Consider the following 56,223-nt stretch of genomic DNA (forward strand, 5'->3'; position numbering starts at 1 on the left):
TCAGCCTTGATTTAGCCACCCTTTTAAAGACCCTAATGAATAATTCAGTGTTATCTTTCAGGATGACGTTGGGTTATTAGGAGGGTTTTCTCTCTCTTCCCACCCCCCAACCTTTACATTCATGAAGGGGCTCAAAGGAAGTCGTGTCAGGAAAACACACAAGGAGAGGGCTGCTCCTCACCCCCCCCCCCCCCCCCCGGCTGTCAGTTTGATAAATATAATGTGTCACCAATTAAAAACTCATTGCCATTCCCTGCTGCAGCCAGGGTCTCGTTAACGTCCTCCTAGTGGGGAGGCTCCCATGATCGGCTGCTATCATTGTTGATAACAGAGGACCTGTGTCTTTCCCATCCTGGGCTATTTCAGCACGGCACATTGGCATGTAAATAAGTTATTCACCCGGCATCACTTTTTGATAGAAAAATGACCATGGAAGTCTTTGATTTCAGGTTCGCCCTTGTCACGAGCACACAATGAAATCAAGTTTCATTTTTGTGCGTGAGGTTTGCTTTTTTTTTTTTTTTTTAATGTTTTCCCCTCCCGAGCCTACTTTTTCAGCATTTGTCTGGAAACAGTCGCGTTGCAATAACTTCATGCAGCCACAATTCATCCTGGTAGGCATTCCGATTTGGATACAATAACTTCTTGTCCCTCCACACCCCAAACCACTCCACCATGAACCCAAACCATCACTTCTTTTTTTTGTTAAAAAAAAATCTTAATCAAACCTTGCTTCTGGAATTCTTTCCTCTCCCCACACGCCCTAACAACTTGGGGGAAGGGGTACAGGGATGGCAATGGTTGACCCTACAATTCTTTTTCATCCTAAACTTGACCTGCTCAGTCCAGGGTTCAGCTCGGGTGCAAAGCCCAGCATGAGGGACAAAAGTCAGAGAGGGGCAAACGGTTCCGATGAGCAGCTGCTGAATGGAACCGTGGCGTTGAGGTTAACTCCCTGTTTCTTTTCAAATGTAATGTCTCTAGTTGACCTTGTTTAATTTTAGCTTGGTACTGGGAAGGTGATAAGACACACACACACACACACACACACACACACACACTACTACTCTTTCCCCCCTCATACCTTTTAACTCTGAATTGCTGGACTCTCCTTCCCCAGCAATGATTTCCATCTGTCTCATGGAAACTGATCCAACGCCTTCTGAAATCAATAGGAGGCTCTCAATTGACTTACAAAGGACACTCAATCAGGCCTTGAATTCCCACAAGTCCTTCTGGGGCCTGACAATACAGGAGACTTGATTCTAACTCCAGTTGCACATTGGTGGCTAAATTGGTGGAAGTGAGGAAAATAATAGGAGGCCCTTTGCTAGCTTTAGGAAACCCAGGAGCAGCAGAATAGACATGAGTCTTGTAAAGCTTTATCACGTCCCCAAGTCCCAGAGCCTCAGGAACAGCTAAACAGGCAGGATAAATACATGGTATTGCATTCTCCCCAGGGAAGTTACTGGGCTGGCGGCGATGGATGTCTACATGGAGACAGAACATGTTGCCTGTGTCTTTGTGGCTTGTCTGGTCCTCCTCGTTACCTTGAGAATGGGAAATGAGCCTGCCATTACCTTTAATCATGCTGCTTGACCTGTACGAATCATAGCGCGCCTATAAGCTATGCCCATTCCACTTGAGATATTCAGAGAGCCTCAGGCCACAGTGGACCACTATGGGTCTCCTGCAGAGCACGGGCTTTAGAACCTTCCCCAAATAATTCCTAGAGCAGAGCTGTTCGAGAAAGACTCCATCTTAATTTAAAAATGGTCAGAATTGGAGAATCCATCATAACCCTCAGTAAAATTGTTCCAATGGTTAATTACTCCCAGTTAAAGCTGTATCTTATTTTCAGTCTGAATGTGTCCAGCTTCAGTTTCCACTCATAGGATTGTGCTGTAGCCCTGTTATTAAATATTTGTTCCCCATACAGGTACTTAGGGTCTGTCTATACTGCCACCCTAGTTCGAACTAGGGTGGCAATGTAGACATACCCTTACAGACTGAAAATCACCCTTAACCTTGTCTTTGTTAAACTAAATAGATTGTGGGCAGGGGCGGCCTGTGGATGTAGGAAACTTCAGCAGTTGCCTAGGGCGTTGCATTTAACGCGGCGCCCAATGATGACATCACGCCATTGAGGGCTATGGAGGTGGGAGTGCCGATCGCGCATTCCTCCTAGGGCACCAGTTGCTGGCAGCTCTCCTTGAGCCGCTCCTGATTGTGGGCCTTAAGTCTGTCACGGTAGGGCAGGTTTTCTAATTCTCTAATTATTCTTGTAGCTCTTCTCTGAACCCTTTATCCTTTTTGAACTGGGGATACTAGGGCCTGGACACACACTAATGCCAAATAGAAAGGTAAAAACTTGAACTCCTATTCAACAGCCCCCTTTCTTGCAGCCCAGGATTGCATGAGCTCTTTTGAGCCACAGCATCATATTGGGAGCTCACGTTTAGCTGATTATCCATCATGATCCCCAAAACATTTTTGCCGCCACTGTTTCCCAGGGGAGGGTCGCCCATGCTGTAAGTGTGGCCTGCAGGCTTTGTCCCCAGATGCACACATTTACATTTTGCCATAGCAGACCTCATATTGTTTGCTTGCACCCAGTTTAAAAAGCAATGCAGATCACTCTGAACCAGTGACCTGTCCTCTTCATTATTTAGCATTCCCACAATTCTTGTGTCATCAGCAAACTACAGGGGATAATTTTATGTTTCCTTCCAGGTCATTGAACCAAATCCCTCACTGGAAACAGACCCTCTCAATTTACAGTTACATTTTGAGACCCATCAGTTAGTCAGTTTTTAATCCATTGAATGTGTTCCATGTTCACTTTATATTGTTCACAATTTTTAATCAAAATGTTGGGGGGTGGGTACCAAGCCAAATGCCTTACAGAAGTGTAAATCTGGTATGCCAAGACTGTTATCTTCAGCCAAACTAATAATTTCATAAAAAGACAAGTTCGTTTGAAATAATTTATTTCCCAAAACCCCATGTTGATTTACATTAATTACATTACCCTCCCTTAGGTTTTTATTAAGCAAGTCCTGTATCAGCTGCTCCTCGATTTGATGTTCCCAGTGCTCTAAGACTTATTGAAAATCAACAGTAATGGTCCAGAGAGCTTCTCAGCCAGCTTTTTAAAACTCTTGGATGTGAGTTAACGGGACCTTCTGATTTTAAAATGTTTCACCTTAGTAGCTTGGGCTATGCTTCACATTTCTCCATCCTCTGGGGAGCAATTTTCTAGATTATGCTCCTTGCCCTGTGTAGAGATATTTGTCAAGATATCACTTTGGGGTATTTTATTATCCTGAATTGTGGAAAATGTTCACAAAATAGGAGGCCGGGTTGCAAAGGTCACCAGTTTGCCACATTTTTTGCAAACATCAAGGTAAAGTTTGCTCAGGAGAATGTACATCTTATAACTGGAAAGAGGCCATGTTTGTAGGGATGTGAATGGTTAACTGGTTAACCAGTATCGCCTTACCGGGTGATGCTTACCAGTTATGGTTAACAATGGCAGGCCAAGCCTGGTGTGCCAGGGACAGGGGTGATCCAGCCCAGCCAGAGCAGTATTCAGTGGTGGCAAGGGCACACTCCAGCCCACCTGCCCCCAATCAAGCAATTAACCGGTTACACACAATGTTTAACTGGTTGACTGATTAAACGGGATTTTACATCCCTACATGTTTCCAGTGAACACAGGGCCAGTTCATAACTGATGGTAGCAGAGGTCTCACTTGTGATGGCCTAGTGGAATGAAAGGAGATGGTGTCCTGTAATATACTGGGACAATCCCTTCAAATTCCTAAATGCTCCTGGGAGAAGTTTTCCATCAAATCTCTTTTCTGCTGGAAAACTGGGTTTTTGACAAAACAAGAATTTTCACAGACAGTATCTGGCTTTCTTTGAACACGTTTTGGGGGGAGGGGTTTAATCAAAAATGAATTTTTCTTTCATGTTTCAAGATTGTCACAAAATCAGATTTTTTGGGACCAGCTATTTAGAATAACCCCAGGTGAAGTGAGTCCTTGAAGACTCCATCCCAAAATCTCATCCTCAATCTCACACTCAGGGCATAAGAAAGTGGGCTGTGCTGAGTGGATGAACGTACTGTGCAGATGTAATTCCAACAGCTGGAATCAAACCTGGGACCTCCGGAGCTTGGTGCATGAGCCTCCACTGCACGAGATAAAAGCCAGCTCTCTCTTAGCTAAGGCTGAAGTACAGGTAGGGGCGGCCCGTGACTATAGGCCGACTCGGCCATTGCCTAGGGCGCAGCCTTCAACAGCGCCTGATGAGGACGTCACGGGGCACCCGATGACGACATCACCCATTGACGGCAGTGCAGGTGGGGGTGCTGATCACATGTTCCGCCCAGGACGCCAGCTGCCGCAGCCCACCTCAGACCACTTCTGAGTACAGGCGTATTATTCTCTCTGTAAGTGGTCTCAGTGCCACTACAGGGGACGCTGCCCCCCACCCAGCAAGTGCATGGGTTATACAGATGTTATCAATAAAGCTCATATTTGATGTACTTGAGCCTCAAGTTTCATCGCTCCGCCGTAGTGAGACCTCAGAAGTTGGGATGTAGCATGTCCACTCAAAGAGCAACATGCTGAAGCACGGATGCTTTTTCCTGCAGCAGAGCAATTCTAGAAGCCATTGTTTCAGCAAGCAGGGCTGGGAGTTTTAATGAAGACGATTCTGCACAGTGTTTGAAATGGAAATGCGTGCAGATTTGGTATAGGCTCCCAGCAACATTCTGAAAAGCCTTTCTTATTAGTGCAATTTAATACAGAGAAAAGAAACTCGCTACTCCCCTGCACTGCTAGCTCTCCTGGGCTTAAGCCTGGGATCCTTCTGGTAACTTTCCCTTCTGGCTGCCAAGCCTTGCCTTCCAGGTGGAATTGTTCCTGGAAGCCGGGAACACAAAAGATTTTGCCATCAAGACCTTGGAAGAAAGATCTTTGTGGGAGTCAGGTTATTGTGATGTGCAAGGAGCAGGGAACACGGACCCTCTAAATGTGTGGCTGTCTACAGACCGCAAGTCTCACTAGGAATAGGAGCAATATCCCAGCATGCCTGTGCTCCAGAGGGGAAAACCTTCTGCCAGTGGTGAATCTGAGCAGTTGGGGGTGGGTGCCTCAAAAGGGTGGGAGAAATGTGAGCTACGGAAGGACAGAGTAACACAGGGGTATAGCATCAGGGTGGCACTAACCTCCTGTCCCTGTCCCCCACTTTGTCATGCAGGGACCACTGGCCAATGTATCTACTGTCCGTGTGCAAGAGGGGGAAGGATGTGGAGTGTAGTCATACCGGGCGTGGTTCTCCTTGCCTATACCCTATGGTAATACCATTGACTTCAGTGGAGTACAGTGTAAATGAAATGTGGATCAAGCCCAGTTTTTTGAAGGCAAGGGAGGTGGGGCCAGGGCAGCTGTTGCCAATGCATGTGGGAAGGCTGGAATAATCTTCCTATGTTCCTGTAGCTCCATTCCACCCAAACTGGTCTTATAGTGCGTTACACCCAAAAATCACTTCACCTGCCATGAAAATGCAGCCACTCCTGGGCTACGTCTAGACTGGCATGATTTTCCGGAAATGCTTTTAACGGAAAACTTTTCCGTTAAAAGCATTTGCGGAAAAGAGCATCTAGATTGGCACGGACGCTTTTCCGCAAAGCACTTTTTGCGGAAAAGCGTCTGTGCCAATCTCGACGCGCTTTTCCGCAAAAAAGCCTTGATCGCCATTTTCGTGATCAGGTCTTTTTTGCGCAAAACAAATCTGAGCTGTCTACACTGGACCTTTTGTGCAAAAGCTTTGCGCAAAAGGACTTTTGCCCGAACGGGAGCAGCATAGTATTTCCGCAAGAAGCACTGATTTCAGACAGTAGGAAGTCAGTGTTCTTGCGGAAATTCAAGCGGCCAGTGTAGACAGCTGGCAAGTTTTTCCGCAAAAGCAGGTGCTTTTGCGGAAAAACTTGCCAGTCTAGACACAGCCCTGGAGAGGAACGCAGCAGCTGTGTAACAGCACAAAACAACCGAGTAGAATGCTGACACTATGGAGACCTTTGGCTGATCCATTTAAATGTGACCAGGACTCTGGGGCTAACACTTGGCCATGACAAACCATGGAAATGTATAGTTAAGGTGGGTGGGAAAACCATTACAAAAACCAGTCTGTGTTCATGTCCCAAAATCACTTTCTAAACACTAAACATACTAGCTACTTCTGTAGTGTTTGTTTGCTTAGATGTTATACTCAGGCCAGAAAACTCACATCAGACCCATCTCCAGTTTAATATCTAAGGGTATGTCTACTCTACCCTCCTAGTTCGAACTAGGAGGGTAATGTGGGCATACCGCACTTGCAAATGAAGCCCGGGATTTGAATTTCCCTGGCTTCATTTGCATAAGCGGGGAGCCGCCATTTTTAAAACCCCGCTGGTTCGAATCCCGTGCAGCGCGGCTACACGGGGCACGAACTAGGTAGTTCGAACTAGGCTTCCTAGTTCGAACTACCGTTACTCCTCGTGAAATGAGGAGTAACGGTAGTTCGAACTAGGAAGCCTAGTTCGAACTACCTAGTTCGTGCCCCGTGTAGCCGCGCTGCACGGGATTCGAACCAGCGGGGTTTTAAAAATGGCGGCTCCCCACTTATGCAAATGAAGCCCGGGAAATTCAAATCCCGGGCTTCATTTGCAAGTGCGGTATGCCTACATTACCCCGCTAGTTCGAACTAGCGGGGTAGTGTAGACATACCCTAAAGGTGCTAGGTGCATATGCTATTTAGGCTCTTTTGAAAATCCCACTTAACTTCATCATTAGGGGTACGTCTAAACTACATGGCTCCATCGACGGAGCCATGTAGATTTGTTTGTTCGGCAAAGGGAAATGAAGCTGCAATTTAAATAATCGCGGCTTCATTTAAATTTAAATAGATGCCATGCTGAGCCGACAAACAGCTGATCAGCTGTTTGTTGGCTCAGTGCGCTAGTCTGGACGCTCCCCTGCCGACATGAAAGCCCTTTATCGACCTCCCCGGTAAACCTCATCCTACGAGGCATAACGGGGAGGTCGATAAAGGGCTTTCAGGTTGGCGTGGGAGCGTCCAGACTAGTGCACTGAGCCGACAAACAGCTGATCAGCTGTTTGTCGGCTCAGTGCAGCAGCCATTTAAATTTAAATGAAGCCGCAATTATTTAAATTGCAGCTTCAATTCCCTTTGCCGATCAGCCTAATCTACATGGCTCCATTGATGGAGCCAGGTAGTTTAGACACACCCTAGGTGCCCACACATAATTGAAAATCTGGCCCTAAGTGACAGACACTGAAGTTTCATTGAAAGCCAATGGGATTTAAAACACTTTTGAAATTTTTACCCTACAAATCCAGCCAAAGTTTCTTTTGTAAAATAAAAACACTTTGGGGTTTCAGGAGGAGAGAAAAAATTCAACAGAAATTGATTCTATTTTATTCTCTTCCTTTTATACAGATCTCTCTCTCTCTCTCCCCTCAGTATCTGAGAGCAGAAATCTACAGTCAAGCTCACAGTTCTGGGCTAATTATTAAAACTGTCATCTGAGAGCTCCTTAGCCATAGCAGAGGCAAATACATGGGTGGAGACAGAGCAATTGCTGAAGTGGCTAGGAAGGACTGGTCTTTTCAATCTCTAACTCCTGCAAAGAACACAGTGTTTAAACAAATCCCTTCCCCATCAGCGCTAGTTGACCTCCTGGCAGGGGGAAGAAAACAAAACCCATATCGTTCAGAAAAATACGGCAGCATATCTGTTATAAAACAAAATACAAGCCACATGGAATCAATAAACTCTTTGAGGCTTGTCTCCTTGCAAATAAGAAGGCCTTGACTGCTGACAAGCTCCCCCTGGAACCAGTGAGGTGACTTTTGCCTTCCTCCCTTCTGATATTATTTACCTCACACTTAGTTTGAAGTCCCCAATGCGAGGCTGAAACCCTGGGTCCCCCTCCCCCCAGTTATTCTTTAACTTTCTAAGGCAATTGCCCTCTCTATTTACCCGACTGCAGAGCCAAAGAACAGGGCTAACACAGGCTGTTTATCTGCTGTCAGTCTATAAAGCAGCATCCCTCACCCCAGAGGTCACTGGAGAGATGAAGGCCTTAACCTAAGGGCTAGGATCCCACTCTGCCCTCCTTAGAGGTGCATCGGGCCGTCAGTAACAGGGCCACGGGTTTATTCAGCTGAGATCTCCAGATCTCAAAAGATAATCTGGGAATAATTGGGACTTAAGGAACTTGTGGGAATCTGATTTTTTCACAGCCTTGCCATTCACGAAACAGATGGACATCTTATTTCCCTCTAATTTGATGGGCTTTCTTGACAAAATGGCAGAGGTTGCACTTTGCTACAATAATAACCTGCCACTCAGACTTTATACAGGGTTTGTGTAGATTTCTTCTTAATTAGACCCCATCTCACTCTGAACTGTGTGTGTGTAGCTGGGATATTTTGAACAGCTTCTCTGCATGACAGAATCTGGGGAAAATGGGGGGGAGGGGAGAGAGGGAATACTAGGAGCTTTCATGTTTAAGTCACTTTAAAAAAAAATCTTGAGGAAAAAATAAAGCTTGGGATGCGAGCACGCTGTTTAGATAATATATTCATGGGTTTTCTCCAGTCTCCTCCCCCTGCAACTAAACAACATTACAAGGCAGTTTGCTGCTAACTCCAGAGAGAGGTTAATGGCTTTGCCAGCTTCTCAGACTACTAGGGCTTGCAAACCTCTTTGCATTTACAAAACTTGCCACCACCTCCTCCCCCCACCATTCCTGGTCATCAGAACCCAGATCCTCTTCCTCCCCCTACTTCTCCAGAAAAACAGACCCAATTTAAAGAAAGACAGGGACTGACTTTCCCTTCAGCCGTACTGAGGTAAAACTGGATTGAGTGGTGTGAATACAGTTGGACTTATGATGTTCTAACTACAATATCAGAAATCCCAAGTATTCCAAGCTCATGAGCTAGGCTTGAAATAATCATGAGATTGGTTAAATATATCTGCTGGGCTTTTCAAATTTGCCTTCTCGCTTTTGAGCCAGGAGGGGTAAAGTTTTCAAGTTCTCTAAAACCATGAAGGCTAGTGTAACACCAGCAGACCCTGGTCATCTGAGGGTGGAATCAAACATGGGACCTCTGGAACTTAGTCCATGAACCTCTACTGCATAAACTAAAATACAGCTGGCTCGCCGCTAAAGCTACAGAGCAGACCCATTATTTCCTCTGTAAGTAGTTTCAGTGATACTGGATGGGCTGGTGCACCACACCCAGCAGGAGTGTGGGTTGCACTAGCAACTTGCTTTTGGTTTTAAAAGGAAAGCTGAGAGTCTCAAAAAAAAAAAAATTCACATCACTCCCAGGTGCTGGTGGTTTGAGAAAAATGCCAAATATTATGAGTTGGCATCACTGAATTATTAGCCCCTGCTACATATAAGGCAGGTATGGGCAAATTCCAGCCCGTGGGCCACATCTGGTCCACAGGGTTAGTCCCTGGAAGGCCCCCACCTCTATATTTACCTGCGCCTCTGCAGGTATCAGATGGTGGCAGCTCTCATAAGCCATAGATCACCATTTGTGGCCAATGGGAGCAGCAGGAAGTGGTGTCGCAGTCCCTGCCACTTCCCACGGCTCCCATTGGCTGGGAACTGCGATCCGTAGCCAATGAGAGCTGCAATCACCCAATACCTGAGGCGCTGCAGATAAATATAGCAGCGGCAGCCCACCATGGACTAACCCTGCAGGACATCAGTTTTTTATTGTCCACTGCTGATATAAGGGATTGAAGCAACTCCTCGGGTTGCCAGATGGTTTCAACAAAAATACCGGACACACCTGACATGACATCATAATCTCCATTACATCTTATTTAGAAAATACCAGACATTTATATTTTCTCCATTTGTTTCCCGAACAGAAAGCTCAAATACTGGACTGTCTGGTTTAAAACCGGACACCTGGCAACTCTAGCCGTGCCAGATGCTAGGGGCAAGTGGGGATCCCAGAGAGTATGACATTGGCTTCATTTTTTTCATTACGGTCCCTCGCTCACTCTTTCCTCCATTTGGAAATAGACCATGATATTTCATCATCCATGCATCCAGAGAACAAAACGACAGTATCAGGTGACTTATCCAACCAACCGCGCACACACTGACTTTTCACTCTGCTTGTGCTTGGCTCAGGTTTCACATTATTCACCTTATTTTTTTCTATTGGATTTTGCTTTCTGCTCCTTTTATTTTTATAGATTCTCTTCTAGACTCCATGGACTCAACATTTCTCCCCCTAGCTCCAGCCTACATGGACCATGGCAGCCAATATTGATCTATTTGCACATTTGTCTCAGAGCTAAGTGGTCTCTGGTGCTGCTTCCTACTATTTGGGATGCAGAAAAGTGCTTCTGTTTTAGACAGGCCATTTTATCTTCTGACAAACCCCCAAACACACCGTTCTCGGAATGGTTAGTGCATTTAGTTGGGGGGCTGGGGTTGTTTTTCATTTTACATGAACCCTGTGATTTTGCTTTTATCTAGTGGATGAAGGGCAGAGCTTGGAAGGGTGTCTCTGGCTCACACAGAAGGTTGGAAACATAAGAAGCTTATCTTTGGACCCAGGCATATTAACGGGGCCCAAACACTTGGAAGTTAAACGCTGGACACGAAGAAGCCTCAAAACTTCCAGTAAGGAAAGATCCCTGCCGATGTAATTAGTCTGCAATAACTACACTGCCTCCAACAGCAGCTTCAGATTCCAGCCGTGTTGATGCAATCCTTCCTCTAACACAGTAGATAAACTGATCTGCTGCTAGGCTGTGGCACTCCCAGCTTAGTGTGCACATAAAAGCTCCCAGCGAACTTTCCACGTGAGTCGGAGTTTGCCCAACATTGTTGATCAACACTTCCCGTTTGCTGTGCTGTGCAGCAGGGGACTGTTTCATAGAATCATAGGGTTGGAAGAGACCTCAGGAGGTCATCTAATCCAACCCACTGCTCCAAGCAGGACCAACCCCAACAAAATCATCCCAGCCAGGGCTTTGTCAAGCCTCAACTTAGAAATCACCAGTGGTGGAGATTCCACCACCTCTCTCCACCAGCGGTGGCAGTGTCCAGGTGGTATCGTAAGTCTTTATCTACTGAAGGTCTTTACTTGCGAGGTGTCACAAAATGTTAAATATTTCAAGTATCATCATTCGTTTTCATCCAAGCCTTGCTCTAGGAGCTGTGGATTCCTTGCATTCTTTTTTCATTGTCACCACCAGTGGAGAAGTGGGATAAATAGATGTTGAGTAACATTTTTCCAGCCTGACATCTTTTCTTGCTCATCTGAAAGACATTTAAACTGGGAAAGGGTTGCTCCAGAGGGATCTACTGGCTGGGGGAGCGCTTTGGCCATTCGACAGTAGGCCCCCACCAGTGCCCCGTCTTGTCAGTTAAAACAATGATCCCTAAACAATCAAGACCAAGGTGGATGTTTTTGTAAGTTTCCCCAGCTCCTGCTGGGAGCCTGGTTTTATAGAAATAAGCAGCACTGAGCCATGTGTTCCTTCTCCCCTTTCTCCATCTGTGTGGCTGCTAGCATATGGATTTGAAATGTCGGCCAGCTTTTCTGGTCTTACCTCCTTGCCTAGCTGGTCAATGTGTTATTCCTCAGAGGAGTAAATTTTCCAAGGGGGAATGTGATGGAGCCACTCTGCTTACTACAAGCTCAGCCACTCTGTCCCATGAATGACTTGTCTGTCAGGCCTGTAAGACATCTCTGGTGTTGTGATTCTACAGACTGAGTATCCCCTTGAGATCGCCCTGGGCTTTGAGAATTTCTCCATCTCTGCGATCTCACTACTTTTATCCACTGGGATTCAGGGGTTCAAAGGGCCGGAATGACTATTGTGAGGTCTGAGGTTTGTTGTGTTTTTGGTCTTGCTTGTGGTCAGGGTGTGTGTAGGTTAAAACACTGGTTTGAATTTGCAGACATTTCTCCCCTGTAATTTAGACCCATGTTTCAGTCTTGCTGGGATCGTACCTTCAGTTTCCCTGTGTCAAGATCATTCAAATCTGAGGCTTACACATCTCAATCATCCCTCTCCAGGGTCTCCCCCCAGCCCACCTACAATCTTCTGTCCAGTCCTTCCATTGAAGTAACGCTGACCATCAGCTACAAACTGGGCGCTCTGACACGGAGTCATGAAACAATTCCATGGTTGCTTTCCTTTTTAGTTAAATCTGTGGCATATTTATCAGAACAAAACCACCACCTGAAATTCTCGTCTGCATTGCAATGATCAGCCCAAACATCTGTCCTTAAAACCCATGCACATTATCACGTGGTAGCTGACTGGCTTCTTATCAGAAATAAGGTGAGTCACAGGCTGGGACAGGCACCCGTGTCCCGAAATCCACCCTGGCCAGCAAGAATCATTGTGGCAATCTCAGGGCAGGATTCAATGGACTATGAAGACTAAATTTCTCTTTTGTCCCATGTAACAGGGTGCAGGCCAACTGGAGCAGTGTGCCCACTCACTCACACTGTTTCCATGGCTCTTGTTAGCCTACTAATTTAGGGTGCAACTATTGTCCTGCTAATCTCACTTAAAAACCAATTTAGAGGGGAAAAAAATAAACCAACCCATAATGGTCTATGATTAAATCTCTCCTTTCACCTTTGGTTCCCTTTCACCTTTGATCAATATCCCAGTTTTTAAAGTTCAAACTCTGTTTCTCTCTGCCTTTTGCATGCCTCCAGGGCAACTGTTTTAAACCCAGCTGCAAATCCCCCCCGCCCCCCCCAAACCCTCAACCCTCAGTGCAGAGCAAAAGTTTAAAGTAAGGTCAGACCCACTTCAGGCACCATTTGCAAATGCAGACCTGACACGACAAAATGCAGAAGTGCTGTAGAAATCCCTGCCAAGAGGCGCTTCCAAGCAAGCCTTTCCATCAGCGAGTACCAATGCAAATAATACCTGCTTGATTTATTCCTTCCTCGCTATAAGGTGGCATTAAGGATTTAAAGAAGCCTATCTAATAGAGTGCTGGAAATTATAAATCAGTGGGGCTTTGTAAAGGTTATTACTTTAAACAAAAGGGCAACAGAATGGAACCAATTAAATGGCACCTGAATTGATAAACAAACTGGTTATTGTAGGGAGCTATTCTCCACATTTTTGTGCGACACCCTTCCCCCCTTCTTCCTCCCACCCCCTTCCTCCTGAGAGAGTCAGTAATAATAAGGAGCAAGGCCTGTGGAGAAATTTACATGTGATTGGAGTTTAATGGGCCGCAACAGGCCTACCATCTGATCGCCATGGAAACCAATCCTTTCTCAAGATTTTAAACAGTCTGAAATGTCCTTTTATTGTCTGCTTAAAATGTGTCATGTGAGCCCAACGGGGTGGGCGCTTGTATGTATCAATTTGTTTCTGTCTCAAGGCATGCCATTGCCAGGCTATGAATATATGTGTGGGGGGGAATAGCCCTGCCAGGAGACAATAGGCACAGCTGATTTGGAATCCATGGAGACCCTGCTATACTATGCTCTGGAATGGTGACATATGGTCTCAACCCGACCCAGGCGATAGAGTTACAATAGGCAGCCACGTTGCTCCACACAAGAGCTAGGGGGTTGTTCCTTTTTGTTGCTGGCTATTCATCCCCTAGCCAAGTAAACTTTTTCCATGCCTCTCTTTCTCTCTCTCTTTTTTTTTTAAACTCTGACCGTTGATCACTAGAGCTCTGCAAAAGAAAGAAAAGACTCTCCATGTCTGAGAGATGTTTGCTTTCCACTTGATTTGAAACTGGATGAAGGTAAATATCGGCGTGGGGGTGAAAACAGGGGGAGAAATGTCCTCCAATAGTTGAACCTAGGAGTTGCCAGACAGCGCCAGACCATTGGTGCACTAGTCCAGAATTGCTAGTCCCAAAAGTTCAAAAATCATGACTCAGGATCACCCAAAATCATGAGATTATGTACAAAATAGATGTGGTGTTCTTTTCATTTGCCTTCTGCTTTTTGAGCCTTTAGGGTGCATTGGGGTCACATTTTGAAGCTCTCTCCACAGCGAGGAGGGTTAAAAACGTACCATAAATGAAGGCCGACATCATCACATATCCACTTGATTCCAGGAGCTGGAGATTCAAGAGGAACAATAATTATCATGAGGTTCATGAGAGTCGGCAATACTAGACAGTATTGTATCATGTCTCTTGCAGTGGCCAGTAGCAGCTGCTTCAGAGAATAATGCAAGAAATCCAAGAGTGGACAAGCATGGAATAATCAACCCATACAGGAAGTTTCTTCCCAACGCTGGCAATTGGCCCATGTGCATTAAACCATGGGAATACCTTTGCAAGGTGTGTGAGTAGTTCCCTCCCACTCTAATGTAACTCTTGTCACTCCTTCATATACAGTGCCCCATTCTTTTTTGAAACCTGCTCAGCTGTTTGTTTCAGTGGCACCTTGTGGAAATGAGTTCTGCAGGTTCACTGTGCTTTCCTGTTTAAAGACATTTGCTCCAGCTGTGCTTATGTCCCCCTTTTTGTGTTCACTTCCCCAGGAATGTTCTACTGGGTGAGTTTCACTAGCATTCTTTAGGGAGAGCACATTTCAGGATCAAACATACAAGGATGAGCAGAGATATACCTTTACATTTGCATTACACATGTTCCCTGTCAGAGACTAGGAACAATGCCTGCTAACCTATGGTCAAACCAATCTCAACCAACCAAGTGGACTGAATATCAAATATATTTGGAGAACAGGTCATGATCAAACCGAAGAATGAAAAGCAATTAAGAAAAAACAATCAATTGCTTTCAAATAACTGAGAGGAATTAAAGTTCTCCCACAAGCAGGAAAACCCTGATTCCACTGCTCTTTGCTAGTTCTTTGCCAAGCTCTGCTTAAATAGACACAACCAGTGTTCACTGATTTTGTTGAGGGGGAGGGAAATTTGTATGAGACAGGATAGCAAATGTGATATTAATAAGTCAGTTTTTCGTTACTTTCCTCCCTGGATCCCTTTTCTGCTTTTGAACCTACACCAGTTGCTTATTAAGAAAATGGGAGCCTGTATTAAGGGGATTGGGTAGCTCCCAGGAATGGAGATCAGCTTCTCCTCTGAGCTTCCAGTTTGGCACTAAATCTTCCATTACTTTGACACCTGTGTTCTCAGAAAAGTTAAAGGGTTGAGAGACTAAATAATGCAGAGGGGACCCTTCCAGGTGAGGGGCAAGGCAGTGTGGAATGGCTGCACAAGCTGGCACTGTTCTGTGGCTCAGCTGCACTACAAATTCAATTGGGTGAGCTGCTTTGGCTCAGCTGGAGCTCAAGGCTTTGGTGAAGACTAGGTGAGGGAGCAGCCTCCTAGTCATGGTCCCAGAAGGCCAGCTAGAGAGCCTTGCTGACTACTTTCCCACCACATTGCAAAGCTTATTGCTTTCAGTTGGCTGTTCAGTTTTGGGTCACCTGCACCCCTCATTGCTTTTCATGATTTATTTGCACAAATGGGGAATTGATCTACTGCTCCTAGCAGCTTACAACAAAAGTTGGAGCATCAGCACAAACCATCAATTTTGTTAGGTGGTGTCTATTCTAGGCAGCCTTTAGGCAGGCTGCACTAGAAGTACCAACAAGTGCCCCAGTCTCAATGCCTGTGCAGAACCCCATTTTCTCTCAACAGGGCCAGCTCCCATACAGCTCCTTGTAGGAGTGAGGTTATTCTAGTTTCCCCACCCAACATAGCAAGGCTGTTGATTCACATCCACGCTAAAGCTCACACTAAACTCCTGTTTGCACTCAGGAGCTAGCAGAAGAAATCCCAAAGCACTAAAGTCCCTTCTCAAAGCCCAGAAAGGATTCTACCATTTTAGCAAACTCACTTATACATTTGCCACCTTTCCCCCATAACCCACTCTCAGTCTCTTCTATGCTAGCCTTGGCTTATATGAAAAGAAAAAGCCAACAGCTTGGTGCAGGACTTTTATAGCTAATCTCCAGTAGTAGGCGTGTGCTGGGTGGAGCCAAGTCTCTGACTCCGCCTCAAAACATTTGCTTATAAAAAGGGAACTGCCTAGCCCTACCTGACCTTAATTGTTAAAAATCACTCTGGTCTCTGTCTCACATCACTTCTCTGTGAAAGGCTGTTCTTATTTTCTACAAACTTTATTGAAGCCATAGGAATCTGCGGGTGCTGGCAATGAACAGGGTTGCTTTGTTATTATTTGTATTGCAGCAGTGCCTAGATTGAGACCCTATCACACTAGGTGCTGTACACAGAACAAAATGACAATGCCTGCTCCAAAGAGCCTGTATTCTCCAAAGGGGTGTTTTGTTTAGTCAAAATCTTTTTGGAAATAACAGACTCTAACCCACTCCTCACCCAAAACCAACCAACACATGCTCTTTGATGGGGGGTATTAAAATTGCCACACTTTTCTAGTGGGAGTATTTATAAATAACTCTGAAAGGCATAAGAAATAATGCATAGTTGGTATAGCATCTGGCTACTCTAGTATTCTTAGATTGTTATAGAATTCAAGAGACTGCTTAACCATCTCTAATATCTTCTGATTGTGCTTTTAAGCATGGAACACACACTACACATATCTGGCATATGCTCGTAAAACCTGTTAATGCTTGATAAAGTTGAGGTATGTACCCTCAACATAAAATGTTATGAGGAACATTATATAACCATTGTTTAAATATCTATTTGCTACTGGATTTCAGCGAAATTTGAGACACTAGTTAACTCCCTATGGTTGTGAGGAATGGCATCAGACTGCCTGCTTTCTCTCCCGATGTGAGCTGACATCACAGCTACTATAAATTTAACTCCCAGCGTCTGACTTCTTTCCCCTTCTCGCCTTTCTGTGCAACACACTCTCAACTGTGTGGCCTGAAGCATGAAATTCAACACAGGAGAAATACAAGAGATGTGAATGAGGGAGAGGCAAAACCCAGTGGTGTTATAGGTTTTCTGTTTAGCATCTACTCCAGGTAGCTTGTGGCAAGGAGTTCCACAGACTAACTGTGATGTCAAGAGCTTAGCAGGATTCAAAGAAGATAAGACATTTATTTGGCTAACAAGAATATCCATAGTAATGAGAGAACAAGGATTAAGTCAACAGTTTTGGAAGGGATGAGCACATTCAGGTGGAAGGCATGCACCACCTTCTTGTAAATAGAGGTCAGAAAGGAATGTATTCCATTGCTACCTACGGCTTTCTCTGAACTAGCTGGTTCCAGGAACCATGGGAGGCCGGAGACCAGAGTAGGGCTCGTACCTACTGCTCTCTCCACCTACCCCCAGAACTCTGATAAGTTGCCAGGGCTGATTCTCTTCTGCCCGACACCTTGTACTGTCATGTGCACCTGTGCATTGTGAGTGTAGAATGGTATCATTCCCAGTAGAGTAGCATTTTATACCCAAGGAGTTGCACTAGTGCAAAGTACTTACCAAAGGACTGAGCCAGATACCAAGTAACAGAGAACGAGACCTCTGGGGCAGGAGATCCGCCATGCAAGAAGCCAGCTGATAGGCCCCTGGCAACCCAGAGTCTTCTGGAAAGGTTGCGTTCCCCCTTAGTTACCCAGCAGCCACAGCTGGGCAGGAGGGGAAACATGAAATAGCCCATCCTACATGGTCTCAAATCTGTGTCCGAAGAAGGAGAGGGGTAAAAGCATCAGCTAGTACGCTCCTCTCCTCCCCCCGCTTCTAGGTTTCCTGCCCCTTCCAGTTGATTAAAAGGCTTTTGAACAATATAACTCTTGTGACTTCATTCCTCTTGCCTCCTGTGCGCTCACCTATTCATCGTCCTCAAGTGGCTGTGCAACGTGGGGGCGGGGAAGAGGGAACATTACATGACAGTGGAACCGTGATAACAGGGCCTCAGCAAAAGTGCTGACGGTGCCCTCGCGTGCCGGATGGCAGGCTGTTGCCAGCCGTGCTTTCGTTTAATCTGATTAGCCTGAAGTGGCCCCTGTGAAGAGAGCTCAAAGAATTGGCACTATAAAACGTAGGGGAAGAGGAAGGAAGAAACGACTCCTGTCATTCAAAGGAAGTGCTTTGCGTGACAGCAGTTCAAATTCCAAATAAAGATTCTCTCCCGAGGGGGCAGATAATAAACATTATTTAACGGAACACTTGAAAGGCAGATTAACTGCAGGTCCATATGGCCTGTTATAATAAACATCTTTTTATGTTGTGGTTGAGGGTGAAACAGGGAGAGGGAGCAAAAGCAGCAGATTAGGCCCCTGAAAAGCCCAAATTAAACCTGAAGAGGGCTGTAGAAAGGAAGCTGAAACAGCATGAGGTAAATAGAGGGGCTAGAGAAATGGAATGGCAGATTTTTTAGTAGATATCCTGGAATAAGACGGCTGTCACCATAGCTTTCTCTTTGGGCTCCATTCTGAGGCTACATCTAGACTACAAGCCTCTTTCGAAAGAGAGTGTCTAAACTACAAGCAGATTTTTCGAAAAAGCGAGCCGCTTTTCCGAAAGAGAGTGTAGCCGCTCTCTTTTGAAAAAGCCCTGTTTGCATTAAAGAATGCCTTTTTTCGAAAGATCACTTTAGAAAAAAGGCGTTCTTCCTCATAAAATGAGGTTTACCACGGTCGAAAAAACTGCTGCGTTCTTTCAATTTAATTTTGAAAGAACGCTGCGGCAGTCTAGACGTAGGGGAAGTTTTTTCGAAAAAAAACCCTGTAGTCTAGACACACCCTCCGTTACACTCATCTACACACACAATTGCAAAGGCTTAAAGGCATGATTTTTAAATTAGGTTGGTTAAACGGAGTCAAAAAGCTGCATGGATGCTCTTATTTCAGTTTAAACCCAGCTTATTTCTGTTACTGAAGTCAGATGGGAGCAGGTTTCAGCTAAACGGCCATAAACTGCTCTCAAACTGAAATCCACATCTAGCACCAGCTTGAAAAATGTAAAGCCAATGAAGGTGGAACAGAAGCAACTGGCATGTCCAGACAAGGCTTTGGGCCTTTTCTCAGCACTCTGCCAGTGAAAAGAGGCTGTAATGTACATGTTAGAGCAAGGGAAAAGGAGAGAAGTCAGGCCTGTTCATTTAACCAGGATTCCAATTTTTAAAGATAGAATCCTAGCACTGAGAAATAGAAAAAGGCCCATTAAATCCATTAGCCCATTCTTCTAAGATCTAGATCACTATGGGATATCTCCCAGTGCTGTTTCCTGCTTAGTCTGAAATGCCTCAGGTTACAGGGCTATCAGCATCTCCCATGGGAGACTAATCAGATCCCATAGTGAAGATATTTCCTCCTGAAGTTTTTCACCCCTTCTTAATTTGATCCTCCTTTTTAATTTGCATATGAGGATAGACATGTAGCCACAGGGCTGTCTGTGACCATAAAGCACCATCAATTTTGTAGGTAAAGGGTGTAACCATTTGCTTGAGTGATTTTCCTGCCAATTTTCCTGCAGCAGTTTCTCTGGGAAAAAAATTGGCATTATTTAGGTGGTGATCTGTAGGATGTATGTGTGTGAGAGAGAATAATCTATAGCAAAAGGAATGTTACAAGTATCTGGAGACAGTCACTCGTAGCATGCAACAATTGGAAAACCTACCTATGTGTACATTGTGGACCATGTGTCCGATGCATTTTGTTTTTAAACAGGATTTGTGTAATGTACAGTGTCACGGAGCCCTCTGCAGAATGATTTAAGGGTAGGTTAAAGAGAAAAGGAAGGCTGCGAAGTGAGACTGAAAGAGGGGAAGTGACGGCAATACGACGTCACATCCTGACCATTATCTGCTGCTTCAAAGTTGGGGAATGAAGACTTGTGTCTTGCTCGCTAATTACTCAGCTATTTCCAGCAGCTTGGCTTGGCAATCAAGAGTAGTGCATGCTATAAACATCGAGGGGGAAATGGCTAGCGTGCAGGGTTTGGGAATAGCATAGTCTGGCTTTCCCAGCCTTGGGAGTTGCTGTCCAAAGCTGGAGTGAAGGCAGCGCCTGTAATGACCAATACTCCAAGGGTTGGACCTAGACAAGTTAGGGTGAACTTCTCCCCAGGAGGAAGAGGCTCCTCAGAACAAACCATGCTTCAAAGAGTCGCCTACAAGCCTAGGTAGAGGCCCAGGCCCTGGTGTTTCTCTTTGGGCATTTGGTGAATGCTGACCAGGGTGTGAGGTTATAAAAAGGGGAGGAAGAAGAAACCACGATTTCCATCTTATCTTCTTTTGACCCAAGTGGATTTGTTTTCTGATCATGTCTCTCTGGCTCTCACATTTGTGCCTGTCATAAACTGCACTTCTCATTCATTTGGTTTTTTCTTTCCTTCCAAGCTCCTGCACGCGCTGTCCCACGCCAGCTTGCTGCCCCTCTGCAAAGCTATTTAACAACGCTGCTGCCCTGTCAGCTCTGCGCCCTGACAATGTCAGTACAGTTCAAATGGGGTGGACAGGCTGGTATTGCGTAGGACAGGAGGACATGTTCACCCGGAGCTGGACAGACAGAGGTTGACAACAGTGCTGCTGAGGGTCATAGCCGAGATATCAGGGCATATTTATTTTAAAGTCTCTGCAGATCACAATACTCCTGGCAAGCTCCGGGCAGTTCTGGTTGCACTGACTTCATCTCCCCTTCCAGTGAAGAAAGTTGCTTGGTAAAGAGTTGACAGTTCAGTCACACAGGGGTTTATTCCCTCGGTGACCTCCACGTCCGCTCGGCTCAGCTCAGCACTGATCATGTGTCTGGGGCATCCATGTCGTTAACAGCATTTTGCTACTTTTGGCTCATGAAGAACAGACTCCGTTTGATTCCTTATCTGGTGTCAGAAGGAGGCTGAAATCAGTGGCGTGCTCCTTGCAATCAGTTATAGTATGATTGATTCGCCTTTCTTTGTAGCATCCGGTACCCAGAGACAGGGGGCTGGGACAATTTTTATAGTGGGAGCACTGAGAGCTGTAGAACCAAAGTGTAAACCTTGTACACAATGGGAACCACTTTAAGCCAGGGGGTTCTGCAGCACCCCTAGTTCTAGCACCCTTGCAAAAAGGCCCCAATCACGCTCAGGGCTTCTGACGCTGCCTTTGTCCTGTTATACTGTCAGCTGTTTAAGGCAGGTTCTCTCACTGTGAGGCTTATACAGTGCACCGTCTTAGGCTCTATGAAGTCTCAGTGGGGTCACCATTTGAGTCTGTAACTTTTAAAACAAGTAGTCCGGTGGCACCGTCGAGGACGAGTGGGAAACCTTTTTTGGGCCAGGGGCCACTGACCCACAGAAAAATCAGTTGGGGGCTGCAAACAAGTGAGAAACAAAAAACCCCACCCCTCACCAGTGTGGGCTCCCAATGCTGGGGGGGAACCCTGAGCTTCAGAGGCCAGATCCAGGCAAGGTGGGGGTTGCATCTGGCCCTTGGGCCTTAGATGCCTCACCCCTGCCTGAGGGCACGTCTACACTAGCCCCTTAGTTCGAACTAGGGAGGCTAATGTAGGCATTCGAAGTTGCAAATCAAGCCCGGGATTTAAATATCCCGCGCTTGATTTGCATCTTCCCGGCTGGTCGCCATTTTTGAAATTTACAAGTCCTGACTAACTGCCCACGTCTACACCCGGCAGGGACCCAGTAGTTGGAAATAAAGCCCTAAATCGAACTACCTATTATTCCTCCTGGAAAGAGGTTTAACAGGTAGTTCAAACTAGGGCTTTATTTCGAACTACTGGGTCCCTGCCATGTGTAGACGCGGGCAGTTAGTCCGGACTTGTAAATTTAAAAAATGGTGACCGGCTGGGAAGATGCAAATCAAGTGCGGGATATTTAAATCCCAGGCTTGATTTGCAACTTCGAATGCCTACATTAGCGTCCCTAGTTCGAACTAGGGGGCTAGTGTAGACGTACCCTTAGAGACTAACAAAAATCTATAGAATCATGAGCTTTCATGGGCAAAACCACTTCTTCAGATGAGCTGGAGGATGGACTGGAAGTCATAGAAACCCAAAATTTATAACAGAAAAGGAAGGGAAGAAAAAAAATTACTGCTATACGCATGCATAGCGAGAGACGGTCCCTGCCCCCAAATAGTTTAAAATCAAAATAGAAAAGACAAGGAGCATTATCTGAATCTCTGTGATCAGTTAGGTAAGAGAAGCACAGAGATTTATTTGCCCAGGGTTATGCAAATAGACAAGTTGCAGAGCTGGGACGTGAATCTTTATTTGTTATAGCTCAGTCTAATTCCTTAATGGGCCTGCCCTTAGGACTGGGGTAGAGGTGCAAGTGTGTGTGATCCTGCAAACATATATACATGTGTTTTCTCATGACACAATCTATGCCAGGAAGTGGTCACCCCAGGCTATCCCATCTCTTTGTGCCATGCAACATATCATAATGTAACTGTACTGTATATTCATGTGTAACCCATGCTCCATGGTTGCTCTCAGCTGGTATTGGCAGCATTTAAATCCTAAGGATGCTGCAAAACCTGATAAAATAGAAGTGACAAAATCTGAAGGAGCAGGAGCAGCTGTGGGGTTAAGGTACTAGAGTGAAAATCTGGTGAAATTCTGTCTCAGTTCTCGCCTCTGCCACATGCTGCTTGTGTGACCTTGAGCAAGTTATGTAATCTGCCCGGGCCTCAGTTTCCCCCCTGTAAAATGCAATTCATAACGCTGCCTTTGGTTATACTGTCAGCTCTTTAAAGCAGGAACATTCTCTCACTGTGCGGCCATACAGGGCACTGTGCAATGGGCCATTGCTAACACAGTGTCAACAAGGATAACTGGCAATATCTTCTAACCAGCCAGCCCGGAGAAATAAAAAGGAAATTCATTTCTTAATCCCATTTTAAAAATCTCAGCGTCTCGGTGGTGGCAAGTTAACCCAAGTGGGGAGGTCTGACGGGAGCTCTGAAAGCTCCTTTCTTCCTGAAGTGCCTCGGAGGGTTTTTGAATGTCCGACCGGCCCTTGTCAGCAGCACTTCCCCTCAGGCGGAGCCAGAAGCTTTGTTTCAAGTGACTTAGCCGAGCTGTTAAAGTCTAACAGCACAAGATTGCTCCGAACAACAAATAATAATGTCAGTTACCCACCAGGGAGAATGATCTTCTGTTGATGCTTTTGCCCTGGGATTTGTGGAGCCTGGCTGGAGGGGGCTTTAGGGAGGGGAGAATGTCTGGCTTGCCCTCCTCTGTTGCTAAACTATTTCCGTCTGGGGGGTGTCTCTCTTGTGGTGCGTGCTACAAGAGCTGCCTGTTTTCTCCCTCTTTGCCATCACTTGCCACTAATATCCACCTGCCTCTTGTCCCCTGTGTTACCAAAAGCAAGGCTTGGATCCTCTTTAGGGCCCTGCTTAAAACACTGCTCAGTCCCTTCTACACGATAACCTGGAACTGTGTCCAGCCTGGGCGCTGCAAGGCAGAAGCTTTCTGTAGTATAGACGGGGGCCTGAGCCCAAACGGTGAGCCATGGCATGAGAGTCAGAATATGTAACTCTCCGTATGGCGATAGTACCTCGAGGTCCTACTTGGGGATCAGGGCCCCATCATGCAAAGCTCTGCACTTTCATATCAAAAGACAGTCCCTGCCCCCAAAGAACTAACAGTCTGAGCATTAATTGTCACCAAGTTGGTTCCACATATTGTCTGTGTCTGTGTTCAATATGGCTCACGTATGCTTCCTTATCATGTGTATGGGCAGGGCTGAAGGGATCGTCCAAGGATTTAGAATGATTTGGAGCTATCACTAAGACATGGCTTGGTCCATCTACTCTGCAAACCAAGATCAAGTTTTTTAACAGTATTGGGGGACAACTGGGTTGCGGCGAGGTAACCCTGATATGAATGAGTCTCTGGATCAGCTTCCCATGTTTGGATAACCAGGGTAGCCAGTCTTCCTGCCATCTGTGCAGCTGTAGCATGAGAAACCTCTTTAGGACACGAGCAGTGGAGGCACTAAGGCAGTGATGGGCAACCTAGGCTAGTGAGTGGGCTGCATGAGTGGCCTCCTCCATCTCGGTGGGCTGCAAGATTGTTGGAACCAAGATGGTCTCCCAGGACAGGGCAGTTTGGCTCACTGCACTTGTGTGCCTAGAATATGTGGCGTGTGCTGATGGACCCGTAGCTGCATTTTGATTGGATGCAGAGTGCACGGCTCTCACAGTCAACGCTGTGTGCAATCAGCACCCACTTCCCTTCACGTGCCCTGGCTTTACGTGTGTGTCACTTTAGTAATACCGGTAGGAAAAAAACCATGTGGGCAGAAACCAGCAGAATCTGGCACCCCTGCATGTGGGCAACGGTAAACAAAATGTGTTCTGCGTCGCACCGAGAACTCCAATGGGCCCTCGGGCCACAGGCTGCCCACCACTGCACTAAGGGATAGCTGCCTAGATCTTCACTCACACAAACATAGCACTGCACTGGGGTCTGCATGGTGTGCCCATGCCAGCGTGGCATGGCTGATGCATGGCTGTGTTGTGAGCATGCACCGTGACCACACTGTGCTCGCTGTATTGCATGTTAGAGGAACACATTGGACCCTTGGCTTCTGAATACGAGTGTAGCTTGGTTTGTAACCCGGGGGAAACTAGGGCTCCAAAGAGCTAGCCCAGAAGAACTGATACAGCCCTTAACAACTGGGCTGTAACTAGGCTCGAAAAGGGTTTAAAACACATCACAAGGGAGACTGTAGGCCTGGAGGAGAGACATACCCTAGAGAACAGAAGAGAGGCACATTCAAAGTGCTGTAGGAAGCTTTTCTCCTAAAACAAGCCATGCCACACGGCCTCCATTTTGCAGGTCTGCATTTCTGATGGAAAGGGTTAGAAGTGGGGAAAAAAGCCAGGCAATCGAAATGTAGATTTTGGTGAGATGGAAGTGACCTGTGAAAGTTTGACTGTCATTGGGAGTTACTGGCATCAAGGTCCCAAGTTTACCAACTGTTGTCCTGCTCCTAGAAATCAGAAAGACAGGAGCAGGGCAATATGTATCCCAAAGCTAAATTGCCAACGGGGATGGACAAACTGGAAATTAACTTAGCTCCGGACCCACATCTGGGTCTGAAATGAACCATGCGGCCCCTCCAGAAATGCTGGGCAAACGTTATTGCTGTAACTCTTTTCCTGGGACCCTAAACAGGATCTCAGTTAGGGCCACACAGAGAACCACACTGCTTGATCAGCAGGCCTGTTCTCATTCCACCGGACCACACCTGGCATACCAGCCTGGGTGATTTTCTCTGCATTCCAGGAGCCACTTCCCTCCAGGCTGCATTCTGAGTTTGCGACTGTCTCACTAGGATGCTTAAAACCTACTGAATTCAATGGGAAAAGTTTCAGTCTTTCTTAGATTGTGAACTCTTTGGAGTGGAGATTGTCTTTTTTACTGTGTCTGTACAGCACCTAGCACCGTGGGGTTCTGGTCCAGCCTGGTGCTCCTGGATAATACTGCAATGCAAATAATAAATAATTTCAAAGGGCTTTGGATCAGGCCCTAAATCAGTGCTAAGTGATTTATTTGCAACAGCATTCCCACTGTTCACTTTAAGCCTGGCATGTTTGCTTTTCCTTCCTAAGTCACAAACATGATCCTAATTCAGGGAATATTTGTAATATTTCAGTTTTTTCCTCTTGAAAGCTCCCTGTATTTCCACCTAGCAATGCTCCTGCTTTGGAGTGTTGGACATGGTCAACAGATTGCATTTCCACATTTCATCTGGACAGATATTACTTTACAGACGGGAACGTGTCCAAAGTCAAACGGTTATGCATTGCTTTGCAGAACTTGCATCCAGCAAAGCATTTATTTTTGCAGCAAAGCAATATTCCAGAGTGTGAAATTATCATTAATTATTTCTATCAATAGAGCAACATCCAGACGCTATGGGCCTCTTGTGCTTGGGGTACACATACACATATTAAGAGCCAATGTGAATTAAATATGGTGGACAAAGAAAATGTTAGTATCCATTTTTTGTGTGTGAAACTAAGGCCATAGTCACAGAGGGAATCAGTGTCAGAGGCAAGAAATGAATGCAGATCTCCAGCATCCCAAACTGGGGCCTGCTCTGTACAACCACCCTTCCTCTCAGCAGCTCAGAACAAAACTTTGATTATGTTTAGCAAAATATTTGGCAACTATTATTGTCATTTTTGCATGCTATTAATTTGAATGTACTCGCTAGCTGTTCAATGGGGAACTGCAATTGTTTAAAAAAATACAATACTCATAACACAAGAACTAGGGGGTCATCAAATGAAATTAACAGGCAGCAAACAAACAAACAAAAGGAAGTATTTCTTTATGCAGTGCACAGTCAACTTCTGGAACTCCCTGCAAGAGGATATTGTGAAGGCCAAGACTATAACAAGGTTAAAAAAGAGCTAGATAAATTCATGGACGAGAGGTCCATCAACAACTATTAGGCAGGATGGGCAGGGATGGTGTCTCTAACCTGATTTTGCCAAAAGTTGGGAATGGGTGACGGGATAGATCACTTGATAATCTGCTCTACTCTGTGCTGATTTGGCCTCAATTGGAATATTGTATCCATTTCTGGGCACCACATTTCAAGAAAAATGTGGAGAAGCTAGAAAGGGTCCAGAGAAGAGCAACAAAAATGATTAAAGGTCTAGAGAACATGACCTAGGAAGAAAGACTGAAATAATTGGGTTTGTTTAGTTTGAAAAAGAGAAGACTGAGAGGGGACATGATAAGTTTTCAAGTACCTAAAAGAGTGTTACAAGGTGGAGGGAGAAAAAATTGTTTTCCTTAACCTCTCATGATAGGACAAGAAGCAATGGGCTTAAATTGCAGAAAGGGAGGTTTAGGTTGGACATTAGGAAAAACTTCCAAACTGTCAGGGTGAATTGCTTTGGGAGGTTGTGGAATCTCCATCATTAGAGATATTTAAGAGCAGGTTAGACAAATGCCTGTCAGGGATGATCTAGATCAGGGGTGGGGAACTTTTTTGGGGGTTGAGAGTACTGACTCACAGAACAAAAGAGTCAGGGGCTGCACACAAGTGAGAAGAAAAAAAACCCCAACCAAACAAAAAACTCCCCAAAACCAAACCAAACTAAACCAAAACAAAAAACTCCTCACAGAGGGCCCCTGACTGAGAAGCAGAGAGACTCTCCCCCACATTCCCTTTCCGCACCAAAGGCTCCGGGGGCCCAGCATAGTAGATTTGGTGTGCTCCAGCCCTGATCTAGACAGTGCTTGGTCCTGCCGTGAGGGCAGGGGACTGGACTTGATGGCCTCTTGAGGTCCCTTCCAGTTCTAGTATTCTGTGATTCTATGATCCCCTTTTCTGATCATTCCCGTTGGGGCACCTGGCGTTGGCCTCTAGTGGAAGACAGGATACTGGACACAATGAAACTTTGGTATAACCTAGTGTGGCCATTCTTATGTTTATATTCCTATGTTCAGTAAGGAACCCTTAGATTTAACACAGCCAGAAGAATACGAACGTTCTTTTGTTATAATGAAATAAGAAATAGCGGAGGGATTGGGTTGTTTGGTGTTTTCTGTGCTCTGGGAAAAGACCCTGCCCACCAGCCTCTGGAAGTCATATCTCTTCTTGTTTGTCACTGATTGAATGAGCACTGGAAATGAAGCAGGAAATGTTGAAGAAATACTTGCCATGTTTGTGTGTTTTCTTGAGGAAGAGCTGAGCTGCACTGCACTGGGAATCAAAAGCTAAGCAAAAAGTCTGGGTATTTCTATCCCATGGCTGCTAATTCCAGTCCCAGAAGAATCTCTTTAAAGCATGAGTTTCATGTGTGTCTAATGTAATCTCCAAGGTGAGCAGAGGAAATTGGAGATGAAGCAAAGCAAACTGTTGTCTGTAGGATTCATTTGCAGCCCTGCATAAGGTCTGTGCAGGCACACGCACGTGTGCACACATACACAGTGTTGGGTTGTAAATGAAATATGTATATACACATACACCTTAAAAGACACCTTTTCAATTCTAAACTCAATATGGTAAAAAAACAACCTTACTATGATCTCAGTTAACTGAAATTGAAGAGCAATAGAGGCACTGCAGGGATTCTCAGAGGTGTTTTTTTTGAGAAGGGGTAGTATTTAGAAACGTCCACTTTGCAAACACTTGTCTTATGTATGTACAGACACACATACACACTGTATAAAGGCTGTCTTCCAGGTCCTTCCTATTCAACATAATGGAACAACTCATAGTACATGTTGAAACTCACTAGTCCGGCATTCTCTGGCACAGCAACATCCATGGTCCGGCATGATTTTAGTTAGCCGGTGACCACTTGTCATGGGGGTGACCAAATTTCCCATGATCCCATAAAGTTTGTTTACAGCCACCAGTCCTGGCACCCAGTGTTCTGTGCTATTATTTAGCTCTAAGTTACCGTTCAAGAGCCCACTAAGCAGTGAAAGTGTTGGTAATGCTGCTCGACAATACTGACCTCCCATAGTCTCTGGTTTGGCACCGGTTGGGTCCTGAGGATGCTGAACTAGAGAGGTTCAACCTGTAGTAAGTATTTGCCCAGTAAGATGTGATTGTAGAATTAGAGTGAGACAACACAAACACACAAATATGTGTGTGTGTGTGTTTATCTGCTACTAGGTGGAATTCCCACCCGGCTCCAAACACCATGCATTGGCTTTGATTCATACTCCCCACCTCAGATTATTTTGCCATGCTTGTTAACATTGTTAATAATAACATCAAAACATAAAAATCTCTGCTGGTTTTCTTCTGAGCTTGGATCAGCCTGGATTTTTGCCCAGCAGGACTCCTCTCTGTTCCGTCCTAACTTTGTTTTCGTTCCCTCTGCCTCAGAGAAAAATCAAACCTTTTCATACCCCCAAGTTGGAACTAATAGGATCCACTTGGTTTCACTTCACGGTAAGATAGCTGCATTTCTGTGCACGTTCCTAGATTCGCGATGGGCAGCCTAAGCTAGTGAGTGGGCCTCGTCAGTGTCCCGCCTTCCTCTCAGTGGGCCGCAAGACTGTTGTAACCAAGGGTATGTCTACACTACCCCGTTAGTTCGAACTAGCGGGGGTAATGTAGTCATCCGCAATTGCAAATGAAGCCCGGGATTTGAATTTCCCAGGCTTCATTTGCATGAAGCCGGCCGGCGCCATTTTTAAATGCTGGCTAGTTCGAACCCCGTGCCGCGCGGCTACACGCGGCATGAAGTAGCTAGTTCGGATTAGGCTTCCACGAGGAGTACAGCTAGTTCGGATTAGAAGCCTAATCCGAACTAGCTACTCCGTGCCGCGTGTAGCCGCGTGGCACGGGGTTCGAACTAGCCGGCATTTAAAAATGGCGCCGGCCGGCTTCATGCAAATGAAACCCGAGAAATTCAAATCCCGGGCTTCATTTGCAATTGCGGATGACTACATTACCCCCGCTAGTTCGAACTAGCGAGGTAGTGTAGACATACCCCAAGAGAGTCTCCTGGGTAGGGTAGTTTGCTCACTGCGCTTGCGTCCCTAGAATTTGCGGGGTTGTGCCAACAGAACCGTAGCAGCGCTTTGATTGGCTGCAGAGGGAGTGCATGGCTCTCACAATACTGTGTGCAATCAGCACACACCTCAGTTTGTGTCCTTGCTTTACGTGCGTGTCACTTTAGTAACACCGGTAGGAAAAAACCTACATGGACAGAAACCAGCGGAATCTGGCAACCCTGCTCCTGAGTAAGAGTAAACAAAGTATCTCGCGGGTCACACGGAGAACCCCATGCTGCCTGTGGGAGGCAGAGTGCCCATCACTGTCCTAGACTGTGATACAGCGTTACAATATCATACGTGAATGAGCAGAAGTGCAAATTAATTGCTGCTTAGAAACTGTGAAACACGCTTTTTAAAAGTCAGCAGCAAATCATGCTGTCCATAAAATCATGCACGTTCATCCCTGCAGCCTCCGCGACCTGCGTAGCTCTGGTATCTGTCTGAAAAACAATAAAAGCTACATCAAAGGCAGAGGGCAGGGCTGCGTCTCTTTCCGCCATATGTTCTTCCGTGTCTGGCTGCTGCTGCGGTGCCTGGCAGCATATGAACAATATTATAAGCCCTGTCACTCCCACAGCTCTGGTCTCATGTGCGTCACATACACACACACACTTCCCAGCCAGACAGGCACTGGCTCCGTCTGCCACATTCCTTCTATCCCCAACCCCCTGCTCATGTCAGGGTACATGAGCCATTAGCCATTCATTTCTGGGGGTCTGAGGTTTGCATCTCAGTGGCTATTACCAGGCAGGAGTGGGGGGTGGAACAACTGCAGATTAGGTGGGTGAGTTGGGGAGTATGAAAAAATCGAGCACAGATAAGTATGACATGCCTCAGAGCGATAACTGGAAGGACCATTCAAGGCCATTTTGTAGCCCAGAATTTTGGCTCTCCGTTTCTTCACAGAATTAGAATCATAGACTTATAGAACACTAGAACTGGAAGGGACTTCGAGAGGTCATCGAGTCCAGTCCCCTGCCCTCATGGCAGGACCCAGTACTGTCTAGAGTAGACCATCCCTGATAGATGTCTATCTAACCTGCTCTTAAATATCTGCAAAGATGGAGATTCCACAACCTCCCTCGGCAATTTATTCCAGTGTTTAAACACCTTGACAGTTAGGATGTTTTTCCTAACGTCCAACCTAAACCTCCCTTGCTGCAATTTAAGCCCAATGCTTCTTGTCCTATCCCCAGAGGCCAAGGAGAACAAATTTTCTCTCTTCTCCTTGTGATACTCTTTTAGATACCTGACAACTGCTAGCATGTCCCCGCTCAGTCTTCTCCTTTCCAGACTAAACAAGCCCAATTCTTTCAGCCTTCCTTCATAGGTCGTGTTCTCTAGAGTGTCCGTCTGCTATGTACATTGGACAAACATCTCAGACACTTCGCCAAAGGATTAATGCCCACAAAACAGATATCAGACAAGATCACAAAGAGAAAACAGTTTCTTGCCACTTTAACCAGAAAGGACACTCTCTAAATGACTTAGCCACCTGCATTCTGCTACAAAGACCTTTTACATCTGCACTTGAAAGGGAATCCTCTGAACTGTCATTCATGTTAAAATTCGACACTCTCCAACAAGGACTTAACAAGTCTTTGAACTTTCTCACCCATTACCAAGACAGTTTCCCCAATTATCACCTGTAATACCATTAACTCACAAACATCCCACTCTCCCTACCTTTAATATCAGCAATTCACAGACACTTACCTTCCTTCCTCCCCCTTCCCACCCACCCCCCCCGCATCCCCCTTCTGTTCTGCAATGTGATTTGTCCTTTTCATATTTGTTCATTTTTTTTAATTGTATCCTTTGGTATATATGGTTGTGACTACTTTCTTCCACTATTTGATCTGAGGAAGTGGGTCTGGCCCACGAAAGCTCATCATCTAATAAACCATCTTGTTAGTCTTTAAAGTGCTACATTGTCCTGCATTTTGCTTCAACTACCCCAGACTAACACGGCTACATTTCTATCACTATTCTAGACCTTTAATCATTCTTGTTGCTCTTCTCTGGACCTTCTCCAATTTCTCCACATCTTTCTTGAAATGTGGTGCCCAGAACTGGACACAATACTCCAACTGAGGCCAAATCAGCACAGGGTATTGGATGGTTTATTTGGATTGCAAGGCCCTGATCCAAACCACAGGGAAGTAAAGGAACTAAATATGTGGTGGTGATAAGAATAGCTCCACTGATTTCAAGGGGCTTTGAATCAGGCCCAGAGCTTTTTGGAGCAGGGATTCTGGCTAGATCTTGCACACGCATACTATCCACTGGTGGGCATGTACTGGTCTCCCACTGAACCTGGGACAGGATTCTATTAAAGCTCTCACTTAAAGAAGCTTGGCTCTTTAGCTCACATTATGACAGCTCACAGTGGGGCTGGAACCATTTGTATGGTGGGGACTGAGAGGTATTGAGACAAACTGTAAACCCTGGATATAATGGAGACCACTTCAATCCAGGCAGCACCCCCCGCACTCCGAGTTCCAAGTGCCTGTGGCGGCTCATGTTTTCTGTGCTGGTTCATTTGCTGGTAGGCTGGCTAACACATGCAGGACCTCACGGACTTTAAACAGGTGTCCCCCATTTACTGGAGTCTGTCCATGGGAAGTTTGCTGAGGGAGCAAGGCCTGTGTTTGTGCAGTGTCAGGCCCTGCTGTGATACCAATAATTAAGAGCAGTAAGAATTCTGGGCAGAAATATGTAAATGTCCCTACTGCTGTGTGTCGGATGGCAAAGATTAGTCTCCAGCTTAATGAAATCCCAACACTGGAAACGTTCATTTTTATTCCCTTCTGAAATCACACAGACATCCTTGTGTCCACTGAAAAGCCAAAGGGTCCAATTCTGAGCTCAAACTCCTGACATGCTACGTCTCTGCTCCCTCCCCCCTGCAAAACCGGAAACCAAAGGCACAAACCTTGAACTTCCAGTCTTTGGAATTCCATTTTGAGCAGAGGCTCGCCTACGAATCTGCTTATTCTTAGGCGATATGGGCATGGGGGGGAGCCAGGAAGCCAAGACATCAGGTACATATTGCAATCTTTCATCTCTGCCCTCCCTGACCTGTGAAAAGGAAGGGAGGAGCAAGGAGAGGTCAGGGAGTGTGTTTCAATGAACTTGCTGTCTCCAGAGCAATAAGCAAAGGATTGGAGGACACCTGAGCTGTGTCTGGGAGGACAAGATGAGCCGCTTCCTTCTGAGACTTCTGCCCAGGCTCCAGCTTGCCTGAGCAAAATGGGTCAGAGGAGCCCACAGCTCTTGGCTGCCCCGGACAGACGCATGAGCATTTCACCTCAGAGCTCACTTCAAGGGAGCTGTTCGGGGCTGGTCTTGACCTGACCTTGTTTTGGCAGGTTCAGAATCATGTTAGAAGCCATTGCCCAGCCCAGAGGACCAAACTGAACTCTGGCCCTTCGGGGCTGTTGATCCCTTACACTTGTGCAATGCTGCTGAGCGCGGTGGAACAGGGGGCTGCATTTCACTGCTAGGAGGAGTGATCCGTGTCCAGTTTGTAAACATACAGGCAGAGTTGTCCTGAGAGGGGTGCGGGGCCTGAGGCAAACCCCCCCAAGTGCCTCCGGCAAGGGGAACCCTCCCCCTCCCCAGGCCCCGCCCCCGCACCACTCCTTCCTCACGCCCCGCCCCCACTCCTGAGCAACGTGGCCTGACGGATTGTGAGGCCTGGCATGGCGGCAGTAGGGGTTGCCCCTTCCCCCATCACACGGGTGGCGGGAGCTGGAGTGGCCCAGCAGCCTGTTCTGCTCTGCGCCGCCCTGCACTGCCCTCTTGGCCCGCTGTGCCTTCTCCGTGGCGGCAGGAAGCGGAGTGCCCTGGGGCCCTGGTGCTCCACTTCCCGCCACCGCTGAGAAGCCGCATGTAGCGGTCTGGGAGAGGGCGGTGTGGCGAGGCAGCGCAGATGGAGCAGGCCGCCTGATCTGGCTCATGTGGCGAGTGAGGGGGGGCGACCCCTGCTGCCTCTGTGCTGGGCGCCTGTAATCCCCCAGGTCCCAGGCATTCAAAGGATGGGTGGGGCAGCCGTCACGGAGCCCCCAAAAGTGCGGACTTGGAATGGCCACCCTGATTCATCCTATGGAAGGGACGGCTCTGCATCCTCATTGAAATAGGACCAGAGCAGACCAGGCCTGATCCTCAGCTGATGTAACAGCAGATCGCCAATGGAATTATGCCTTTGGCCCCCCCCAGCGGAGCAGATGGCCCTCAAAGCATATTGCTTAGTCACACGATGAGTAACAGGGATGTTACAGCTGCTTTGCACTAGTGCCACTGAGATCAGAACTGAGCTGACTGTCCGGGTTTCCTGCTATTCGGTCTGTTTGTTGTTCTTTAATTTCATCCTGTTTTTTCTTGTTATGCCCTCCTTGTGAAGGGGGAGAAAGAAAGAAAGAAAGAAAGAAAGAAAGAAAGAAAGAAAGAAAGAAAGAAAGAAAGGAGATTTTAAAGGCATTGGGATGATGTGGTGACGTGGTGCATCTGGAAGTCGGTACCGAGTGGGCCAGATTTTCCAAAGAGCAGTGTCAGAGCAGGAGCTGCTGGGTGCGGAGCCCTGCTGGCTCCACACGTATATTTATTTGTTTTACTCTTTTCTCCCAAATGGGTAGAGCCATGGTCCCCAACACGGTGCCCGCGGGCGCCATGGCGCCCGCGGGGGCATTTCCATGCGCCTGCCAGGTGCTCGGGGCTGGCTTGGCACCGGGCGCTGGGCGGGGGGAGCGCCGGCCCCGGGCCCAGTGAAATCTTATGCGGGGTTCCATTAATACCCAAAGGGGAATGAGAGCAGGGTGGACCCATGGCTAGGGTGCTGACTTCAGAAGCGCAGGTTCAATTCCCTGCCCCGCCACAGGTTTGCTTTGTGATCTTGGGTAAATTACTTAGTCTCACTGGGTCTTAGTCCATGCCTGTGAAATGGCGAGAAGAGCCCTGACCTACCTTGCAGGGAGATTTTGAGGTGCTCGGAGTCTCTGGCAGTAGGAACACAGGACTGGAAGGGTGGGCGGTCCAGTCCCCTGCATTGAAGGCTTTCTTGTCATCCATAAATGTATCAAATGCTCCACATGGGGACCATGTAAGAAAGAATGAACATCCTTTCTTTAAACCTCAGATGCACAGGGCACTGGAAACAGGGTGACCATAGTTTCCCAAAGAGAAACAGGGTACCCCACCGGCTGGTCCGAGGCACCCTCCTCCCCTTGCCTTTATGCACAGGGTCAGACCAATCCCTCCTTTTCTCCCTTCTGGGCAAGCCCAAGGTCTCCTTGATGGGGCTGGTCTGAGCTCCCCAACTCCCTGACTATGTACGGGGCTGGCCTGGCCCTCGCCAAATTCCCGAGAAAGTTTGGTGTAGCTTCTTGCCCCTCCTCACCCATTCTTCTGCACCCCATTAGGAGTCACACTCTACTTTTATTGGCAAAACTGGGCATTTGTCCTGTTTGCTCTTGCAAATCCAACAGCAGTTGGCAAACACAAAAAAGACAAGTGCTCAGTTTTGCCAAAAAAAAAAAAAAAAAAAGTCCTGATGGCCAGGACAAGGCTTGAAAAAGGGGACTGTTCCGGCCAAAAGGGGACAGATGGTCACCCAACCTGGAAGACAGAGTAGGTGAAATCCCCACCACAGTGAAATCAAGGGAGTTTTGCCATTGACTCCAACAGGACCAGAATGTCACCCCCTGCGAGCAGTTCTCCTGCAATGCCTGGCACCGCTCTTTTCTCTCTGACGCTAACCCCTCCCCAGTGCCTCACAGGCATTTCCTTTCCTGCGTTGGAAATGTAGCTGTCACTGGATCCCCCTGCAAATCTCTGGCACCAGTGAAAACGGCAGGACTCACTGGACATGTCCACTTTGATATAAAGAAAGCGATTGCGCTGAAGCGGCATCTTTCCCCAGTAGGATAAATGTCCTCCTGCTTCTGTCGCCCTTTGGATGAGCCTCTTAACGGCTTTGGACAGTCCACCTCCATGGCTGTCACTGCGTAGGGTGGAAAACCAAACAGAACAACCAACCAAAGCACCCTAGGAAAAAAACCTCAGCACATGTAGAAGACATCTCAAGGGCAGCCAGCGATGGCCAGGAGAAGAAACTCTGCCACTGCCAGTGTCATGAGAGGACAGGAAAGCTCAGCAGACACCACATTCTCATCCTCGGAGTACCCAGGTTCAGAAGCATTGTGACAGCGCTATTCCTAATGTGTGTGAACAGGAGCAAAGAGCTGATGCCCACTGCTGGCTCATTCTAGGAAGAGACTCAGGCGTCTGCCTTGGACAGAGGAACGGAAACAACACAAGAAGGAGACCAGGCATGGTCCTGAATGCGAACTTCTCCTCTGGGTGGGCCTGGGACATGTGGGAATGCAAGGGGAAGGGCTGAGAGCTGTGTTTGCCAGTGGCTTCTGGCAAATGTTCCCAGGACATCCTGGAGCCTAGGGTGCCATTTGCTAGGGGCAGCAGGAACGTTCAGCAATCTGCTAGGGGCATGGTTTTCTAACTTCCTGTGCCACGACCCCTGTGCAGCCCTGGGACACTTCCATCATCTACCCGGTACCATGCCCTTTTCCTCATGGACACAGGTGACTCATGGTAGCCCTTGGGAAGTGCACCATCCCCTCTACAACCCCACCACAATTTTAAATCGGGTGTTCCAACATGCCTCCTCCCTGTCCCTCTGGGTGGCCCTCCCTGCATCCCTTCTCCTGCCAGCACCAGTCACCTATGCCCCTGGAGCAACATAAGAAAGGCAGGGTACTCCCTGACAGCTGGTTATGACTCTCCTGGGGGGGTCCTGACCCCAAGGGTGAGGCCCCCTGTTTGAGGAGCAACATCCGCACATAAATCACCCATTTCAATTGGGGTCTGTGTGAAGTGGTAGCTACAGTTTTGCTGGGTTTTTTTAAAAGAGATTTACAGATGCTGAAAATCCATCATAATCCCTGGCATGACAGTGCAAGCAGGGAAATGCATAACCGTATGTTCACCTTCCCCTCCACGCTGCAGTCAGCTCCTGGAGGTACTAAGAGCTCCCGTGGGAAGCCAGAGCTCTGCGGCACCTCCTGGCAAGCCCGCCATGGAGCGCTGAAAGCTGCTAGCCCAGAGGCGGGGGAACTCCGGAAGAGACAAGAGGTGAAAAGAATGCAGAGAAAAGGGGCCTGCACTGATCTGACTGGAAAAGACAGGGAGTTAAAATTCACAGTCACATTTTCCTGATTTCTCCCCGTCTCCACGATTTTGTGAGGGTGGCAATTTCAGAAGTTTTTCAAAAACTTCAGCTGTTGGGTTCTAAAGCTGGTTATAAAGAAGGAGGGGGGTGGAGGAGAGAGATTTGGGGTAAATTGGCCTGGATCGTTGGCCCTGTTTAACAAACAAACAAACAAACAAACAAACAAACAAAAAAAAAGAGAAGAAGAAGCCTTGCAAATATAGATATAGATATACAGTAAAACCTGTGTTATCTGGCATGCTCAGGGATTAGGGCATTCCGGTTATCTAAAAATTCCAGTTATCTGATGGTCCCATCAAGCTAGGAAAAACCAATGGACAATAAGGGTGTGTCTAGACTACAGGGTTTTGTAGACAAAAGTGGATTTTTGTCGACAAAACTCTACCCGCATCTACACTGCCGCTGAGTTCTGTCGACATAACGTCGACAGAACTCGGCAGTTTTGTCAACGGCTGTAAACCTCATTCTACGAGGAATAATGCCTTTTGTCGACAGAGTTCTGTCGACAGAAGACATTATTGCATCTACACTCTCCTTTGCGTCTACACTGTCATGTCGACAAAGCGGCTTGCTTTGGTGACAGAACTGGATGTAGTCTAGATGCTCTTTGTCGACAGAAGCTTTGCCAACAGTATCTGTCAACAAAACTTCTGTCGACAAAAGTCTGTAGCCTAGACGTACCCTAAGGCTGTGTCTACACTGGCCACTTATTCCAGAAAAGCAGCTGCTTTTCCGGAATAACTTGAAAGCTGTCTACACTGGCCACTTGCTTTTCCAGAAAAGCAATGACGATCTAATGTAAAATCCTTATTGTTTTTCTGGAAAAACTATGCTGCTCCCGTTCGGGCAAAAGTCCTTTTCTGGAAAAACTGTTCCAGTGTAGACAGCACAGTAGTCTTTTCCCCAAAAAAGCCCCAATCGCGAAAATGACGATCGGGGCTTTTTTGCGGAAAAGCGCATCTACATTGGCCATGGACGCTTTTCCGGAAAAAGTGCTTTTCCGGAAAAGCATCCTGCCAATGTAGACGCGCTTTTTCCGGAAATACTTATAACTGAAAACTGTTCCGTTTTAAGCATTTCTGGAAAAGGGTGCCAGTGTAGATGTAGCCTAATAGTAAAACTCAGGTTGTTAATATTGGAAGTTTTGTAGTGTGAAGCAGTTGGTCTCACATTTCTATGTTGAGTTAAAGATGATTAGTACTTTTTAAATAAAAAATTGTTAAGCCAATCATGGTAAACCAAGCCAGGCCTGTGCCCCTGAAGATGTGACCGTATTGTGGCTGGGGGCAATGCCGGTTAACAGTTTTCTGGTTAACAGGGTGCTGGATAACAAAGGTTTCACTGTAGATATATATTTTAAAGCAAAATGACGACGTGACTTGCCCCTGGTGACACAGTAGAGCAGTGGCAGAGTCAGGAAGGGAGAAGTTTGGCAGCTGAGACTCCAAGAGCTGAGTTGCTGGGCAGCAGAAGAGGAAATCAAAGAGGAAAGACAGACACAGGGGAAGAAGCAAATGGAGAGAGAGAGAGGATGCACAGGGCCCTGCAGAGGAAGTCAGGACATCCAGCCAGAAAGTGCTGTAGGTGCCGACCATCTGACTTGGGGAAGGGGGTGGAAGCCACTGCTCTCATATGCAGCCCATGTAGCTGGAGAAACATTGTTTTATTGCCTCTCAAGTGCTTTTCCAAATGGGGCCTGAAGCTTTCACACACTCTTCTTGGCCTCCTCTGCATTCCCTCGTTCCTAGGAGGCAGAGAGATTTTTATATCCATCCAGCATTTAAAAAAAAATCCCCAAACATAAAGCCAGCTGCCTTAAAATATAAATCCCCTTTCCTAGCCGATGCTCATAATTTACTGTTAGCCCAGATTTTATTAAGAACATTTTCAAGGGCTGCACAGAGCCCCCTCCATAAATAGCACATAACTCACCATGAGGATTTCCTCTCCAGTGGGACTTTTAATGTTTAAAGCAGAGGTGTCAAACGAGCTGCTCAAAGACCAAGCGTGGCCCTGGAGATTTCCACATCTGGATTATATCTCAGCGCTTAACACATTAGGTTTTGCCCCAAGCAGCTCCGGATTTCCCCCCTCACTCCCTGCCGAACCTGAGTTTGATTTGATTTAAGGGGCTCCATGCGTTCAAAGGAAAAGAAAAGTTACTTGCATAAACATTGAGAAGGGCTGCCGTGCACGCTCACGAGCTCTGACTCACAGTGCCGTCCCTTCTGTCCTACAGCCTGTTTGTGAGGAAGAGGAGAGCGGTTCTTTATTTCAGGCTGCTGGACACGGCTCCCTCAGGTTTTCTAGATCAGTGGTTTTCACACTACGGGTGGCAACCCAGTACTGGGCTGTGGAATGTCAGACTCTGGGTCTCATTGTTGCAGGGTGACCAGAGGGGATGCTAAGACTGTGCTGTACCCCAGAAGTGGCTGGCAACAGGCCCGGCTCCTAGGTGGGAGGGAGCACACAGGGCTCCACGCATTGCCCTGTTCTGAGCACTAGCTCCGCACTCCCATGGGCTAGAACCTGCTGCTGGCTGCTTGTGGAGTGCAGCATGGTCTGTGGTGGCAGGAGAGGCAAAAAAGCTGCCTTAGCACCACTGACTGGGAGCCACTCTAAGTTAAGTCCCTTCTGCCCCAGCCATGACTCACCCCCAAAGTCAGAGCCCCCCAAGCTCTCCTCCTCAGCCCCACCCTGGAGCCCACACTCCAGTCAAATGAGGTTGGGTCGCAGCATCAACAATTTTCTTCAACTGGGTCAGGAGAAAAAAAAAGTTAGAAAACAGCTGCCCTAGATCCCAGGTTAATGAAACACAACCTGAAGCCAGAGACTGATGTCAGTCTCCCTGAGTCCTGGCATGGATCAGGTGGTCATGGAAAAGACTGAGCCATAGGCATGGGAACCAGAGGTACAGAGGGTGCTGCAGCACCCCTGGGCTCCTGGCCTCACTCCTGCAGACCAGGTTTTCAGCTGCTAGCCCCACATGCTGGTTTCTCGGCTGCCACCCCACATGCCATGGGCTCTGCTGCCAGCTCATGCACTGGGGTCTCAGTTACAGCCTCATGTGCCGGGGGCCAGCAGAACCACTGGCACACGGGCCGGCACCTGAGAACCCAGCGTCCCAGCTGCTGGCCCCATGTGCCAGAGGTTTGCCCTTGGCCCCAGCTGGGTTTGGGGGTGGATGGGGCAAGAGGGCTCAGTGCCCCCACTTTTTAAAATGTTCCCGTGCCACTGCTGTGAGCTGCACCCAACACCCTTTCTCTCCCCAATGAGAGCAGGCAGAGTCATCTGATGTCTTGGACATGGCGTCAGGCAATCTAGGTTCTCTTCTGTTTAGACTGTCCCCTCTTTGGGACTGGGAGTATCTCTTCGAACATATCTGCACTGTGGCTAGTGCAACAGGCCTTCATCTCATTTGGGGCCTCTAGGTGCTGCAGGTTGGATCTCCTAGGCCAGGTATTCTTGAGACCTGACCAGACCTGGAGGAGGGATTTTGCTGGACCGGGGAAGTCATTCCTGGCTCCCCTGCTACTGTACCCCTAGCCCTGGCCTGGCTGCTGGCCTCCACCAGCTTCCCCCCTGCCACCAGTCCCCCCACTGTGCCTGTCCCACTGGGCAGTCCTGCTGTGGCACCCTGGACTCCTGCTGCCCTAGCAGCCCACAGGCTTCCCAGCCACCAGCTCTCCACTGGGACTCTCTGGTCCTGGAACATCTGGACCAGAGAGTCCTGGTTTGGAGAGGTTCAACCTGTACTGTAATACAAGTACATAATAGGTCACTACCAGCTAGAGCTGGCTCCCATCCAGCAGCTAAAGACTCCATTTTCCAATCCCAAGCCCCTGTATCACAGGAGGGTCCATTTTAAATGTTTTAAATTGTCAGAGTAAATTCCTTCCTCCTAAGCTGGGCCAGAGCAGCTTTTTGCCAGAGGGTGTTGATCTCAAACTAGTCATGGGGCGAAAGCCCTGAAATGCAAACGGAAAGGGACTTGGGGAGAGCGCTGGAGGTGTAGGGGGCTGAGAGGAAATCTTTTGACAGCTTCCTCTTGCCAGCTTTATCTGACTGGGGAAGCTCTGTTGTGTGCGGTGGTGTAGCCGTGGCAACAGCTGAGCACTTGGGTGGCCACCCAGGAGAGATTAAAATGCTGTCCAGCTGATTAGCAGAGCACCCACAGTGCCTACAGCCGGCAGCATGTTTTTCTCGAGGTGGTGCACATCGGTACATGCCTCAGTGTGCATAACAAAATTTATTCTGCATATGAATAGAAAAATAGCGAGAACACTGCGTGGTGGTTCCAGAATATTAGCAATACAAGGTGGGTGAGGTTGTATCTTTTATTGATCCAGCTTTGGTTGGGAAGAGATGAGAGACCAGTTTTTGAGCTGATAGAGAGCTCTCCTTCAGCCTGGACCTTTTGACCCATAGCAAGCCCCCTGGAACAGGAAGACCAGGGCTTAGATAAGATCGATAACAAGATCCATTTCTGAATATTTGTTTCTAATTCATTCTGATTTCTCTCTCTCTTTTCCATTGCAGCTAGATCCTGAGAAGGCCTGTGCATGTTGCGCCCGATCCTTCCAGGGGCTGTGTCCTCACCTCCCAGAGCTTGGTGCCCATGGCTTCCGTGAGAGCAGAGGGTGTTCGGCACCTTGTGCATTCAGCTGGAGCAGCCTGAACTCCCCTGGACTGCAAGTGCTCAGAGGTGCCAAGGGAATTTTCCATTGGCTTGAAGCCAAGCCGGATCAGGCCTTGACCGTGTAGCCCAGACACGGGTCAGGGTTGGAAGTGGAGGATGGGCGTCCCGAACTCTCCACAGACTGCCCAGAAGTGCTTAGCGTTGCCAGGCCTTTGTGTCACCTCCTCCTGAGGTTTCCTATTACGGGCACTGGTGTGATGGGGGAGCCATCCCAACCCATCCCACATGCCCCCACCCCATGCACACCTGCTGCATGCAGGGCCAACCTTAGGGAAAATGGCACCTTGAGCAAACTTGTGTTTTGGTGCTCCCACCCCGTGGGCAAAGCACCACCCATTTCCCCTGGCACCATGGGCTCCCTACCCCTGCACCCCCATCCTGTGCTCTCTTAACCACTAGCCCCTGACCTTGGCACAGCGCCCCCTTCAGCCCAACCCCGGCACTTTCCTGCCACCTGTGCCCCCAGCCCTGGGCTTCCAGCATGCCCCCCCCATCTCTTCACCCCCTTTGCCCAGAAACATCCATGCCCGGTTGCCCCTCACCCCCTGGCTATGGTGCCCTGGGCATGGGCCCAGCCTGCCTGGCCCCTAAGACTGGGCCTGGCTGCATTGCTAAGGAGCCTCAGCCCCAGATGACTCCCTGTGAGGTCAGGGTGGAGCCTACGAAACCGCCCGGCAGAAGGTAAAAAGGGCACATGGCTGCTGGCTCCAGGTTTGTCAACTCTCCGCTGACTCCAGACGCCCATTTCTCTTCTCCTTCCCTTCCTTGGGAGGCAGGTTGATAGGTGAAACCCGCTGACTGTGTGTAAGTGTTGTAATGACATTAACAATATGCCGCAGGCAAGTTTCCAGCGTGAGGCAAGCAGCCTCCGCTCTTAGCGTGCAGGCTTGGCAGGCCGACACTTTCCCATGCCTTCTGCCCTGTGTCACGGGGGAGGTGGGCCACTCCCAGGCTGACAGCTCCGACAGGATACCTTCACAATGACTGAAATAATAGCCTTAGCCATGGGAAAATGAGGCCGAGAAACCCCCAGGGTGAATTGAAAGATGAATAACTTCCCTGAAGCTACATCCCAGAGCGTGCCCCAGCCTGTAGTTGATCTACATGCTGACTTCCCCGCTTCCTCCTGCTCTGCCACCACCCTGCACTCCCCTCCTGGGAGACAGATCTGTCTGGATTCTATCGCTCTCGTAAAATAACTGAGTGCGTTGAAAGAGAAGATGAAAAGGCGGCAGAGGGCCCTGGATCAAAGCACAGAGCGACCCCTGCAAAGCATCAAACCTGCCTTCTTTAAGAACTGTGGTTAATAAACGGTACCTTTAGAAGGGCCTGGAGGAGTTTGTCCAGGGGGTTGCATGCACTGCTTTGCTAACCTCGCTTAACCATCCAGGACTGAATGAGACGCTTTGATTTTTACTAATGGCAAAGAAGCCGATGCAGACTTGGGGTTGCAGCTTTAACAGGCCCTGGCCCTGATCCTGCAGTCGGGCCCATTTGTTAGTGTTAGTCCAGTCCACTAACACACATGATGAGCAGGATTGGGTGCACTGCTGCCTCGCACTGGTTAATCCAATGGCCAAAAAGCTAGGGGGAGCTAAGCATCTCAATGTGCTTAAGACCATGTCTCCCAAGACATGCCCATTCCCCACCCAGGGTCTGCTCCTTTATACTTCTGCTCTTGCCAAGACAGGAGTGGGCATGCAGGGCCTTGTGACCCATCAATGAGAAGGCTCCATCTAACATTTAATCCCACTAGAACCCAAGTGTCACCTCCCCTCTGAAAACCGTGCTCACCAAGACAAGAGCCTGGAGGAGCCTGATGATGTGTGTGTGTGTCCCATCACCCCCAGAAATATATCCTGTGTGGGAGCAGTTATGGTGAGAGATGGCCTCTACTGTTCCCCAGACAGTGTGTCAGATAACTGGACCGCATGGCATACAGCTCATTACCAGCCAATTGGCTTGATGAACGTGGCATCTTGCGGCAGCGAATGGGGCAAATGCTAGGCTGTGCTTTGGTTACAGTCCTGATGGCTGGTGATGGACTCTGCAGAGGGCCTACAATGTCCGAATTTCGATAAGGAGGCTATTAGCAGCTAGTCTGGGCAGACTAACAGAAAACGGTGAGCCTACAATTCCCCGGCAAGTAATCAAGGTTAATTTCAGCACAGCATTACAGCGAGGTGCTTAGCTCGTGTTACTTTAACACACGCCTGTATTTGCAAAGGGTTTTTAACTGCATATACAGGGGTATGTCCACTCGGAGAGGAGGCCTGTTTCTGTTTACATTCCATATTCCGCAATCCGTATACACGTCAATCAAAACTGTTGTTAGCCATGACTGTCACGTCAAGGCCAGGTATAACAACAAGGGTGATTGACAGGAAAGTTTGTTATCTATGAATGTGTCATCCCATCTAGCACCCATAGCCAGAGTTCTATCTGACAGGTCATCAGTGGTAGAGTTCCATCATCCATATATTATAAGACCGCTCGAACAAATAATTTCCTGGCTAGTCTCAAAACATCCCAGTTCTTTAGCATTGCTGTTACCGTGAGATATAGGATTTGACAGTGGAAGATGGGCACGGGGCTAGTGGACCTCGAGGGCCAGTAAGTAAACACTGGGCTAAGCCCATCCCTGATGCAACCCCTCTGAAAGCCACAGATGAATCTGGATCTTTCAGGAGAAACTGATGGAATCCCCGAGGTTAGGGGAGAATGTGACTAGTGAGAAGCAGGCTGCAAAAGGTTGGAACATTTCAACATGAAGCCCCAACAGGAGGCAGCTTAGTTGACACGTCAGGCTACAAGATCTCAGAAGAACAGATTTTCTCATGACTGCCCCAGGAATCCTGCTTCCATTCATTTCACACGCATGGCTACTTTCATAGGTGGCACAATGCAGGGCCACCGTACCTGTACTTCTCCCCGATGGTCCATCAAGGACACCGGCTCTAGATTCCAAGCTCGTCAGCCATCACCTCTCTCGAGTGGACACCTCCATCTCTTTCTGAGCAGGGCTTTCCAGGCTGCACAGTTCTTTGCCTATTCTGTGACATCCCTAGCAAGCCAGACCACCTGAACAGACCAGTATCTGCATTTTGCAATGTACCCCACAGATCTTTTGAAGCAAGCACATTTATTCTTGAGGTGAATGCATTATAGAGATGACATATAGAAACAATAAAAGATCCCATAAGCATGCTAAAAGCTTACCAGGGACCACTCATCAGTCTGATGGGCCTCAGCTAGCCAAAATCCTTCCAACTCTTCCCAGGAAGGATTGGGTTCCCGCTTGTCCATTTGCTGGATCAGAAGGAAGGTCCTGGTTCAGTTTTAACTCGGGCTATTTATCCCAAATTCCTTTGTCTTCAGTTGCTGGAGAATCCATCTGAACTAGAACCCCTATCCCATGCCACTAAGTGCAGAGAGGTGGGCAAAAATAGGACATGAAGGGGGAGAAGGCTCCCCATATTTTTCTGTCAGTGAAGGTAAAGGAAGTTCCTTTTTCCAACCAACTCCATCCATGAAAGAGCAGTGAGGAGTCCTGTGGCACCTTATAGGCTAACCAAAGTGTTGGAGCATAAGCTTTCGTGGGCAAAGACCCACTTCGTCAGATGTATGTAGTGGAAATTTCCAGAGGGAGGTATAAATATGCAGGCCAGAACTCCCCTGCCTGCATATTTATACCTGCCTCTGGAAATTTCCACTACATGCATCTGACGAAGTGGGTCTTTTCCCACGAAAGCTTATGCTCCAACACTCCAGTTAGTCTATAAGGTGTGTGGCGGGGTCCTCCCCGCCCCGTTCTCTCCTCCCCGTGATTAAAGCAGTTCCCCCCCACTCGTAGACCCTAAGGTCTGGTCTGTGGTTAAAGCAGGCCCTGAGGCCCAGTCCAGCAGCCACAACAATCCCTGAGGCCTAGACCGTGCCCTGAGGGGTTGGGGTAGGGGGGTCTGGGCCCTCCCTCTCCACCGGACCCCAACCCAGGGCCCTAATAGTGGTGGGTTGTTCCCACCACTGGCTCAGCAGGGGGGTCCTCCCCGAAATGCGCCGAGCCCACTGGGGTGCTTCCTACCCCAGCCTTGTGGCCTACGGTGGTCCCACCTGGCGATGCAGGGCTGGCGGCGGCGGCGGCAACGTCAGCCGGTCCCGTCTCTGGAGCAGCAGCGCAAGGGTTGTCCACTGCAGCGGGGCGGGCGGTCCCCTGGAGTCGGCGTTGGGGCGTGCTCGGCCCAGGGATGGTGGCAGGAGCGGCGGCGGCACCTCCGGCTCTGGTTCGGGCCGCAGGTCCGGCTGCGACCCTGCAGCTGGGGCAGAGGCTCCTTCCTCCCCGGCAGTCCACCCCAACTGAGCAGCCCGGCAGCCTTTTATAGTGAGGCTGCACTTCGAGCATGCCCGGGAGGGCTGTGGGGGAGGGGCATATTCTACCCAATAAACGGGCTCCCCTCCCTCCTGCTCAGTGTGGGGCAGGCTAGCCCCGTCACAAGGTGCCACAGGACTCCTCGCCGCTTTTGCAGATTCAGACTAACACGGCTACCCCTCTGATACTTTCCATCCATGAAGCAGAGGGATGTCTGGGTTTAATCTTGCTCATTCAGGGTCTGCTTCAAAAAGTCCACTAATGATACCAACCACCTAGGCAGGTGAATGACCCTGAGCTAATGACAAAATACTAAGCCAATGCTACCATTATTGATAATGATGGATCCAATGCTTCCACCCTTCCTTGGGCTGAAAAGTACCTGACTTTGCAGGTTGTGCTTACAAGGAATGGTAATAGGTAAGCAAAGCTTAATCAGAACCAAGGATATTAAACACTCTGATAAAGTTCATTTTTATATTTGGTGCAGCGGCTGTGTCAGTGTCACAGCTGGGATTAGAACTTGGGGATTTCTTCTTCCCCCACCTGCCTTTAAAGCAAGTCCAGATCCACAATAATATTGAGGCACCTAAACGCCAGGCTTAGGCACCAAAGCTTGAGCTCAAGTGCTTAAACCCCAGCACCCTCACCTCTCTCCAGGCAGCTCCCTCACCTCTAGAGCACCCTCCCTCCTCCACTGGGCTACCCTTTTCCACCGTGCAAAGAGGGCAGGCACCTGTTAATACAAAGTAACTTGAGGTTGGCTGAGATCCCGGGGAGCCTTTCTGGAGAAGCGGTGTGCATGCTCCTGTGATGGAAACCAGATGTCTCTTTGTGAAGCACATAGGATACCGAAACTGGAACAGGAACGCATCTATTGCTGGATTGCTTCAGCCACACTGACTCCACTTTTACCCATTCTTTATGAATTACGATGCCTGGGGTGAGGGAGAGACATCCCCCAGGATCTGAGAGTGGAGATAAATCCATTCCCATGAGGAAGGTGGGGGTGGAGGCAGAATCCCCAAACCAGTGTTCCCTCTAATTTTTTCCATTCATGGGTGGAATATGTTTTGTTACATGCACCAAGGCATGTACAGATGTGCACCACCAGTAAAAGGACATGCTGAGAGAGACTGGCTGTTGGGCGCTCTGTTAATCAGCTAGGTGGCACCTGAATTTCTCCTGGGTGACTGCCTAAGCACTTAGCTTACAGTAGGCACTGCCCTAACCTACCCCCCCCCCCCAAACACACATTCTTTTGGGGTCCAGGAATCAGTGGGAGCATAGTTCCCACTGGAGACTAATGGGGAATCTCTGTTGCAGCTGGGGGCTGCATAAGCGTGGCATGATACCCTTGCATGCTGTGGAGCTCCTATTCATGGTGGTGGTGGGGGGAGGGGGTGCCGCAGGGGCAGGTATCTGGAGCAATGCACCATTGAACTATGCGTAGGAGGAAGGCAAAGCAATTAACCAAAGAAATGAAGCCCAGAATCAATGCAGAGATGCAGGAGTTGTGTAGATTTCCCAGTCATCTGCGCACCCCACCCCAGATAGGCCGTTCTGTGAAAAACTCTGCAAGGGGAAGCCGTTCTATGGCTCTGCAAAGACCCTGTCCTGAAGATTTTTCAGTAGCAGGAGCTTCTCTTCAGTCCTCCACTCAGCAATTTGAACTATTGCTTGCTTTGAGTTCTGCAGTGCTAAGTGTATGCATCTGTCCCAGGCATGAATTTAGCTTTGCTCTTAATGATGAATCAGCTGATGTGGGAATTGATTCTCCAACAGTATGGCATAGCTCTCTCAAACCAGTCCTCTGAGATTTCACAGTGAAAGCCTCCGAAACCTTAGAACTCAGGGAGAAGCCAAAAGCTTTAAAAGCATTTATGATCAAAGCTAAGATATAAGAGTTAATTTATCCTGGGCAGAATTTGTGTTCAGGACCATAATCTGTATTTCAGTAGGACCAGATCTTCTGTAGCAGGCCTCCTGCTCTCTGTACTGAAGGCAGAGTGGTATATTTTGGGAGCAGAACTTGTACAAAGAAAATAAGCCTCACTTAAGACTGGACCTATACATGTGACCCTGACACTTAATTTTAGCACAGGCAAACATCTGTAGTGTAGACAAGGCCTAAAACACTTTTATACTGGAATAACTGGATCCACACTACTGTTTATACGGGCAAAATAGTCCCAAGTGAAAAAATCACCCTGTAATGCTTTGCCTACACTAACCGGTTCCATCAATCTACTTGAAGTCAACATACTCACCATGGTGTCTTGCATGCAGTAAGGTCAACAGAGGCTGCTCTCCTGTCCATGCCAGCTACTCTTCTCGTCTTGGTGGAGTACCGGTGTTGATGGGAGAGTGTTTGTAGATCGATTTATCAGGTCTAAGCAGATGTGATAAATCAACAGCCAGTAGATCAATCCCTGCAGTGTCGATCCATCATGTAGTGTAGACACCACCTCACTAACATGATTATACTGGGGTATAATTCTTGTAATGAATATTACAAGTGTAATGAAGCTAAGGCTACAACATAGTTAGCTAATCGCAAATTGCATCCCAAGCATTAAGAAAGTTTTTCTCATGTTCAGCTAACTCATCTGAGCTAACACAATCAAAAGCCCCATTTGCCCATCAAGGCAGAGTCATTTGAGAACTGGAGCTGCTGAGCACAGAGCTCTTTTGAAAGTCTGCCCCATTTGGGTGGAGAAGTTGAAGAAATGAGCATGCCTACTAGCTAGCTTTCGCGGGCTGCCTGTTTCGCCCTCTGCTTACAGGAAGTATCTTTATGAATTAAAATCTGTGACAATGGGATTGAATTGCAACCCATGTGCAGAGGCCTCCCTTTTTAGAATACTTTGCTCTGCGCCAGTGGTTTGCGTTACATTAATATATGTTGTCAGCTATTTTAACGGGAGTAAACGACCAGCAATGTGAATGATGAAGAAGCTGCGAAAAGAACTGGCTGTGTCATCTGTTAGCAGACTGACCTTGTGTTTCTAGCATCTCACACACACAAGGGGACAGAGTCAGTTCCAGTTCTTCACTAGCCAGAGGCCAGGTTGTTTCAATGCTTGTAACGAAGTACACTGTTACCGAACGAGACCCCAGCTTGGCAGAAGTCAGTGAAGTCTGCAGCGCAGATCTCACTGGTAGAGCAACACATTCCTGGGTTGTTTTGAATGGCTCGCTATTTGCAAAGAACTTAAGTTGCGTCAAGGCAGCTGAATTTACCCTCCTTATAACCAGGTCACAGAACTCGGGGTCCCTACCAAAAATAACCAGATTATGTGTGTCAGTTGATTTGAAGTTTAAATAATGTTTGTGCCATCTCCTCTCTTAGGTGCGTGGCTCTGTTCTCTCATCTTCATAAGGTTGTTAAAAATAATAATAAAAAAATGATGGACAGGTTAATAGTCACGGCTATTGGCCAAGATGGTCTGGGATGTAATCCCTAGGTCTCCGACGGACAGATGCTGGGACTATAGGACAGGGGATGGATCAATGAGTGTCCTATTGTGTTCATTGACTCTGGAGCATTTGGCATTGGCCACTGTTGGAAAGCAGACAACTGGGCTAGATGGACCTTTGGTCTGACTCACCTGTTAGCATCTGTCAGTATGTCTGTTCTAATGGTCTTATGACGTCTACCGCTCAGCAGCAATGTGAGAAGAAATCCTGTTTATATATTTACTGGCTAAAAACTGCTCCTGAAGCCAGGTGCAATCAATAAGTCATTTGTTGATTGTGGTCGTTCTGCCCATCAATCTAATTTCCATGTGGGCATTATCTTAGTGTTTTACACTAATACATCCCATTGCCTTTGCTATTCACACGTGAGTGTTCTTGTTGTTGTACATTTCCACTTCCTAGGAGGGGATTAAAGAACCTCGTTGCAAGGATGCGGGGTGCCTTGGCCTTAAAAAGAAACAAAAGACGCAAGCTCATAGTCGTTTTGCTAAAATCAAATTCCTTCTGTTTCCACATTAAGGAAAAGAAAACAATAAAACAGCAGAAAACATCACTTGCTCTACACCTCATCAGGCATCATCTGTGGTTTGCTAAGTAAACCCATGCACACAGAAGATGTACAAAGTAAACAAATTACCTTCCTGATTAGAACAGGGATGTGAAAGGTTAACCAATTAACCAGTAAACATCACCCTAAATGGGTAATGCTTACCGGTTCTGGTTAACCAATAGGGGTTGGAGCAACTCCCCACCTGACCCAGACAGGGGGCTACTCCAGCCCCACAGAGCCCATGGCAGGCACGAACTACTGAGGCAGCACCTGTCCATGGTGTGCCAGGCCCAGCTCCCCTGCCACTGGTTACACGCTGGCTCCCCAGGAGTGGGCCTGGGAGGGGCTGCCAGCCCCGCTCCCAGGGAGCTGGCTGCAGAGCCCGCAGCAAAGCCTCCCTTGAAGCAGGTCTGGCAGCTTTTGCCAGCTCTGCTCCCAGGGAAGCAGGTTCACTGCCACAGCAAAGCCACCTTCCCGGGAGCCAGGCTAGCAGGGGCAGGCAGCCCAGCTCCCAGAGAGGCTTTGCTGCGGTCTGCAGAATATAACGTTTTATACTGCAGAGCCCACAGCGTGTAACTGTGTAATGTGATGTTTAACCAGTTAAAGGGGGGCAGGCGGGGAGGCCACTCACCCAGGCTTGCTGCAGACAGGGCCTGCTCCAGGCAGCCCCCTGGGACCAGTAAGCATCATGGTCAAGGGTGATGCTTACCGGTTAACCTTTCACATCCCTAAAAACAAGTGCATGCTATACACCATTAGCCTGACTATTTGGCAATCATTAAGCCTGGAAAGTAGCATTTATTCACACAAGCACTCCCAAACTCAAGTGACTGATGTTTTTCCTTTTGTGTATGAGACTTGAGTTATAACTCAAATGACCTTTGCAGTAAAGAACAAGCCCATTGACTTCAGTGGGTGAGTGAGTGCTATGTACAGAATATACCTATTTCATAAAACTAGAAGGGGCTTTGAGAGGTCATCAGTCTAGTCCCCTGTCCTCACCAAATACCATCCCTGACAGATTTGCCCCAGATTCCTAAATGCCACCCCCCCCCAGGATTGGGCTCACAACCCTGGGTTTAACAGGCCACTGCTCAAACCATTATACTATCCCTCCCATTGCAGTGCAAAGTTTGCAGACTATGCCTTGATGCTCTCCTCACTTGTACTGGCATTAACTCTACTGACTTCAGTTCATCCACTCCTGAATAAACCAGGCCCTATGTCTCAATATAGGGTTAGATTCTAATCTTGGTTATACCAGTACCTGGAATCCGAATCGAATCCACTCCTGCTGCTATACAAGGGAAAAGTTCTGGTCCACCAATCTCCTTTTGCTTAGAAAAGTGATACTCTTTTTTATCTCCTCTATTTTTTTCCAGGCTAGGCCTCTAAACACATAAACAGTCTTAATGATGAAACTATAAACTATGGTCTGCCGGCCTCCAGAAGTCAATGTTAAATATAGCCTCTAACTGCTGCTAATTGATTTTAGATGTCTAGGGATAGCTTTTGCCTTCACACCATCCCACCCACACTGCTCAAGAATTCCTCACCTGTCCTTGTCAGTCTGTTAGGTTTAGGGGTGCTTGTCGCAAAGCCCTTGCATGTAATATCTGTCAGCTGTTTTTAACCCCAGAATGCTGTCAAATTAAAAAACCAAAAAGTCTGGTCAGAAACCCCACTTTGTGCCTTTGCAAAATCAAAATACATTTGCATTCCTTTCTTCATCTGCCACTATTTTTCTGTTTAGCCCTTGACATTTTCCCATCCTTTGAAACAAGATGCATGTTCACAAATATTTGCCTGAGAAAAGTGTTTATCAATGGGACACAAAGGAAAATGGCTCATTTCTGCCCAGATCACATGCACGACCAGATGTGGGCAGTCCTGCATGCGGCTCACAAACCCTAACTTGGAAAGAAAAGATTGACTCACCCCAGGCCTCAGTCTGCTGACAAACCAGGAAATAAACAGAAGCATAAAGACAGATTTGAGTTGTTTGAAGCTGGTTCAGTAGAAGCAGCAAGGAAATAAGGAACGGACACAATGCAGATTTTGTATCAAGGGCAGGGCTGTTACTGACAGGTGGCTGACCATGGCAATGCACACTGATAGAATTTTCCATGCAACTTTGGAGACTCCTAAAGTGAACTGCATTCTTGTAAAGATTTAAAACAGCGACATCATCTGACCCATCGCTCTAGGTGCCATTAATATTGTTGCTTCTTGCTCCCAGTTGCTCACGTGCAATCACGAGATGCTTCAGACAGAAACGCACAGAGCCCAATCATGCCACGATGCTGGACGCTCTCAGCTCCCACTGAAGTCAATGAGAGGCATTTTCTACCTGCAATTGACCTGAATAGAAGCTTGATTGGACTTGTTAAAAACAAAAGCTAAAAACTGCAGGCCAAGATTTTCAAAAGTGGCTACTAGTGCCTTCGTTACAGGCTTCGCAACCGGAGGTGACTTAAAAAGGCCTGATTTTCAGGGGGCAGGTACTTAGCACTTCCCGGAAATTAGATGTTTATAAGGCCCCAGTTGCAGTGGAAAATCTCAGCTATCCCTAATAACAGAATCTCTTAAGTACACTTTAGCAAAGCCTATACCCTCAGATCATTATCCTGAACTTTATGCATTTAAAATTGATCAATGGGCATCAGGTGTTTAAAAAACAGTCTTCCCAAGATTTACAGGACTTTGCAATCGCAAGATACGCTTAAGCAAAGTTTGTATCAATGTGATGCATGAGGATTTTGTATCTAAAACCTTGAGATCTTATGAAATTGAGACTGAGAGTGACCCAACATTATTTGGCAAAACAGAAACAATTACTTGGTACTAAACAAATATATCTTGGACCACAATGGAAGCAGAATAGGGCCCTAAATGTCTATACGTCTGCATATGACACTGATGGCCCAGTACTACATGGCTGTGTCTAGACTGGCCAGTTTTTCTGGAAAATCAGCCGCTTTTCCGGAAAAACTTGCCAGCTGTCTACACTGGCCGCTTGAATTTCCGCAAAAGCACTGACTTCCTACTGTAAGAAATCAGTGCTTCTTGCAGAAATACTATTCTGCTCCCATTCAGGCAAAAGTCCCTTTTGCGCAAAGCTTTTGAGCAAAAGGGCCAGTGTAGACAGCTCAGATTTGTTTTCCGCAAAAAAGCCCCAATTGTGAAAATGGCGATCGGGGCTTATTTGCGGAAAAGCGCGTCTAGATTGGCACGGACGCTTTTCCGCAAAAAGTGCTTTTGTGGAAAAGCGTCCGTGCCAATTTAGACGCTCTGTTCCAAAAATGCTTTTAACAGAAAACTTTTCCGGTAAAAGCATTTCCGGAAAATCATGCCAATCTAGACGCAGCCCATGTGTTAAATAGCCAAACTCTTGATGAGTTAGTGTGCACAGGATCAGGCCCTTAGAAGAGGCAAGCAAAAATTCAAATCAATCCATGTTATTTTGCAATGTCACATGCTCTTGAATTGCAATAAAAAAGCGACTTTTACCATAAGTTTTGGGGATCATAAAAACCTCATCCTCCCTCTACCCCCCTCCCTAATTAAATGTTTCATTTACATAAAAGAATTACCAATCCACAAACACGACCCTCTAGCTCCTGCAGGGATTACTTTATGGGAGTAATTCTCCTTTTCCCACCATTCTGCCTCACTCTAAACAATCAATAACATCAAAATTAGACAGAACTGTTGGTTGCAAAAAATTCACCTGCATTGGATTTGCAGGTTTGGAGATGTTTTATTTAACAATGACGGATGTGAAGACGTAGAAAACAGAGCAGAAATTTGGCGCCAAAGACCTTGCTTTGAAAGCCTGCATTCCACCCTACTTAAGAGGGGCTAAATGGAAAGATCTGATTAAGCATCTCAGTATTGTGACCCTGACCTCAAAGAACATGCCGATTCTCTAGAGGAACTTCATTTCAATTAATCAAGTTAACAGCCTGAGTAAATCTGGCTGCATTCATTGAGCTGTGGGAGCTGCCTGCGACCTGCCATTTGCTCTGGGGGCTCCAATCCCCTCCTTCTAGTCAAAGGGTCTTTGGGATTAACAATTTGAAGCAACTAGTTGTGTGACTCAACCTGCTTGGTGATCTGGCTTTAATTTAAGATAGTCAGTGATTCCTTTAAAGCTTGTCCCAAAACAACACTCATTGTTTAGACATCAAGGGGACCAGGCCTCTAGGAAAGACAGATGGAGAGGCGACATAAAAAGGATAATTCGGACCTGTGTGTTAAAATATTCATGATTCAATACGGGCCAAATTGTGATAGAATTCCTCATGCCAAGTAGCCCTTTAGTCTCCAAGCAGTCTCAGATTTTGGGGGGAAGGGGGAAAGAGTTAGTCAAGGAGTAAGATTAGTGTTATCTTTAGTAATTAGTAATTATCCTTGTAAGATAATTAAGAAATGCATTTTAAGTGTTTACCGAATAATAAAATCTGCATAACAAGGGCTTTAAAGTATCACTTTAAAATGTATTTAAAGTATTTAAAGTGTCCTTGGATGTTAATAAATCAGTAACACACACAGAGACACTGTCTGAAATGTAATGCAAAGAGTAATATATTAATGGGGAAGATTCTGATACTCTTACTCAATGTAAGAGTGACCCACTAAAGGCAATGACAAAATTCCCTTAGAATTCAATGGGAACCAGATCAGACCCTAAAATGAGTGCTGTTACTGGCTTCCGTAATGGTACAGGGCCTTCCTGTACAGCAATGAGCAGTGACACCCATTGGCCTGAATGAGGCTGCTCATGTAACCACTCCCAAGTTCACACTCTGCCCTCTAAAAGCAGGGAAGATAGCAACAAAAAAAACCCAGTCCAAAGCTGCTTTCCTTCTCGGCCACCAGAACCCTGGCAGCAAATCCTTCACCTTCACTGCTGATTTGGGGGGGGAGGAAGGGGTCGTTTCCTTAAAGTTAAACCTTAGTTCAGTGTTTCTCAACCTTTTTTTATAAAGTACCCCTTTAAAAAAAAAAGAAAAAAGAAAGAAAAGAATTACAAGTACCCTCAGTACCTACAGTTTTCAGACACACAATTTGTTTCTACCACTGCAACACATTTGTTTAAACAACTTAATCGTAGCCAAGCGGGCAATGACATTTTTGGGTGTAAAAAGTACAAAAATAATAAAACACTGTAAAACTTAAAACAAAAATTCAGTTTTCTCCAAATTTCAGTTGTGTTGACCTACCCCCCAGATGTCTCTCGAGTACCCCTAAGAGTACTCATACCACTGGTTGAGAAACACTGCCCTAGTTAATCTAAGTGCACACCTAATAGCTGTGTCTTCGCTTTAATTAAGCACCCACGGTGCTTGCCTATCTCAGGTCTGCTCCCTAGGCATCCTGCTGGCCCACAGGTCTGCCCTTTAGGGTTCCCAGCAATTCAAATTTTCCCACCAGGGCTGCATGCCAGCACCTGCATGCCAGGTGCCCACCTGCTTTGGTCCTCTTGCCTAGGGTGCCCACGTGGGTCTGTTCCTGATTCTGCCTCTTACAGTGCTCATCTGGGTTTCTGGGTTAATGCCCTCACGTGTCCGCCAACCCCCAGGTGTGCCCCTTAGAGCAGTGTTTCTCAACAAGTGGTATGAGTACCCTTAGGGGTACTTGAGGAAAAATTTCGGGAGGGAGGGATACATGAACACAACTGAAACTTGGAGAAAACTGAATTTGTGCTTTAAGTTTTATAGCGCTTTATTATTTCTGTACTTTTTACACCCAAAAATTTCATCGCTTGCTGGGCTACAACTAAGTTGTTTAAACAAATGTGTTGCAATGGTAGAAACAAATTTTGGTGTGTCTGAACACTGTAGGTACTGGGGGTACTTACAACTTTTTTTATATAAAGGGGGTATTATATATAAAAAAAAAGGTTGATAAACACTGCCTTAGAGTGCCCAGCCGTCCGGATCTTCCCAGTGGGGCTGGTGCCAGCATCTGCATTCCCCGCCTGCCGTCGTCCTCTCTTCTTGGGTGCCCTGGTGGGTCTATCCCCCAAGGTGCCCGCCTGTCCCCAGGCCTGCCCCTTAGGGTGCCCATCTGCCCCCATAGAATGCTGCTGGCCCCTACCCGCCTGGGTCCTCCTCCCGCACGGGTGCTGCGCCCTGGCAGGGCGTGGGAGGCGCGCCCGGGCTCACCCTTTAGCCCCGGGGCGACGTCCCACTTGGCCCTTCACTGGTGCCACCCGCCCGCGGCCCCGCGGGGGAAGGAGCGAGCGAGGCTGGCGGCGGCCCCGGCCCTTCCCAGCAGCGGCAGGGCAGGGCCGGGCCATGGCCGGGGCACGCTCTCGCCTGGCGCAGGCTGCAGCGTGTGGGGCGGCGCGGCGCGGCCTCC

The 56,223-nt window shown here is 47.4% G+C and overlaps 2 long non-coding RNA genes across 3 annotated transcripts; both read right to left on the bottom strand.

Annotated features, from left to right (window-relative positions):
* Positions 1 to 13,273: 13,273 nt before the first annotated feature.
* LOC142819422 (uncharacterized) lies at positions 13,274 to 37,437 on the bottom strand. The gene is made up of 3 exons (XR_012897307.1): positions 34,482 to 37,437; positions 32,452 to 32,597; positions 13,274 to 14,173 (listed from the first exon to the last, which is right to left on the bottom strand). It is a non-coding gene; the product is annotated as an uncharacterized LOC142819422 (long non-coding RNA).
* A 969-nt stretch (positions 37,438 to 38,406) lies between these two features.
* Positions 38,407 to 51,880, bottom strand: LOC142819446 (uncharacterized). 2 transcript variants are annotated; one of them, XR_012897355.1, is made up of 5 exons: positions 51,796 to 51,880; positions 49,439 to 49,754; positions 48,098 to 48,219; positions 38,926 to 39,002; positions 38,407 to 38,506 (listed from the first exon to the last, which is right to left on the bottom strand). It is a non-coding gene; the product is annotated as an uncharacterized LOC142819446 (long non-coding RNA). The 2 variants fall into 2 exon arrangements; XR_012897356.1 differs by lacking the exons at positions 48,098 to 48,219; positions 49,439 to 49,754; positions 51,796 to 51,880 and adding an exon at positions 45,572 to 48,081.
* Between the last annotated feature and the right edge of the window lie 4,343 nt (positions 51,881 to 56,223).

Source organism: Pelodiscus sinensis, chromosome 23, assembly GCF_049634645.1.
Source record: "Pelodiscus sinensis isolate JC-2024 chromosome 23, ASM4963464v1, whole genome shotgun sequence".
Taxonomy (NCBI): domain Eukaryota; kingdom Metazoa; phylum Chordata; order Testudines; family Trionychidae; genus Pelodiscus; species Pelodiscus sinensis.